The 72,089-nt window shown below is 51.6% G+C and overlaps 2 protein-coding genes across 2 annotated transcripts in view; both read right to left on the bottom strand.

The window, feature by feature from the left end:
* LOC148138289 (persulfide dioxygenase ETHE1, mitochondrial-like) overlaps positions 1–7,964 on the bottom strand; it is a 14,290-nt gene extending 6,326 nt beyond the window's left edge. Inside the window, exons 1-3 of the mRNA XM_087981611.1 lie at positions 7,851–7,964; positions 4,325–4,469; positions 3,968–4,116 (exon numbers count right to left, since the gene is read on the bottom strand). Of these exons, the coding sequence (XP_087837737.1) occupies positions 3,968–4,116; positions 4,325–4,469; positions 7,851–7,943 (387 nt within the window). The 5' untranslated portion in view covers positions 7,944–7,964. The remainder of the gene's footprint in view (positions 1–3,967; positions 4,117–4,324; positions 4,470–7,850) is intronic.
* A 15,718-nt stretch (positions 7,965–23,682) lies between these two features.
* On the bottom strand, positions 23,683–47,001 carry mpz (myelin protein zero). Its single transcript, XM_087981523.1, has 6 exons — positions 46,807–47,001; positions 37,977–38,143; positions 36,586–36,799; positions 30,525–30,672; positions 27,277–27,325; positions 23,683–25,953 (listed from the first exon to the last, which is right to left on the bottom strand). The coding sequence occupies exons 1-6, from the start codon at positions 46,865–46,867 to the stop codon at positions 25,855–25,857; spliced, it is 738 nt and encodes a 245-aa protein (XP_087837649.1). The 5' UTR covers positions 46,868–47,001; the 3' UTR covers positions 23,683–25,854.
* Positions 47,002–72,089: the final 25,088 nt, after the last annotated feature.

Below are 72,089 nucleotides of genomic sequence, written 5' to 3'. Positions count from 1 at the left end.
CACACACACAGGGATTACACCCTGAACACACACACACACACACACGGATTACACCCTGAACACACACACATACACACACAGGGATTACACCCTGAACACACACACACACACACAGGGATTACACCCTGCACACACACACACACAGGGATTACACCCTGAACACACACACACACAGGGATTACACCCTGACCACCTGAACACACACAGGGATTACACCCTGACCACCTGAACACACACACACAGGGATTACACCCTGACCACCTCAACACACACACACACACACAGGGATTACACCCTGACCACCTGAACACACACACACAGGGATTACACCCTGAACACACACACACACACACACACACAGGGATTACACCCTGAACACACACACATACACACACACACAGGGATTACACCCTGAACACACACACACACACACACACACAGGGATTACACCCTGAACACACACACACACACACACACAGGGATTACACCCTGAACACACACACACACAGGGATTACACCCTGAACACACACACACACACAGGGATTACACCCTGAACACACACACACAGGGATTACACCCTGACCACCTGAACACACAAAGGGATTACACCCTGACCACCTGAACACACACAGGGATTACACCCTGACCACCTGAACACACACAGGGATTACACCCTGACCACCTGAACACACACACACAGGGATTACACCCTGACCACCTGAACACACACACACACACACAGGGATTACACCCTGACCACCTGAACACACACACACACACACAGGGATTACACCCTGACCACCTGAACACACACACACACACACAGGGATTACACCCTGACCACCTGAACACACACACACACACACAGGGATTACACCCTGACCACCTGAACACACACACACACACACAGGGATTACACCCTGACCACCTGAACACACACACACACACACAGGGATTACACCCTGACCACCTGAACACACACACACACACACAGGGATTACACCCTGACCACCTGAACACACACACACACACACAGGGATTACACCCTGACCACCTGAACACACACACACACACACAGGGATTACACCCTGACCACCTGAACACACACACACACACACACAGGGATTACACCCTGACCACCTGAACACACACACACACACACACACACACTCACAGGGATTACACCCTGACCACCTGAACACACACACACAGGGATTACACCCTGACCACCTGAACACACACACACACAGGGATTACACCCTGACCACCTGAACACACACACACAGGGATTACACCCTGACCACCTGAACACACACACACACACACACAGGGAGGGATTACTCCCTGACCACGTGAACACACACACACACAGGGATTACACCCTGAACACACACACACACACACACACAGGGATTACACCCTGAACACACACACACACACAGGGATTACACCCTGAACACACACACACACACACAGGGATTACACCCTGAACACACACACACAGGGATTACACCCTGACCACCTGAACACACACAGGGATTACACCCTGACCACCTGAACACACACAGGGATTACACCCTGACCACCTGAACACACACAGGGATTACACCCTGACCACCTGAACACACACACACACACACGGATTACACCCTGACCACCTGAACACACACACACACACACAGGGATTACACCCTGACCACCTGAACACACACACACACACACAGGGATTACACCCTGACCACCTGAACACACACACACACACACAGGGATTACACCCTGACCACCTGAACACACACACACACACACAGGGATTACACCCTGACCACCTGAACACACACACACACACACAGGGATTACACCCTGACCACCTGAACACACACACACAGGGATTACACCCTGACCACCTGAACACACACACACACACACAGGGATTACACCCTGACCACCTGAACACACACACACACACACAGGGATTACACCCTGACCACCTGAACACACACACACACACACACAGGGATTACACCCTGACCACCTGAACACACACACACACACACACAGGGATTACACCCTGACCACCTGAACACACACACACAGGGATTACACCCTGACCACCTGAACACACACACACACAGGGATTACACCCTGACCACCTGAACACACACACACAGGGATTACACCCTGACCACCTGAACACACACACACACACACACACACAGGGAGGGATTACACCCTGACCACCTGAACACACACACACACAGGGATTACACCCTGACCACCCGAACACACACACACAGGGATTACACCCTGACCACCCGAACACACACACACACAGGGATTACACCCTGACCACCCGAACACACACACACACAGGGATTACACCCTGACCACCTGAACACACACACACACACACACACACACACACACACAGAGGGATTACACCCTGACCACCTGAACACACACACACACACACACACAGGGATTACACCCTGACCACCCGAACACACACACACACACAGGGATTACACCCTGAACACACACACACACAGGGATTACACCCTGATCACCTGAACACACACACACACAGGGATTACACCCTGACCACCTGAACACACACACACACAGGGATTACACCCTGACCACCTGAACAAACACACACACAGGGATTACACCCTGACCACCTGAACACACACATACAGGGATTACACCCTGACCACCCGAACACACACACACACACACACAGGGATTACACCCTGACCACCTGAACACACACACACACACAGGGATTACACCCTGACCACCCGAACACACACACACACAGGGATTACACCCTGAACACACACACACACAGGGATTACACCCTGATCACCTGAACACACACACACACAGGGATTACACCCTGACCACCTGAACACACACACACACACACACACACAGGGATTACACCCTGATCACCTGAACACACACACACAGGGATTACACCCTGACCACCTGAACACACACACACACACACAGGGATTACACCCTGACCACCTGAACACACACACACACACACAGGGATTACACCCTGACCACCTGAACACACACACACACACAGGGATTACACCCTGACCACCTGAACACACACACACACACACACAGGGATTACACCCTGATCACCTGAACACACACACACAGGGATTACACCCTGACCACCTGAACACACACACACACACACACACAGGGATTACACCCTGACCACCTACACACACACACACACACACACAGGGATTACACCCTGACCACCTGAACACACACACACACAGGGATTACACCCTGACCACCTACACACACACACACACACACACACACAGGGATTACACCCTGACCACCTACACACACACACACACACACACAGGGATTACACCCTGACCACCTGAACACACACACACACACACACAGGGATTACACCCTGACCACCTACACACACACACACACACACACACAGGGATTACACCCTGACCACCTACACACACACACACACACACACACACAGGGATTACACCCTGACCACCTGAACACACACACACACACACAGGGATTACACCCTGACCACCTGAACACACACACACACACACAGGGATTACACCCTGACCACCTGAACACACACACACACACACACACACAGGGATTACACCCTGACCACCTGAACACACACACACACAGGGATTACACCCTGACCACCTGAACACACACACACACACACAGGGATTACACCCTGACCACCTACACACACACACACACACACACACAGAGGGAAGGGGTGGGAGAGGGGGGAAGAGCGAGAGAGAGACAGAGACATGGGGGAGAAGGAGAGACAGAGAGGTGGGAGGACAGAGATGGAGACTTGGTGGTGGAGGGGGGAGGGGGGAGAGAGAGAGAGAGAGAGCGAGCGAGACAGAGATTTGGACGGTGCCGTGTGTTACTCACGAATCTGCCGAAGGTGAGGGTGTCACTGTGACAGACGTGTTTGTCTGCTGCTGCCCCACTGCTCTCCGCGATCACCGACCGACAGCCCCCGATCTTACTCTTGATCTGCCCGGTGCCCGTCACATGGTCGGCATGCACGTGGGTATTGGCTGCAACAGACAGGGCAAAGGTCACACAGACGTCCGGGCCAGGGGGCTACGCCAGGTCACAGGCTCCCACGAGCTATTCGACTCGGGGGGGCCTCGCCGGCCGGTCGCTCTCTTGGTGACTGCGCGTTTGGCACTAACTCTTGAGGTGCCTGTGTGTGTTTGGAGGGGAGGGGGGGGGTGTGGGAGAGGGGCAGAGGGACGATCTTACCCGCGTACAGCAGCTTGAGGTCCAGCTCCCGGATCAGAGCCACGTCGCGGTCAGCTGTCTCCCACACAGGGTCAATGATAACAGCCTCCCGGGTCTCCGCGTCTGCTAACAGGTATGTGTAGGTACAGCTCACCTTCTCAAACAGCTACACCAGGAGGGGGAACCGGCAGAGGGAGGGTGGGAGAGAGAGAGAGACACACACAGAGAGAGAGGTTAATGAGAGCCCTCCCACTCTGTCTCTTCCAATTCCTCAGATACCCTTCCCCCCCAACTCCTGATTCACCCAAGACTGTAATTTTCCCAATTCCACACAAATCCACACCCCCCCCCCCCCGACACACTTCAATTCCACATCACCCACACTCCCATTTGCCACAATTAACCTCTCCCCCTTCCAATTTACTGAGGCGCTCCCTCAGCGCTGACCCTCCGACAGTGCGGCGCTCCCTCAGCGCTGACCCTCCGACAGTGCGGCGCTCCCTCAGCGCTGACCCTCCGACAGTGCGGCGCTCCCTCAGCGCTGACCCTCCGACAGTGCGGCGCTCCCTCAGCGCTGACCCTCCGACAGTGCGGCGCTCCCTCAGCGCTGACCCTCCGACAGTGCGGCGCTCCCTCAGCGCTGACCCTCCGACAGTGCGGCGCTCCCTCAGCGCTGACCCTCCGACAGTGCGGCGCTCCCTCAGCGCTGACCCTCCGACAGTGCGGCGCTCCCTCAGCGCTGACCCTCCGACAGTGCGGCGCTCCCTCAGCGCTGACCCTCCGACAGTGCGGCGCTCCCTCAGCGCTGACCCTCCGACAGTGCGGCGCTCCCTCAGCGCTGACCCTCCGACAGTGCGGCGCTCCCTCAGCGCTGACCCTCCGACAGTGCGGCGCTCCCTCAGCGCTGACCCTCCGACAGTGCGGCGCTCCCTCAGCGCTGACCCTCCGACAGTGCGGCGCTCCCTCAGCGCTGACCCTCCGACAGTGCGGCGCTCCCTCAGCGCTGACCCTCCGACAGTGCGGCGCTCCCTCAGCGCTGACCCTCCGACAGTGCGGCGCTCCCTCAGCGCTGACCCTCCGACAGTGCGGCGCTCCCTCAGCGCTGACCCTCCGACAGTGCGGCGCTCCCTCAGCGCTGACCCTCCGACAGTGCGGCGCTCCCTCAGCGCTGACCCTCCGACAGTGCGGCGCTCCCTCAGCGCTGACCCTCCGACAGTGCGGCGCTCCCTCAGCGCTGACCCTCCGACAGTGCGGCGCTCCCTCAGCGCTGACCCTCCGACAGTGCGGCGCTCCCTCAGCGCTGACCCTCCGACAGTGCGGCGCTCCCTCAGCGCTGACCCTCCGACAGTGCGGCGCTCCCTCAGCGCTGACCCTCCGACAGTGCGGCGCTCCCTCAGCGCTGACCCTCCGACAGTGCGGCGCTCCCTCAGCGCTGACCCTCCGACAGTGCGGCGCTCCCTCAGCGCTGACCCTCCGACAGTGCGGCGCTCCCTCAGCGCTGACCCTCCGACAGTGCGGCGCTCCCTCAGCGCTGACCCTCCGACAGTGAGGCGCTCCATCAGTACTGACCCTCCGACAGTGAGGCGCTCCCTCAGTACTGACCCTCCGACAGTGCGGCGCTCCCTCAGTACTGACCCTCCGACAGTGCGGCGCTCCCTCAGTAATGACCCTCCGACAGTGCGGCGCTCCCTCAGCACTGTCCCTCCGACAGTGCGGCGCTCCCTCAGTACTGACCCTCCGACAGTGCGGCACTCCCTCAGCACTGACCCTCCGACAGTGCGGCACTCCCTCAGCACTGACCCTCCGACAGTGAGGCACTCCCTCAGCACTGACCCTCCGACAGTGCTGCGCTCGCTCAGTACTGACCCTCCGACAGTGCGGCACTCCCTCAGTACTGACCCTCCGACAGTGCGGCACTCCCTCAGTACTGACCCACCGACAGTGCGGCACTCCCTCAGTACTGACCCTCCGACAGTGATTCCTTAGAAAAGTATAAAGGCAGTAGGAATATTCTTGAGAGAAAAATTAGGAGGGAAAAAAGGGGACATGATGTCATTGGTGGGCAAGTTGTTGGAGGGAATCCTGAGGGACAGGATATACATGTATTTGGAAAGGCAAGGACTGATTCGGGATAGTCAACATGGCTTTGTGCGTGGGAAATCATGTCTCACAAACTTGATTGAGTTTTTTGAAGAAGTAACAAAGAGGATTGATGAGGGCAGAGCAGTAGATGTGATCTATATGGACTTCAGTAAGGCGTTTGACTAGGTTCCCCCATGGGAGACTGATTAGCAAGGTTAGATCTCATGGAATACAGGGAGAACTAGCTATTTGGATACAGAACTGGCTCAAAGGTAGAAGACAGAGGGTGGTGGTGGAGGGTTGTTTTTCAGACTGGAGGCCTGTGACCAGTGGAGTGCCACAAGGATCGGTGCTGGGTCCACTATTTTTCATCATTTATATAAATGATTTGGATGCGAGTATAAGAGGTACAGTTAGTAAGTTTGCAGATGACACCAAAATTGGAGGTGTAGTGGACAGCGAAGAGGGTTACCTCAGATTACAACAGGATCTGGACCAGATGGGCCAATGCGCTGAGAAGTGGCAGATGGAGTTGAAATCAGATAAATGCGAGGTGCTGCATTTTGGGAAAGCAAATTTTAGCAGGACTGAAACACGTAATGGTAAGGTCCTAGGGAGTGTTGCTGAACAAAGAGACCTTGGAGTGCAGGTTCATAGCTCCTTGAAAGTGGAGTCGCAGGTAGATAGGATAGTGAAGGCGGCGTTTGGTATGCTTTCCTTTATTGGTCAGAGTATTGAGTACAGGAGTTGGGAGGTCATGTTGCGGCTGTACAGGACATTGGTTAGGCCACTGTTGGAATATTGCGTGCAATTCTGGTCTCCTTCCTACCGGAAAGATGTTGTGAAACTTGAAAGGGTTGAGAAAAGATTTACAAGGATGTTGCCAGGGTTGGAGGGTCTGAGCCACAGGGAGAGGCTGAACAGGCTGGGGCTGTTTTCCCTGGAGCGTCAGAGGCTGAGGGGTGACCTTATAGAGGTTTATAAAATTATGAGGGGCATGGATAGGGTAAGTAGACAAGTCTTTTCCCTGGGGTGGGGGAGTCCAGAACTAGAGAGGCATAGGTTTAGGGTGAGGGGGGAAAGATATAAAAGAGACCTAAGGGGCAACGTTTTCCCATAGAGGGTGGTACGTGTATGGAATGAGCTGCCAGAGGATGTGGTGGAGGCTGGTACAATTACAGCATTTAAGAGGCATTTGGATGGGTATATGGATAGGAAGGGTTTGGAGGGATATGGGCCGGGTGCTGGCAGGTGGGACGTGATTGGGTTGGGATATCTGGGGTCAGCATGGATGGGTTGGACCGAAGGGTCGGTTTCCGTGCTGTACATCTCTATGACTCTCAAGTTTTACCCCAAATCCCCTCCCAGATTACCTCCAATTTACCCCAACTCCCTTCCAAATTTACCCTCAATTGTACCCAAATTCCTCCCCCATTCAGTCACAGTTGCTGTCCCCCCCCAGTACCTGTCTGAACAGGAGCCCTGGGGGGAAGCCCATTGCCCCACTCATGCTCCTCTGAGCTGCCCTCAGCACAGCCAGTCCTCCCATCCTGGCCATTTCCGCTCCTCCAGCCCTGGCCGTGCCGTCCCGTCAGCCCCCGCGCCCCACACACACCCACCCACACACACACAGCCGCGAGTCCTCCCACCGCCCAGAACCGTCCCGTCAGCCCCCGCGCCCCACCCACACACAGCCGCGAGTCCTCCCACCGCCCAGCGCCGTCCCGTCAGCCCCCGCGCCCCACACACACCCACCCACACACAGCCGCGAGTCCTCCCAGCGCCGTCCCGTCAGCCCCCGCGCCCCACGCACACCCCCCCACACACAGCCGCGAGTCCTCCCACAGCCCAGCGCCGTCCCGTCAGCCCCCGCGCCCCACACACACACACAGCCGCGAGTCCTCCCACCGCCCAGCGCCGTCCCGTCAGCCCCCGCGCGCCCCAAACCGTCCAGCGTGCCGCAAAGCGGTCGAGCAGCCAATTCCAAATACCTTGAGCCCGCTCACGCGGAGAATTGGCCCGTTACCCGGAGGATCGCCGTCAACTGATACCGGCGGCGGAGTTGGACGATGAGAAGCCCGCCAGAGGGAACGAAGGCTTCCGACGGCCGGGGCTGGGCGGAGGGGGCGGTGAAGAGTCGGGTCGCCATCTTTGTGCGGGGCCGGGGGGGGCGTGTCTGCGTGGTGTACGTCACTCAGGCGGTAGGGCCATGTCGGGCTGTGATTGGCTGATCCACCATCTTTGTGCGGGGCATGGGGGGGCGAGTCTGTGTGGTGGACGTCACTGAGGCGGTAGGGCCATATCGGGCTGTGATTGGCTGACCTTGGTGTAGCCGCCATCTTTGTGCGGGGCCGGTGGTGCGTGGATGACGTCACTGAGGCGGTGCGGCCATGTCGGGATGTGATTGGCTGACCTTGGTACAGCCGCCATCTTTGTGAGGGGCTTTGCCACCCCTGGAGCTGGTGCATCATGAGTGACAATGGATGGCCACTTCCCAAATCAGTCAACTGTGCAGGCTGGAGGAGGAGGAGGAGGAGAGCTTGCAACACCCACTTAGGACAGGAGTACAGAAGGGAAAATGATGCTTCAGGCTTTTTTAGGAAACGTGGAGCACTTGGAATCTATTGATTGGGGAGTGTTGCTGAACAAAGAGACCTTGGGGTGCAGGTTCATAGCTCCTTGAAAGTGGAGTCGCAGGTAGATAGGATAATGAAGAAGGCGTTTGGTATGCTTTCCTTTATTGGTCAGAGTATTGAGTACAGGAGTTGGGAGGTCATGTTGCGGCTGTACAGGACATTGGTTAGGCCACTGTTGGAATATTGCATGCAATTCTGGTCTCCTTCCTATCGGAAAGATGTTGTGAAACTTGAAAGGGTTCAGAAAAGATTTACAAGGATGTTGCCAGGGTTGGAGGATCTGAGCCACAGGGAGGGGCTGAACAGGGTGGGGCTGTTTTCCCTGGAGCGTCGGAGGCTGAGGGGGTGACCTTAGAGAGGTTTATAAAATCATGAGGGGCATGGATAGGATAAATAGACAAAGCCTTTTCCCTGGGGTGGGGGGAGTCCAGAACTAGAGGGGCATAGGTTTAGGGTGAGAGGGGAAAGATATAAAAGAGACCTAAGGGGCAACTTTTTCACCCAGAGGGTGGTACGTGTATGGAATGAGCTGCCAGAGGATGTGGTGGGGGCTGGTACAATTGCAACATTTAAGAGGCATTTGGATGGGTATATGAATAGGAAGGGTTTGGAGGGATATGGGCCGGGTGCTGGCAGGTGGGACTAGATTGGGCTGGGATACCTGGTCGGCATGGACGGGTTTGTTTCTGTGCTGTACATCTCCATGACTCTATTTTAGAATACCATCCCTGCAGTGTGGCAACAGGCCCTTCAGCTCAGCCAGCCTTCTCCGAAGAGGAACCCACCCCGCACCCGTTTTCCCCCCTCCTATCCAATATTTACCCCTGACCAATGCACCTAACCTCCTGTCAGAGAAATTCAGCCCAATGAATCACAGAGACCACAAACGAGGATCGCGGTGAAATTGACAAGCGGTTTAAGGAGACAAAGCCGTATCGCGGAAGAGAAATTGACCAGAGAATTGAGTCTCTGCACAGATGGCCAGAATGTTCTTTCCAGAGCAGAGGCTTGTAGGGGTACTTGTAAAGCAGTTACAGTAAAATGGTGAGATCAAAACAAAAAGACTGAATTGGAACTTAATCAAGCGTGCGATGGCAGCAGCAATTCATTGGTAATTGACAGAGGAGATTCCAGCCATCTCCACGAGTGGCTGAGAATGATCTTCTGGAGGATTCTTCATTGTATTTTACGTTGCATGAATATGTGCAAATGTCCCTTCTCCTGGCATCTAGGTCTGTCCATTGTTTTCCTCCTGCAAGTGAAGTCCTCCAGGGTCTCTTTGTCTGCCTCTTTGTTTATGCAGTATCAGCTTCCATGGGAAAGGAGCCTGCCCTTATGGTATTGAGACCACAGGGCTAATCGGGGCTGGGAGCTTTACTGTGAAGGCTGTTTGGGAAGGGTACCCTCTGACCTGGGAGGAGCTTGGCCATGTCTGGTTTCTTTATTAGCCTATTTGGCCAAGGCAGGGGCATTGTGGGTGTGTTCTACGTGTCGGCAGGCTTGATGTCTGTGTTTCGCAGGCCAGCCTCTGTGTTGCTTATGTGGTCATGCTGTGGATGGACAGGGTAGCAGATCTTTCTCCCACACCAACACATCCCAGGGCACAATGCGTAATTTACCATGGCCAATCCGCCCTAACCTACACATCCCTGAACACTATGGGTAATTTAGCATGGCCAATCCACCCTAACCTACACATCCCTGAACACTATGGGGTAATTTAGCATGGCCAATCCACCCTAACCTGCACATCCCTGGGCACTATGGGTAATTTAGCATGGCCAATCCACCCTAACCTGCACATCCCTGGGCAATATGGGTAATTTAGCATGGCCAATCCACCCTAACCTACACATCCCTGGGCACTATGGGGTAATTTAGCATGGCCAATTCACCCTAACCTACACATCCCTGGGCACTATGGGTAATTTAGCATGGCCAATCCACCCTAACCTACACATCCCTGATCACTATGGGAAATTTAGCATGGCCAATCCACCCTAACCTGCACATCCCTGGGCACTATGGGTAATTTAGCATGGCCAATCCACCCTAACCTATACATCCCTGATCACTATGGGTAATTTCGCATGGCCAATCCACCCTAACCTGCACATCCCTGGGCACTATGGGTAATTTAGCATGGCCAATCCACCCTAACCTACACATCCCTGAACACTATGGGTAATTTAGCATGGCCAATCCACCCTAACCTGCACATCCCTGGGCACTGTGGGTAATTTAGCATGGCCAATCCACCCTAACCTGCACATCTTTGGATTGTGGGAGGAAATCGTAGCACTCAGAAGAAACCCACGCAGATGCGGGGAGAATGTGCCAACTCCACACGGAGTCGCCCAAGGCTGGAATTGAACTCAGATCCCTGGTGCCATGAGACAGCAGTGCTAATCACTGCGCCACGGCGGTGCCCCAAAAAGCCAGATTGTTTGGTGCAGTCGGGACTAAAGGATGAAAGACGCCCACAAGCTGTGTTTGCTTGGTGCTGCTGACAAACCTCTGGGTGCTGAAAAACCTGATGGGCAGAGTTGCTATTGTGACTCCTCACGGACAGTAAAACGCCGCTTTGGTAATCCGGTGCAATGCAATTTCAGGCGAAGAGATTGGACGAGCTGGATAGGAAGCAGTCTGTGTGACATGGGAGGCACTTTGCTGGTTGGATATTCAGGCGTGAAGCACTAGATTCCCTTGGAACGGGATTTGGTGGCCAATAGTGTCCCTGACATCTGGGAGATTGTTGAGAAACCCGTGTGATCTCTCTGGACTGCCTTGGTTATTTGATGTGCTCCATGGGCCTCTTGACCTGTTACTAATATTTAACTCATGTTAGTTCTGGATATTAGAGTATGACAGGTAGGTTTTGACTCCTCATCGAGTCAGAGAGGTACAGCATGGAAAAGAGACCCTTCAGTCCATTTTTGTCAACGCCGACCACATATCCGAAATTAATCTCATCCCATTTGCCAGCATTTAGCTTACGTCCCTCTAATCCCTTCCTATTCATGTACCCATCCAGGTGCCCTTTAAACCCTGTCTCCACCAGGGTTTTTAACCAGCCTCCCACCACTTCCTCTGGCAGTTCATCGCACGCGCAACACCAGCCTCTGTGCGAAAAGGTTGCCCATCTAACCTTAAACCTGTGCCCTCTCGTTTGGAACTTCTGTAGCCTGACCTTGTCCGTTTTACCCTATCCATGCCCCGCAGGATTTCATAAACCTCGATAAAGTCACCCCTCAGCCTCCAGGGGGAAAACAGCCCCAGCCTGTTCAGCCTCTCCCTGTAGCGCCAATCCTGGCAACGTCCTTGGAAATCTTTTCCAAGCCCATTCAAGTTTCACAACTTCCTTCCAATAGCAGGGAGATCAGCACTGAACACGGTATTCCAAGAGTGGCCGAACCACTGTTCTGTTCAGTCTCGACATGACTTCCCGACTCCTTCGTCCAGTGCGCTGATGAATAAAGACAAGTGTGCCAAATGCTTTCTTCTCTGTCATAGAGTCACAGAGATGTACAGCACGGAAACAGACCCTTCGGTCCAACCCGTCCATGCTGACCCAGATATCCCAACCTAATCTAGCCCCACCTGCCAGCACCCGGTCCATATCCCTCCAAACCCTTCCTATTCATATACCCATCCAGATGCCTCTTAAATGCTGTAATTGTACCAGCCTCCACCACATCCTCTGGCAGCTCATTCCATACACGTACCACCCTCTGGGTGAAAAGGTTGCCCCTTAGGTCTCTTTTATATCTTTCCCCTCTCACCCTAAACCTATGCCCCTCTAGTTCTGGACTCCCCCCACCCCAGGGAAAAGACTTTGCCTATTTATCCTATCCATGCCCCTCATGATTTTATAAACCTCTATCAGGTCACCCCTCAGCCTCCAGGGAAAACAGCCCCAGACTGTTCAGCCTCTCCCTGTAGCTCAGATCCTCCAACCCTGGCAACATCCTTGTAAATCTTTTCTGAACCCTTTCAAGTTTCCCAACATCTTTCCGATCGGAAGGAGACCAGAATTGCACGCAATATTCCAACAGTGGCCTAACCAATGTCCTGTACAGGCCACAACATGACCCCACAACTCCTGTACTCAATACTCTGACCAATAAAGGAAAGCATACCTAACGCCTCCTTCACTATCCTATCTACCTGGGACTCCACTTTCAAGGAGCTATGAACCTGCACTCCAAGGTCTCTTTGTTCAGCAACACTCCCGAGGACCGTACTCTTAAATCCTGCTAAGATTTGCTTTCCCAAATGCAGCACCCCTTCGCCGAAACAAAACTCCTTTGTTTTGCGCAGTAAAATTCAGTTTGACGAGTCGACAGAAAGAATTATTGTGGCAGAGTTCTCTGAGTCAGTAGAAACTCAATCGTTGTCCACCTTGGTTGGAAAAAGACACTGTTCCCTGACCAGGCCGCAACATGCTTTTGATTTCCATGTTAGTGATGACAATATATGATCGTCAACTGGCAGTGTACACGCGTGAGGTGTAAATTGGCTTCCTCCTGTTTCACATCACAATCGCAACCCTGTACAGAGGACCCTCAATTATCCGGATCTCAGATGATCCAAAGGAGATCTCGAGGTCCCGATAGGAAAATTACATCAAAGGTGTGTTTCCAACACTGATGGCGTGTTTTAGATTACTTTACAGTGTGGAAACAGGCCCTTCGGCCCAACAAGTCCACACCGACCCGCCGAAGCGTAACCCACCCATACCCCTACATTTACCCCTTTACCTAACACTACGGGCAATTTAGCATGGCCAATTCACCTGACCTGCACATCTTTGGGTTGTGGGAGGAAACCGGAGCACCCGGAGGAAACCCACACAGACACGGGGAGAATGTGCAAACTCCACACAGTCAGTCGCCTGAGTCGGGAATTGAACCCGGGTCTCTGGCACTGTGAGGCAGCAGTGCTAACCACTGTGCCACCGTGCCGCCCACAATGATTAAACAGGCATCGTCTCCAAATGACTGACCTCCCACTTCCCCCCCTTCCTTTTCTTTCTTTCTTTCTCTCTTTCTTTCTCTCTCTTTCTCTTTCTCCTTCTTTCTCCCTCTGTCTCTCTTTCTCTCTCTCTCTCTCTCTTTCTTTCTCTCTCTCTCTTTCTTCCTCTCTCTCTTTCTTTCTCTTTCTCTTTTTCTTTCTCTCTCTTTCTTTCTTTCTCTCTCTTTCTCTTTCGTTCTTTCTCTCTCTGTCTCTGTCTCTCTCTTTCTCTGTCGCGCTCTCTTTCCCTCTCTCTCTCTCTCTCTTTCTCTCTCGCTTCCTCTCTCGCTTCTCTCCCCCCCCCCCCCCCCTCCCCCCCCCCCCGCCCCAATAGCTTTCCCTGGAGTTCTACACAGGGGTGTACCATAAACCCCCCCACCCCTGCCTTCCCCAGATAATCTCTCCAACATTGTCCTGTACAGAGCAAAGGTGGAACGTGTCAAAAAGTTGTGTCTGTGTGCACGCACGTGTGCTATTTGGAGACTTCCCCGCCCACCCCCCCCCCCAACAAAAAGGCAGCAGCAGCAGCAGTCTTGTTGATGTCCAGTCTGGCTGCCTGGGTGGGGAGGGGAATGGGGTGAGGAGGAAGTGGGGGGGTGCGGTGTTGAGGGGGAAGCAGGGGCTAACGCGCTGTGTGCTGCTGTCATCTCCTGAACGGGAAGCAGTTTTTTAAAACTCCGAGCCCCAGAGGAATGGCATTGAATCGATTAACCAAAACGGTGCCCCCCCCCCCCATCTCATTCGGATAAGCACGGTCCCTCTGGATTTCAACACGTCGCATTGCAGTAACCCGGGTGCTGTTCTGATTTCAGAAAGGACCATGACGTCTGAGATGCTTAAACACATCCGTAATCAAATCACAACGAGTCGTTTCAATTGCTGTTTTGCCCCAAAGCACTTCTCGGTTTATTTGTACAATGCTGAGACACTGCGCTGTGGGTCGTCCCTGAAGCGGGGATGCTCACCGATGATGGTACAGTGTTCGGCACCATCCACAACTCCTCAGAGATTAAAGCAGTCCCTGTTCAAACGCAGCAAGATTCTGGGCAATGCTGAGAGTGTGGTGCAAGGCCTTTCTGATGAAGGGCTTTTGCCCGATCCGTCGATTCTCCTGCTGCCTGACCGGCTGTGCTTTTCCAGCACCCACACTCTCGACTCTGACTCTCCAGCACCTCACTGTCTCCAAGATCTGGACAACATCCAGGCTTGGGCTGACGAGTGGCAAGTAAATTTCGGGTCACACGAATGCCAGACAATGACCATCCCCAGCAAGAGAGCATCTAACGATCGTCCCTTGACTTTCAGTGATGTTACCAGCTCTGAATCCCCCACCATCAACATCCTAGGGGGGGTTACCATTGACCAGAAACCCAACTGCACTCATCATTTAGATACAGTGGCTACAAGAGCAGGTCAGAGGCTGGGAATCCTGCCGTGAGTAACTCCATGCCATCTACAAGGCCCAGGTCAGGAGGGTGAGGGAATACTCCTCACATGCCCCTGGATGGGGGCAGCTCCAACAACGCTCAAGATGCTCAACCCCCGCTTGATTGGCGCCACACCCACAAACATCCCCTCCCTCCCTCCCCTCCCCCCTCCCCCACCACTGACGCTCAGTAGCAGCGGTGTGGACCATCTACAAGATGCCCTGCAGAAATTCCCCAAAGACCCTCAGGCAGCACCTTCCAAACCCCACGGCCACTTCCATCCAGAAGGACTAGGGGCAGCAGGTACATGGGAACACCAGCCCCCCCCCCCCCCCACCCCCAGCAAGTTCCCCTCCGAGCCCCTCACCATCCCGACTCGGGAATATATCAGTATTCTTTCACTGTCAATGGGTCAAAATCCTGGGGTTCCTCTCATAGAACATTCCAGTGCAGTACAGGCCCTTCGGCCCTCGATGCTGTGCCGACCTGTGTTACCAATCTGAAGCCCATCTAACCTACTCTATTCCATTCTTGTCCATTTGTCTATCCAATGCCCATTTAAATGCCCTGAAAGTTGGTGAGTCGACTACAATTGCAGGCAGTGTGTGCCACGCCCCTCCTACTCTCTGAGTAAAGACACTACCTCTGACATCTGTCCTGTATCTATCACCCCCTCAATTTAAAGCCATGTCCCCTGGTGCTAGCCATCACCATCTGAGGAAAAGGCTGTCAATGTCCATCCTGTCTAACCTTCTGAATATCTTTGTGTTGCAATTAAGTCTCCTCTCAACCTTCTCTCTAAAGAAAACAGCCTCAGTTCCCTCAGCCTCTCCTCATAAGACCTTCCCTCCATTCCAGGGGACATCAAAAAAATCTACTCTGAACCCTTTCCAACGCTTCCACATCCTGCAGTGACCAGAACTGGACACAATATGGCTGCTCCAGAGTTGTGTTGACATCCTGGAATTCTCTCCCTCAAGAAGCTCGACCCCATCCAGGGACAAAGCAGCCCCCCGCTTGATTGGCCCCACACCCACAAACATCCCCTCCCTCCCTCCCCCCACCGACGCTCAGTAGCAGCAGTGTGGACCATCTACAAGATGCATGGCAGCACCCCGGTGGGGGTGGTGGTGCTTTGTCCCCAGATGGGATACAGAGACAGAACTGTGCACGGTGCTCCAAGTGTGGTCTAACTGAGGGATACGGAGACCAGAACTGTGCACGGTGCTCCAAGTGTGGTCTAACTGAGGGATACGGAGACCAGAACTGTGCACGGTGCTCCAAGTGTGGTCTAACTGAGGGATACGGAGACCAGAACTGTGCACGGTGCTCCAAGTGTGGTCTAACTGAGGGATACGGAGACCAGAACTGTGCACGGTGCTCCAAGTGTGGTCTAACTGAGGGATACGGGGACCAGAGCTGTGCACGGTGCTCCAAGTGTGGTCTAACTGAGGGATACAGGGACCAGAACTGTGCACGGTGCCCCAAGTGTGGTCTAACTGAGGGATACGGGGACCAGAACTGTGCACGGTGCTCCAAGTGTGGTCTAACTGAGGGATACAGAGACAGAACTGTGCACGGTGCTCCAAGTGTGGTCTAACTGAGGGATACGGGGACCAGAACTGTGCATGGTGCTCCAAGTGTGGTCTAACTGAGGGATTCAGGGACCAGAAATGTGCACGGTGCTCCAAGTGTGGTCTAACTGAGGGATACGGAGACCAGAACTGTGCACGGTGCTCCAAGTGTGGTCTAACTGAGGGATACGGAGACCAGAACTGTGCACGGTGCTCCAAGTGTGGTCTAACTGAGGGATACAGGGACCAGAACTGTGCACGGTGCCCCAAGTGTGGTCTAACTGAGGGATACGGAGACCAGAACTGTGCACGGTGCTCCAAGTGTGGTCTAACTGAGGGATACGGAGACCAGAACTGTGCACGGTGCTCCAAGTGTGGTCTAACTGAGGGATACGGAGACCAGAACTGTGCACGGTGCTCCAAGTGTGGTCGAACTGAGGGATACGGAGACCAGAACTGTGCACGGTGCTCCAAGTGTGGTCTAACTGAGGGATAGGGAGACCAGAACTGTGCACGGTGCTCCAAGTGTGGTATAACTGAGGGATATGGAGACCAGAACTGTGCACGGTGCTCCAAGTGTGGTCTAACTGAGGGATACGGATACCAGAACTGTGCACGGTGCTCCAAGTGTGGTCTAACTGAGGGATACGGAGACCAGAACTGTGCACGGTGCTCCAAGTGTGGTCTAACTGAGGGATATAGAGACCAGAACTGTGCACGGTGCTCCAAGTGTGGTCTAACTGAGGGATATAGAGACCAGAAGTGTGCACGGTGCTCCAAGTGTGGTCTAACTGAGGGATACGGGGACCAGAACTGTGCACGGTGCTCCAAGTGTGGTCTAACTGAGGGATACAGAGACAGAACTGTGCACGGTGCTCCAAGTGTGGTCTAACTGAGGGATACGGGGACCAGAACTGTGCATGGTGCTCCAAGTGTGGTCTAACTGAGGGATTCAGGGACCAGAAATGTGCACGGTGCTCCAAGTGTGGTCTAACTGAGGGATACGGAGACCAGAACTGTGCACGGTGCTCCAAGTGTGGTCTAACTGAGGGATATGGAGACCAGAACTGTGCACGGTGCTCCAAGTGTGGTCTAACTGAGGGATACAGGGACCAGAACTGTGCACGGTGCCCCAAGTGTGGTCTAACTGAGGGATACGGAGACCAGAACTGTGCACGGTGCTCCAAGTGTGGTCTAACTGAGGGATACGGAGACCAGAACTGTGCACGGTGCTCCAAGTGTGGTCTAACTGAGGGATACGGAGACCAGAACTGTGCACGGTGCTCCAAGTGTGGTCTAACTGAGGGATATAGAGACCAGAACTGTGCACGGTGCTCCAAGTGTGGTCTAACTGAGGGATACGGGGACCAGAACTGTGCACGGTGCTCCAAGTGTGGTCTAACTGAGGGATACGGGGACCAGAACTGTGCACGGTGCTCCAAGTGTGGTCTAACTGAGGGATACGGAGACCAGAACTGTGCACGGTGCTCCAAGTGTGGTCTAACTGAGGGATACGGAGACCAGAACTGTGCACGGTGCTCCAAGTGTGGTCTAACTGAGGGATATAGAGACCAGAACTGTGCACGGTGCTCCAAGTGTGGTCTAACTGAGGGATATAGAGACCAGAACTGTGCACGGTGCTCCAAGTGTGGTCTAACTGAGGGATAGGGAGACCAGAACTGTGCACGGTGCTCCAAGTGTGGTCTAACTGAGGGATACGGAGACCAGAACTGTGCACGGTGCTCCAAGTGTGGTCTAACTGAGGGATACGGGGACCAGAACTGTGCACGGTGCTCCAAGTGTGGTCTAACTGAGGGATACAGAGACCAGAACTGTGCACGGTGCTCCAAGTGTGGTCTAACTGAGGGATACGGGGACCAGAACTGTGCACGGTGCTCCAAGTGTGGTCTAACTGAGGGATATAGATACCAGAACTGTGCACGGTGCTCCAAGTGTGGTCTAACTGAGGGATACGGGGACCAGAACTGTGCACGGTGCTCCAAGTGTGGTCTAACTGAGGGATATAGATACCAGAACTGTGCACGGTGCTCCAAGTGTGATCTAACTGAGGGGTACGGAGACCAGAACTGTGCACGGTGCTCCAAGTGTGGTCTAACTGAGGGATATAGAGACCAGCACTGTGCACGGTGCTCCAAGTGTGGTCTAACTGAGGGATATAGAGACCAGCACTGTGCACGGTCCTCCAAGTGTGGTCTAACTGAGGGATACGGAGACCAGAACTGTGCACGGTGCTCCAAGTGTGGTCTAACTGAGGGATACGGGGACCAGAACTGTGCACGGTGCTCCAAGTGTGGTCTAACTGAGGGATATAGGGACCAGAACTGTGCACGGTGCTCCAAGTGTGGTCGAACTGAGGGATACGGAGACCAGAACTGTGCACAGTGCTCCAAGTGTGGTCTAACTGAGGGATATAGGGACCAGAACTGTGCACGGTGCTCCAAGTGTGGTCGAACTGAGGGATACGGAGACCAGAACTGTGCACGGTGCTCCAAGTGTGGTCTAACTGAGGGATAGGGAGACCAGAACTGTGCACGGTGCTCCAAGTGTGGTATAACTGAGGGATATGGAGACCAGAACTGTGCACGGTGCTCCAAGTGTGGTCTAACTGAGGGATACAGAGACCAGAACTGTGCACGGTGCTCCAAGTGTGGTCTAACTGAGGGATACGGGGACCAGAACTGTGCACGGTGCTCCAAGTGTGGTCTAACTGAGGGATACGGGGACCAGAACTGTGCACGGTGCTCCAAGTGTGGTCTAACTGAGGGATACGGAGACCAGAACTGTGCACGGTGCTCCAAGTGTGGTCTAACTGAGGGATACGGAGACCAGAACTGTGCACGGTGCTCCAAGTGTGGTCTAACTGAGGGATACGGAGACCAGAACTGTGCACGGTGCTCCAAGTGTGGTCTAACTGAGGGATACGGAGACCAGAACTGTGCACGGTGCTCCAAGTGTGGTCTAACTGAGGGATATAGAGACCAGCACTGTGCACGGTGCTCCAAGTGTGGTCTAACTGAGGGATATAGAGACCAGAACTGTGCACGGTCCTCCAAGTGTGGTCTAACTGAGGGATACGGAGACCAGAACTGTGCACAGTGCTCCAAGTGTGGTCTAACTGAGGGATACGGAGACCAGAACTGTGCACGGTGCTCCAAGTGTGGTCTAACTGAGGGATACGGAGACCAGAACTGTGCACGGTGCTCCAAGTGTGGTCTAACTGAGGGATATAGATACCAGAACTGTGCACGGTGCTCCAAGTGTGGTCTAACTGAGGGATACGGGGACCAGAACTGTGCACGGTGCTCCACGTGTGGTCTAACTGAGGAATACGGAGACCAGAACTGTGCACGGTGCTCCAAGTGTGGTCTAACTGAGGGATACGGAGACCAGAACTGTGCACGGTGCTCCAAGTGTGGTCTAACTGAGGGATACGGAGACCAGAACTGTGCACGGTGCTCCAAGTGTGGTCTAACTGAGGGATATAGAGACCAGAACTGTGCACGGTGCTCCAAGTGTGGTCTAACTGAGGGATACGGGGACCAGAACTGTGCACGGTGCTCCAAGTGTGGTCTAACTGAGGGATACGGGGACCAGAACTGTGCACGGTGCTCCAAGTGTGGTCTAACTGAGGGATAGGGAGACCAGAACTGTGCACGGTGCTCCAAGTGTGGTCTAACTGAGGGATACGGAGACCAGAACTGTGCACGGTGCTCCAAGTGTGGTCTAACTGAGGGATATAGAGACCAGCACTGTGCACGGTGCTCCAAGTGTGGTCTAACTGAGGGATATAGAGACCAGAACTGTGCACGGTCCTCCAAGTGTGGTCTAACTGAGGGATACGGAGACCAGAACTGTGCACAGTGCTCCAAGTGTGGTCTAACTGAGGGATACGGAGACCAGAACTGTGCACGGTGCTCCAAGTGTGGTCTAACTGAGGGATACGGAGACCAGAACTGTGCACGGTGCTCCAAGTGTGGTCTAACTGAGGGATATAGATACCAGAACTGTGCACGGTGCTCCAAGTGTGGTCTAACTGAGGGATACGGGGACCAGAACTGTGCACGGTGCTCCAAGTGTGGTCTAACTGAGGGATACGGAGACCAGAACTGTGCACGGTGCTCCAAGTGTGGTCTAACTGAGGGATACGGAGACCAGAACTGTGCACGGTGCTCCAAGTGTGGTCTAACTGAGGGATATAGATACCAGAACTGTGCACGGTGCTCCAAGTGTGGTCTAACTGAGGGATACGGGGACCAGAACTGTGCACGGTGCTCCACGTGTGGTCTAACTGAGGAATACGGAGACCAGAACTGTGCACGGTGCTCCAAGTGTGGTCTAACTGAGGGATACGGAGACCAGAACTGTGCACGGTGCTCCAAGTGTGGTCTAACTGAGGGATACGGAGACCAGAACTGTGCACGGTGCTCCAAGTGTGGTCTAACTGAGGGATATAGAGACCAGAACTGTGCACGGTGCTCCAAGTGTGGTCTAACTGAGGGATACGGGGACCAGAACTGTGCACGGTGCTCCAAGTGTGGTCTAACTGAGGGATACGGGGACCAGAACTGTGCACGGTGCTCCAAGTGTGGTCTAACTGAGGGATAGGGAGACCAGAACTGTGCACGGTGCTCCAAGTGTGGTCTAACTGAGGGATACGGAGACCAGAACTGTGCACGGTGCTCCAAGTGTGGTCTAACTGAGGGATAGGGAGACCAGAACTGTGCACGGTGCTCCAAGTGTGGTCTAACTGAGGGATACGGATACCAGAACTGTGCACGGTGCTCCAAGTGTGGTATAACTGAGGGATATGGAGACCAGAACTGTGCACGGTGCTCCAAGTGTGGTCTAACTGAGGGATACGGAGACCAGAACTGTGCACGGTGCTCCAAGTGTGGTCTAACTGAGGGATATGGAGACCAGAACTGTGCACGGTGCTCCAAGTGTGGTCTAACTGAGGGATATGGAGACCGGAACTGTGCACGGTGCTCCAAGTGTGGTCTAACTGAGGGATACGGGGACCAGAACTGTGCACGGAGCTCCAAGTGTGGTCTAACTGAGGGATAGGGAGACCAGAACTGTGCACGGTGCTCCAAGTGTGGTCTAACTGAGGGATACGGAGACCGGAACTGTGCACGCTGCTCCAAGTGTGGTCTAGCTGAGGGATACGGGGACCAGAACTGTGCACGGTGCTCCAAGTGTGGTCTAACTGAGGGATACGGGGACCAGAACTGTGCACGGTGCTCCAAGTGTGGTCTAACTGAGGGATATGGAGACCGGAACTGTGCACGGTGCTCCAAGTGTGGTCTAACTGAGGGATACGGGGACCAGAACTGTGCACGGAGCTCCAAGTGTGGTCTAACTGAGGGATAGGGAGACCAGAACTGTGCACGGTGCTCCAAGTGTGGTCTAACTGAGGGATACGGAGACCGGAACTGTGCACGCTGCTCCAAGTGTGGTCTAGCTGAGGGATACGGGGACCAGAACTGTGCACGGTGCTCCAAGTGTGGTCTAACTGAGGGATACGGGGACCAGAACTGTGCACGGTGCTCCAAGTGTGGTCTAACTGAGGGGTACGGAGACCAGAACTGTGCACGGTGCTCCAAGTGTGGTCTAACTGAGGGATATAGAGACCAGCACTGTGCACGGTGCTCCAAGTGTGGTCTAACTGAGGGATATAGAGACCAGAACTGTGCACGGTCCTCCAAGTGTGGTCTAACTGAGGGATACGGAGACCAGAACTGTGCACAGTGCTCCAAGTGTGGTCTAACTGAGGGATACGGAGACCAGAACTGTGCACGGTGCTCCAAGTGTGGTCTAACTGAGGGATACGGAGACCAGAACTGTGCACGGTGCTCCAAGTGTGGTCTAACTGAGGGATATAGAGACCAGCACTGTGCACGGTGCTCCAAGTGTGGTCTAACTGAGAGATACGGAGACCAGAACTGTGCACGGTGCTCCAAGTGTGGTCTAACTGAGGGATACGGAGACCAGAACTGTGCATGGTGCTCCAAGTGTGGTCTAACTGAGGGATATAGATACCAGAACTGTGCACGGTGCTCCAAGTGTGGTCTAACTGAGGGATACGGGGACCAGAACTGTGCACGGTGCTCCAAGTGTGGTCTAACTGAGGGATACGGAGACCAGAACTGTGCATGGTGCTCCAAGTGTGGTCTAACTGAGGGATATAGAGACCAGAACTGTGCACGGTGCTCCACGTGTGGTCTAACTGAGGGATACGGAGACCAGAACTGTGCACGGTGCTCCAAGTGTGGTCTAACTGAGGGATACGGAGACCAGAACTGTGCACGGTGCTCCAAGTGTGGTCTAACTGAGGGATACGGAGACCAGAACTGTGCACGGTGCTCCAAGTGTGGTCTAACTGAGGGATACGGAGACCAGAACTGTGCACAGTGCTCCACGTGTGGTCTAACTGAGGGATACGGAGACCAGAACTGTACACGGTGCTCCACGTGTGGTCTAACTGAGGGATATGGACATTCGGTCCTGCTGCCAATCCTGGACTCCTATCCTTACCTACACCACCGAAGTGTCGCGCCCCACAGTTGTCTCTCTATACACCTCCTCCCCCACCCCCCCACACCCAAAGGACACACATGCACACCCAATCAGCACCAATTTCAGATCTTTAATGTTTAATAGTGAGAAAAGTGTGTTTAAATTTGCGTTACATCACAAAGACAGGTTCTCTCGTTGCTTTTAGACTCGTAGCTAGAGCAAAGCTTCAATACAGCACAGAATTAGACTCATTTGTGTTTCTTTCTTTCAACGTTAATATTCCATTAATAGTGGATGATGTCCACGAGAGGTTAATTCCCGATTTGCCGTCACGAGGGGACGTGTAGTGCGCTGGTACTGGCCGTCACTGGGAGCGACTGGGTGGGGGCGGGCGGCAGTTGACTGTCATGGTGCAGTGGGGTGCGGGGTCTGAGGTGTTGAGATGGTTCCGCTCTAGGTTACCGACAGGTGGATGGTTCGGTCTTGCCATTTGTCCAACACCCATCGAACGAGCCGTCAGGGCGAGGATTTCTTCACCAAGGTATAGTGTGACTGAGAATACGGGGACCAGAACTGTGTACGGTGCTCCAAGTGTGGTCTAACTGAGGGATAAGGAGACCGGAACTGTGTACGGTGCTCCAAGTGTGGTCTAACTGAGGGATACGGAGACCAGAACTGTGCACGGTGCTCCAAGTGTGGTCTAACTGAGGGATACGGGGACCAGAACTGTGCACGGTGCTCCAAGTGTGGTCTAACTGAGGGATACGGAGACCAGAACTGTGCACAGTGCTCCAAGTGTGTTCTAACTGAGGGATAAGGAGACCGGAACTGTGTACGGTGCTCCAAGTGTGGTCTAACTGAGGGATAAGGAGACCGGAACTGTGCACGGTGCCCCAAGTGTGGTCTAACTGAGGGATACGGAGACCAGAACTGTGCACGGTGCTCCAAGTGTGGTCTAACTGAGGGATACGGAGACCAGAACTGTGCACGGTGCTCCAAGTGTGGTCTAACTGAGAGATACGGAGACCAGAACTGTGCACGGTGCTCCAAGTGTGGTCTAACTGAGGGATACGGAGACCAGAACTGTGCACGGTGCTCCAAGTGTGGTCTAACTGAGGGATACGGAGACCAGAACTGTGCACGGTGCTCCAAGTGTGGTCTAACTGAGGGATACGGAGACCAGAACTGTGCACGGTGCTCCAAGTGTGGTCTAACTGAGGGATACGGAGACCAGAACTGTGCACGGTGCTCCAAGTGTGGTCTAACTGAGGGATATGGAGACCAGAACTGTGCACGGTGCTCCAAGTGTGGTCTAACTGAGGGATATGGAGACCAGAACTGTGCACGGTGCTCCAAGTGTTGTCACCAGTACCCAATCCACCTAGGCCTGGAGCCCAGCACCTCGTGGAGCCCAGTGCATGTGGGGTGGTCCGCTGTAGTCAAACCACTTGCTTGAAGCAGAGGTGAAGGAGGAAGGGGGTGATTTGATCCAATCTCGCTGCTCTCTCTCTCTAAATTGTCTCACTCCCTCTTTCTCTCCGACCTCCCCGCCCTGCCCTCCCCCACCTTCGCTTGGGGATCACGCCACCTGCCATCCTGGTGCGATCCCAGATTCCGCCCCCATCTTCCCCACCCCAGTCTCCTCCTCCCCTCCCGCCCCACTCCATTCGGTCAAATATTAGGCCGGAAAATCCACTTTGGAGTGGGATGGGGGGGGGGGTGGGGGTGATGGGGAGAGGGTGAAAGGGGGTGGAGGTGACCCGCAGGGCGGAGTTGGGAAGTGGCTTGGAGGGGGGGGGAGGGGAGGGGTGTATCGGAAGAGAGAGAGCAGAGGTCACGGACGGAAGGCACTTCGAGGGCCGCAGCGCGACACGGCAGGAGGGGCTGATGGGAGATTGGGCCGGCGCCTCTCTGTGGGACCTGGCTGGGTCAGTATTGGGGGGGGGTGGGTGGCGGGGGGGGGGGAAGGGGAAGGGGAAGGGGGTGAATGTCAGTACGCGGTCTTTATTCGGCCCGGTGAGGGTGGGGTGGGGAAGAGGGAGTTGGCGGCAGAGCGAGGGAAGGAAGAAAGGAGGGCGGTGGGTGAGCGAGAGAAGGGGGTCAGTGGTTCATTTGGCGTTGGATCCTTTCTTCCGCTTGGCGTTCCCCTGGCCGCCTGGGGCTTTCTTGGCCTCGGTGTCGCTGCCAGTGTCGGAGTCGGTCAGCGTCATCTCAATGGTCATGAGGACCCGCGGACTGCCGGCAGGAGCGCGCCCGCCTGGTGCCCGCGGCAAGGCTGACCGCTATTTCTTATCCCGCTTCGACTCGGAGAGTTTGGCTTTCTTCTCACTCGCTGCCTTGCCGCTCTTGCTCTGGTCCAGGGTGGCGTAGAGCACAGGTCCCTGCGCGGGGCAGAGTGGGGTGAGGGGGGGGGAGAGAGAGAGACACAGACACGGAGGAACCGGCGGGTGGGTTTGGAGCAGCACCGCTTGGGAGGCTGGCGCAACGCTAACCGAACCCTCTCCCAACGAGCCCCAGACTCTCGCACTCTCTTGCGTGCTCTTTCCCTCTCTCTCTTGCTCTCTCATGATCTCTCTCTCTCAAGCTCTCTTGCGCTCTCTCTCTCTCTCTCTCTCATTCTCTCTCTCACACTCTCTCCCCCTCTCTTGCACTCTCACTCTCTCTTGCTTGCTCTCACTCTCTCGCTGTCATTCTCTCTCGCACTCTCTCCCTCTCTCTCTATCTCACTCACTCTCTCTCTCTCTTGCACTCTCTTTCTCCCTCTCTCGCACTCTCTCCCTCTCACTCACTCTCTCTCTCTTGCTGTCACTCTCTCTCTTGCACTCTCTATCTCACTCACTCTCTCGCTCTCACTCTCTCTCTCTCTATCTGTTTCTCACTCTCTCTCTCTCTCGCTCTCATTCTCTCCCTCTCTCTCTCTTGCACTGTTTTTCTATCTCACACTCTCTCTCTCTCTCTCTCACTCACTCTCTCTCTCTCTCTCTCCCCTGCTTCCCAAGAGAGCCGGCAACAGACCGTTCCCCCTACCCCGTTGGGTTCTCTGCTTCCCAATCTCACCCACCCAATCCCGTTCCCTCTCACCGCTCTACCCTGCGGTTCTCCCTCACTGTCCAATCCAACTCCCCTCCCAATCCCCTCCCTCCCCTTGCTTCCAATTCCGCGCGCCCCCCCCCACCACCCCCCACTCAAATCCCCTTCTGCTCCCTCCAGTCCACCCCAACCCCCTCCCTGTTCCAAATCAACCCCGCTCCCCTCTGGCTGCAGTCACACGCCCCCTCGTATTCCCTCCCCCCACCAGTCTCCCACCCTATCAACCCCCAACTCCACCCTCTGCTCTCCCCAGTGTCCCGCCTTCCCCAACCCCTCCCTCCCATTCCAAGCGCACATTCCTTCCAACAACACGCCACATCCCCTCACCCCCCCCCCCCCTCACATTTCCATCCCCTCCAATCCCACTTTGGATTCAGTGCCCCCCCCCCCCAACTCCCAACCCTGGTTTCAACCTCCCTTTCCCACTCCCCTCGGCCTTCCCCCAACCCCAACCCCAGGCTTGCGATGGGCCCTCCTCCCCCAGCCTCAGCTCCGCCATGTTGTGTCCCTGATGAGCCGGGAGCCCCCCCACCCCCACCCACCACACTGGGAGACCGGCGCTGCCCCGGACGGACTCAGTGCGGCCCCCTCCTCCCCGAGGATTTCACACTTACTTTGCTGACAGTCCCAGGTTTGCCACTGGCCTTGCCCCGTTCAGCAGCACTGCAACACAACACAGAGCAGGCACGCGGGTCAGCTTCACCGCAGAGGGGGTCTCGGGACCCACAACCATCCCCCCTACATACCCGTCCCCAACAGGACACAGGGTGACACAGCCACCAAACTCATCGACATGGTTCACAGTGGGTCAGATACCCCGGGAGGGAGTTACAGACTGGAATCTAATCGAGGGGTTCAGGGTGGGTTATATACAGAATAACAGATACCCCGGGAGTGAGTTACAGACTGGAATCTAATCCACGGGTTCAGGGTGGGTTATATACAGAATAACAGATACCCGGGAGTGAGTTACAGACTGGAATCTAATCGAGGGGTTCAGGGTGGGTTATATACAGAATAACAGATACCCGGGAGTGAGTTACAGACTGGAATCTAATCGAGGGGTTCAGGGTGGGTTATATACAGAATAACAGATACCCCGGGAGGGAGTTACAGACTGGAATCTATTCGAGGGGTTCAGGGTGGGTTATATACAGAATAACAGATACCCGGGAGTGAGTTACAGACTGGAATCTAATCGAGGGGTTCAGGGTGGGTTATATACAGAATAACAGATACCCGGGAGTGAGTTACAGACTGGAATCTAATCGAGGGGTTCAGGGTGGGTTATATACAGAATAACAGATACCCGGGAGTGAGTTACAGACTGGAATCTAATCGAGGGGTTCAGGGTGGGTTATATACAGAATAACAGATACCCGGGAGTGAGTTACAGACTGGAATCTAATCGAGGGGTTCAGGGTGGGTTATATACAGAATAACAGATACCGCAGGAGTGAGTTTCAGACTGTAATCTAATCAAGGGTTTCAGGGTGGGTTATATACAGAATAACAGATACCCGGGAGTGAGTTACAGACTGTAATCTAATCGAGGGTTTCAGGGTGGGTTATATACAGAATAACAGATACCCGGGAGTGAGTTTCAGACTGGAATCTAATCGAGGGTTTCAGGGTGGGTTATATACAGAATAACAGATACCCGGGAGTGAGTTTCAGACTGGAATCTAATCGAGGGGTTCAGGGTGGGTTATATACAGAATAACAGATACCCCGGGAGTGAGTTACAGACTGGTTTATAATCGAGGGGTTCAGGGTGGGTTATATACAGAATAACAGATACCCGGGAGTGAGTTACAGACTGGAATCTAATCGAGGGGTTCAGGGTGGGTTATATACAGAATAACAGATACCCGGGAGTGAGTTACAGACTGGAATCTAATCGAGGGGTTCAGGGTGGGTTATATACAGAATAACAGATACCCCGGAGTGAGTTACAGACTGGAATCTAATCGAGGGGTTCAGGGTGGGTTATATACAGAATAACAGATACCCCGGGAGTGAGTTACAGACTGGAATCTAATCGAGGGGTTCAGGGTGGGTTATGTACAGAATAACAGACACCCCGGGAGTGAGTTACAGACTGGAATCTATTCGAGGGGTTCAGGGTGGGTTATATACAGAATAACAGATACCCGGGAGTGAGTTACAGACTGGAATCTAATCGAGGGGTTCAGGGTGGGTTATATACAGAATAACAGATACCCCGGGAGTGAGTTACAGACTGGAATCTAATCGAGGTGTTCAGGGTGAGTTATATACAGAATAACAGATACCCGGGAGTGAGTTACAGACTGGAATCTAATCGAGGTGTTCAGGGTGAGTTATATACAGAATAACAGATACCCGGGAGTGAGTTACAGACTGGAATCTAATCGAGGGGTTCAGGGTGGGTTATATACAGAATAACAGATACCCCGGGAGTGAGTTACAGACTGGAATCTAATCGAGGTGTTCAGGGTGAGTTATATACAGAATAACAGATACCCGGGAGTGAGTTACAGACTGGAATCTAATCGAGGGGTTCAGGGTGGGTTATATACAGAATAACAGATACCCAGGAGTGAGTTACAGACTGGAATCTAATCGAGGGGTTCAGGCTGGGTTATATACAGAATAACAGATACCCGGGAGTGAGTTACAGACTGGAATCTAATCGAGGGGTTCAGGGTGGGTTATATACAGAATAACAGATACCCGGGAGTGAGTTACAGACTGGAATCTAATCGAGGTGTTCAGGGTGAGTTATATACAGAATAACAGATACCCGGGAGTGAGTTACAGACTGGAATCTAATCGAGGGGTTCAGGGTGGGTTATATACAGAATAACAGATACCCGGGAGTGAGTTACAGACTGGAATCTAATCGAGGTGTTCAGGGTGGGTTATATACAGAATAACAGATACCCCGGGAGTGAGTTACAGACTGGAATCTAATCGAGGTGTTCAGGGTGGGTTATATACAGAATAACAGATACCCCGGGAGTGAGTTACAGACTGGAATCTAATCGAGGTGTTCAGGGTGGGTTATATACAGAATAACAGATACCCCGGGAGTGGGTTACAGACTGGAATCTAATCGAGGTGTTCAGGGTGGGTTATATACAGAATAACAGATACCCCGGGAGTGAGTTACAGACTGGAATCTAATCGAGGTGTTCAGGGTGAGTTATATACAGAATAACAGATACCCAGAGTATTCTCTGTCTCCACACTTTATTTCTCTGTTGGTTTGTCGCTTCCTTGAAACTTCTTTCCCTTTCTCTGTCCTGCTTGTCTTTCTCACTTTTTCTCAGTCTCTGTCTTCTTGTTGTGTTTTTATCTTTTTCTCTTCCCTCCATCTCTGTCCATGTCCCTTTCGTTCTCTCCCTCTGTTCCGTTCTGTCTGGGTCTGTCCATCTGCCTCTCCATCTCTCTGTGTGCCTGTCGTTCATGTGCATTCTCTTCTGTCATCCTGTACCTGTCTCCATCTCCTCAACTCTCTCGTTATTTCTCTCTCTCCCCTTCTCAGCCAGGGCCATTGTCTCTCTGTCTCTCTCCCCCAGTCTCTGTACCTCTCGCATCCCTTCCCTCTCCATTACTGTGCGTGTCTCTCTGTCTGTGTCTCTGAGCCCTTTTCTTCCCTGTCTTACCCTCAATGTCTCTCTCTGTCCTCCCGTCTCCCTCTCTGTAAAACAGTCTCTTCCCCTTACCTCTCCCTTTGTCTGACTGTCACACTCCCCCAGCTCTCGCTCCTTCACAGTCTCTCTCTCTCTGCCTCTCTAACTCTCTCTCTGTCTGTCTCTCTATCTCACTCTCATTCTCTGTCTGACTCTCTCTCTCTCTCTCTCTTTCTATGACTTACCTGGCTCCTTTGAAGAAAATCGTCTCACTCCGAGCTCTCCTCCTGACAATGTAACGGAACAGATATAATCCTCCGACAACCAGCAGGACGATGCCCAGGAATGTGCCAATTATTGCTCCCGACACTACTCCAGCACCAACAGGGGGAACTGTGGGCACAAAATGGTTCAGAGTCAGACGGTCCCTCAGTACTGACCCTCCGACGGTGCTGCACTCCCTCAGTACTGACCCTCCGACAGTGCGGCACTCCCTCAGTACTGACCCTCCGGCAGTGCGGGGCTCACTAAGTACTGACCCTCCGACAGTGCGGCACTCCCTCAGCACTGACCCTCCGACAGTGCGGCACTCCCTCAGTACTGACCCTCCGACAGTGCAGCACTCCCTCAGTACTGACCCTCCGACAGTGCGGCGCTCCCTCTGTACTGACCCTCCGACAGTGCAGCACTCCCTCAGTACTGACCCTCCGACAGTGCGGCACTCCCTCAGTACTGACCCTCCGACAGTGCGGGGCTCCCTCAGTACTGACCCTCCGACAGTACGGTCCTCCCTCAGCACTGACCCTCCGAAAGTGTGGCGCTCCCTCAGTACTGACCCTCCGACAGTGTGGCGCTCCCTCAGTACTGACCCTCCGAAAGTGTGGCGCTCCCTCAGTACTGACCCTCCGACAGTGCGGCGCTCCCTCAGTACTGATCCTCCGACAGTGCGGCGCTCCCTCAGTACTGACCCTCCGACAGTGCGGCACTCCCTCAGTACTGACCCTCCGACAGTGCGGCACTCCCTCAGTACTGACCCTCCGACAGTGCGGCACTCCCTGAGTACTGACCCTCCGACAGTGCGGCACTCCCTCAGTACTGACCATACACACACACATACTGGCTCAATCATTCACTGTGCGACTCCCACTCAATTACAGTCACACACTAACACTCCCCTCACTAACACATCCCCTCAGACTGACCCTCCTCCCACTAACACACCTCCTCACACTGACAGTCCCCCCACTAACACACCCCCTACACTAACACCCCCCCCCCCCACTCTGACATTCCCCCACTAACACAACTCCGCACACTGACACACAGCCCCACTAACTTATTCCCTCACACTGACACTCCCCTCACTAACACACCCCCTCACACTGACACTCCCCCTCACACTAAGACACCCCCTCACACTGAGACTCTCCTCACACTGACACTCCCCTCACTCACACACCCCCTCACACTGACACTCCCCCTCACACTGACACTCCCCCTCACACTAAGACACCCCCTCACACTAAGACACCCCCTCACAATGAGACTCCCCCCACTAACACACCCCCGCACACTGACTCCCCCCACTAACTCACTCCCTCACACTAACTCACTCCCTCACACTGACACTCCCCCCCAACTCACTCCCTCACACTAACTCACTCCCTCACACTGACACTTCCCTCACTGACATCCCCTCACACTGACACTTCCCCCACTAACTCACTCCCTCACACTAACACTCCCCCCACTAACTCACTCCCTCACACAAACTCACTCCCCCCACTAACACACCCCCTCACACTAACACACCCCCTCACACTAACACTCCCCCTCACTGACACTCCCCCTCACACTGACACTCCCCCCAACACTGACACTCCCCCTACTAACTCACTCCCTCACACTGACACTCCCCCCACTAACTCACTCCCTCACACTGACACTCCCCCCACTAACTCACCCCCTCGCTCTGACACTCCCCCCAGTAACACTCCCCCTCACACTGACACTCCCCCCACTAACTCACTCCCTCACAATAACACACCCCCTCACACTGACACTCCCCTCACTGACATTCCTCACACTGACACTACTCACACTGACACTCCCCCCACTAACCCACTCCCTCACACTGACACTCCCCCAACTAACTCACTCCCTCACACTAACTCACTCCCTCACACTGACACTCCCCCCACTAACTCACTCCCTCACACTGACACTCCCCCCACTAACTCACTCCCTCACACTGACACTCCCCCAACTAACTCACTCCCTCACACTAACACTCCCCCCACTAACTCACTCCCTCACACTGACACTCCCCTCACTGACACATCCCCTCACACTGACACTTCCCCCACTAACTCACTCCCTCACACGAACACTCCCCCCACTAACTCACTCCCTCACACTAACTCACTCCCCCCACTAACACACCCCCTCACACTGACACTCCCCCTCACACTGACACACCCCCCACTAACTCACTCCCTCACACTGACACTCCCCCCACTAACACTCCCCCCACTAACTCACTCCCTCACACTAACACTCCCCCCACTAACTCACTCCCTCACACTAACACTCCCCCCACTAACTCACTCCCTCACACTGACACTCCCCCCACTAACTCACTCCCTCACACTGACACTCCCCCCACTAACTCACTCCCTCACACTAACACTCCCCCCACTAACTCACTCCCTCACACTAACTCACTCCCTCACACTAACATACCCCCTCACACTGACACTTCCCTCACTGACACATCTCCTCACACTGACACTCCCCCCACTAACTCACTCCCTCACACTAACTCACTCCCCCCACTAACACATCCCCTCACACTGGCACTCCCCCCACTAACTCACTCCCTCACACTGACACTCCCCCCACTAACTCACTCCCTCACACTAACATACCCCCTCATACTGACACTCCCCCTCACTGACACTCCCCCCAACACTGACACTCCCCCCAACACTGACACTCCCCCCACTAACACACCCCCTCACACTGATACTCCCCCCACTAACTCACTCCCTCATAATAACACACCCCCTCACACTGACACTCCCCACACTGACACTCCCCACACTGACACTCCCCACACTGACACACCCACTCACACTGACACACCCACTCACACTGACACACCCCCCACTAACTCGCCCCCTCACACTGACACTCCCCCTCACACTGACACTCCCCCGACTAACTCACCCCCTCACACTGACACTCCCCCTCACACTGACACTCCCCCCACTAACTCACCCCCTCACACTGACACTCCCCCCACTAACTCACCCCCTCACACTGACACTCGCCCTCACACTGACACTCGCCCCCTCACACTGACGCTCCCCCAACTAACTCACCCCCTCACACTGACACTCCCCTCACACTGACACTCCCCCCACTAACTCACCCCCTCACACTACACTCCCCCTCACACTGACACTCCCCCACTAACACATCCCCTCACACTGACACTCCCCTCACACTGACACTCCCCCTCACACTGACACTCCCCCTCACACTGACACTCCCCCTCACACTGACACTCATCCTCACACTGACACTCCCCCCACTAACACACCCCCTCACACTGACACTCCCCCTCACACTGACACTCCCCCCACTAACACATCCCCTCACACTGACACTCTCCCCACTAACACACCCCCTCACACTGACACTCCCCCTCACACTGACACTCCCCCCACTAACACACCCCCTCACACTGACACTCATCCTCACACTGACACTCCCCCCACTAACACACCCCCTCACACTGACACTCCTCCCACTAACACACCCCCTCACACTGACACTCCCCCCACTAACACACCCCCTCACACTGACACTCCCCCCACTAACACACCCCCTCACACTGACACCTCCCCCTCACACTGACACTCCCCCCACTAACACTCCCCCTCACACTGACACTCCCCTCACTCTGTCCCACACTCCCCGTGATTCTCTCTCACACACATCCTCCCACTGACACTCCCCTCACACTGACACTCCCCTCACTGACACTCCCTCTCAGACTGACACACCCCCTCAGACTGACACTCCCCCCACTAACACATCCCCTCGCATGACACTCCCCCTCACACTGACTCTCCCATCGCAGACACTCCCCCCACTAACACACCCCCTCACACTGACACTCCCCCCACTAACACATCCCCTCGCATGACACTCCCCCTCACACTGACTCTCCCATCGCAGACACTCCCCCCACTAACACATCCCCCTCGCACTGACACTCCCCCTCACACTGACACTCCCCCCACTAACATACCCCCTCACACTGACACTCCCCCTCACACTGACACTCCCCCCACACTGACACTCCCCCTCAACCTGACACTCCCCCCACTAACACACCCCCTCACACTGACACTCCCCCCACTAACTCACCCCCTCACACTGACACTCCCCTCACACTGACACTCCCCCACTAACACACCCCCTCACACTGACACTCCCCTCACACTGACACCTCCCCCTCACACTGACACTCCCCCTCACACTGACACTCCCCCTCACTCTGTCCCACACTCCCCGTGATTCTCTCTCACACACATCCTCCCACTGACACTCCCCTCCCACTGATACTTCCCTCTCACTGACACTCCCCTCACTGACACTCCCTCTCACACTGACACACCCCCTCACACTGACATTCCCCCCACTAACACACCCTCTCACACTGACACTCCACCCGCTAACTCACTCCCTCACACTGACACTCCCCCCACACTGACACTCCCCCCACACTGACACTCCCCCCCACTAACACACCCCCTCACAATGACACTCCCCCCACTAACACATCCCCTCGCACTGACACTCCCCCCACTAACACATCCCCTCGCACTGATACTCCCCCCACTAACACACCCCCTCACACTGACACTCCCCCCACTAACACACCCCCTCACACTGACACTCCCCTCACTCTGTCCCACACTCCCCGTGATTCTCTCTCACACACATCCTCCCACTGACACTCCCCTCACACTGATACTTCCCTCACACTGACACTCCCCTCACTGACACTCCCCTCACTGACACTCCCCTCACTGACACTCCCCTCACTGACACACCCTCTCACACTGACACACCCTCTCACACTGACACACCCTCTCACACTGACACTCCCCCCACTAACACACCCCCTCACACTGACACTCCCCCCACTAACACAACCCCTCACACTGACACCTCCCCCTCACACTGACACTCCCCCCACTAACACTCCCCCTCACACTGACACTCCCCTCACTCTGTCCCACACTCCCCGTGATTCTCTCTCACACACATCCTCCCACTGACACTCCCCTCCCACTGATACTTCCCTCACACTGACACTCCCCTCACTGACACTCCCCTCACTGACACTCCCCTCACTGACACTCCCTCTCACACTGACACATCCCCTCACACTGACATTCCCCCCACTAACACACCCTCTCACACTGACACTCCCCCCACTAACACACCCCCTCACACTGACACTCCCCCCACTAACACATCCCCTCGCATGACACTCCCCCTCACACTGACTCTCCCCTCGCAGACACTCCCCCCACTAACACATCCCCTCACACTGACACTCCCCCCACTAACACATCCCCTCACACTGACACTCCCCCCACTAACATACCCCCTCACACTGACACTCCCCCTCACACTGACACTCCCCCCACTAACACACCCCCTCATACTGACACTCCCCCCACTAACACACCCCCTCACACTGACACTCCCCCCACACTGACACTCCCCCTCAACCTGACACTCCCCCTCACACTGACACTCCCCCCAACTATCACACCCCCTCACACTGACATTCCCCCTCACACTGACACTCCCCCCACTAACACACCCCCTCATACTGACACTCCCCCCACTAACACACCCCCTCACACTGACACTCCCCCTCACACTGACACTCCCCCTCACACTGACACTCCCCCCAAATATCACACCCCCTCACACTGACACTCCCCCTCACACTGACACTCCCCCCACTAACACACCCCCTCACACTGACACTCCCCCTCACACTGACACTCCCCCCACTAACACACCCCCTCACACTGACACTCCCCCCACTAACACACCCGCTCACACTGACACTCCCCCTCACACTGACACTCCCCCCACTAACACACCCCTCACTCTCTCCCCGTGATTCTGTCTCACACACATCCTCCCACTGACACTCTCACCCTCCCTCCCTCCCTCCCAGTGATTGACACTGTCCTGCAGGCACACACTTACTCCTGTCGTAAACAGTGAGGTGCACATCAGATGAGGTGCCTACTACATCAGGAGGGTTTTTAACGTCACATGTGAAGGTCCCGTTGTCGATGTAATCGAGGTTCCGAATCACAATGGAGCCATCATGCTTGGAGATATCTCCAACCCATTCGACCCGACTTCGGAACTGACCCCATTTCTCAATGTAAGGGACTCCATTCCCGTAATGAAAGATCTGCAAGGACAGAGCAGTTCATCAGGAGAGAGAGCGCGAGATTCTGAAACTCCCTCTACACCGTCCCACACCCATTGACCACTCCCAGGACAGGGACAGCACGGGGTTAGATACAGAGTAAAGCTCCCTCTACACTGTCCCCCATCAAACCCTCCCAGGACAGGGACAGCACAGGGTTAGATACAGAGTAAAGCTCCTTCTACACTATCCCCCATCAAACACTCCCAGGACAGAGACAGCACGGCGTTAGATACAGAGTAAAGCTCCCTCTACACTGTCCCCCATCAAACACTCCCAGGACAGGGACAGCACGGGGTTAGATACAGAGTAAAGCTCCCTCTACACTGTCCCCCATCAAACACTCCCAGGACAGGGACAGCACGGAGTTAGATACAGAGTAAAGCTCCCTCTACACTGTCCCCCATCAAACACTCCCAGGACAGGGACAGCACGGAGTTAGATACAGAGTAAAGCTTCCTCTACACTGTCCCCCATCAAACACTCCCAGGGACAGGGACAGCACGGGGTTAGATACAGAGTAAAGCTCCCTCTACACTGTCCCCCATCAAACACTCCCAGGGACAGGGACAGCACGGGGTTAGATACAGACTAAAGCTCCCTCTACACTGTCCCATCAAACACTCCCAGGACAGGGACAGCACGGGGTTAGATACAGAATAAAGCTCTCTCTACACTGTCCCCCATCAAACACTCCCAGGACAGGGACAGCACGGGGTTAGATACAGAGTAAAGCTCCCTCTACACTGTCCCATCAAACACTCCCAGGGACAGGGACAGCACGGGGTTAGATACAGAGTAAAGCTCCCTCTACACTGTCCCATCAAACACTCCCAGGGACAGGGACAGCACGGGGTTAGATACAGAGTAAAGCTCCCTCTACACTGTCCCCCCATCAAACCCTCCCAGGACAGGGACAGTACGGGGTTAGATACAGAGTAAAGCTCCCTCTACACTGTCCTCCATCAAACACTCCCAGGACAGGGACAGCACGGGGTTAGATACAGAGTTTTGAACCAGCCTATGTCCCTGTATCCCTCACTCTGCCTCGTGGTTGAATGTGACATGACTCCTTCAGGGGCTGTGTCCCTTCCCCCTTCCCTCCGTCCCCGACGGCATCTGTGGAACAGCCCACCCCCCCCCCCCCTCCGCTGCTTACCGAGATGATTTCCCGAGAGTTGTCCGGACGGAAACGCCAGGAGAGGGTGGTGAGGTCTGACACGTACTCGCTTGACCAGAAACCGCAGTACAGAGTGACATCTGACCCAACTCGCTTGTGGAGGTTGTGGTGTGTGGATACCGAGATGCCCTCTGAACACCGAATCACTGCAGGAGACACACGGAGAGAAAAGACAGAGGACCATGAAAAAAGAATAACTGAAGTTGCTCAGAAGATGCTTGTATGAAATGCCCAAAATCCAGCTCCCCAAACAGATCCACACTCAACCACCTCATTCGGATCCACTTCATTCGGTTTGGAGAGAGAGAGAGAGTTGGAGAACTGGACGCGAGAGGTAAAACAGAGGATAGAGAGTATTTCTTTTAATGGTTTCTGACAGAGAGAAAGAGAGAGAGAGAGAGACTCCCTGTTTAAACAGGGTCCCTGACAGAGAGAGAGAGAGAGACTCCCTCTTTAAACAGGGTCCCTGACAGAGAGAGAGAGAGAGAGAGACTCCCTCTTTAAACAGGGTCCCTGACAGAGAGAGAGAGAGAGAGAGAGACTCCCTCTTTAAACACGGTCTCTGACAGAGAGAGAGAGAGAGACTCCCTCTTTAAACAGGGTCCCTGACAGAGAGACAGAGAGATTCCCTCTTTAAAAAAGGTCCCTGACAGAGAGAGAGAGATTCCCTCTTTAAACAGGGTCCCTGACAGAGAGAGAGAGAGAGAGAGAGACTCCCTCATTAAACAGGGTCCCTGACAGAGAGAGAGAGAGAGAGAGACTCCCTCTTTAAACAGGGTTCCTGACAGAGAGAGAGAGAGAGACTCCCTCTTTTAACAGGGTCCCTGACAGAGAGAGAGAGACTCCCTCTTTAAACAGGCTCCCTGACAGAGAGAGAGAGAGACTCCCTCTTTAAACAGGGTCCGTGACAGCGAGAGAAAGAGAGAGAGAGAGACAGAGACTCCCTCTTTAAACAGGGTCCTGACAGAGAGAGAGAGAGAGAGAGACTCCCTCATTAAACAGGGTCCCTGACAGAGAGAGAGAGATAGAGAGAGACTCCCTCTTTAAACAGGGTCCCTGACAGGGAGAGAGAGACAGAGACTGCCTCATTAAACAGGATCCCTGACAGAGAGAGAGAGAGAGAGACTCCCTCTTTAAACAGGGTCCGTGACAGCGAGAGAAAGAGAGAGAGAGAGACATAAACTCCCTCTTTAAACAGGGTCCTGACAGAGAGAGAGAGACTCCCTCTTTAAACAGGGTCCTGACAGAGAGAGAGAGAGAGACTCCCTCATTAAACAGGGTCCCTGACAGAGAGAGAGAGAGAGACTCCCTCTTCAAACAGGGTCCCTGACAGGGAGAGAGAGACAGAGACTCCCTCTTAAAACAGGGTCCCTGACAGGGAGAGAGAGAGAGAGAGACTCCCTCATTAAACAGGGTCCCTGACAGAGAGAGAGATAGAGAGAGACTCCCTCATTAAACAGGGTCCCTGACAGAGAGAGAGAGAGAGAGAGAGACTCCCTCTTTAAACAGGGTCCCTGACAGAGAGAGAGAGAGAGAGAGAGAGACTCCCTCTTTAAACAGGGTCCCTGACAGGGAGAGAGAGACAGAGACTCCCTCTTTAAACAGGGTTCCTGACAGAGAGAGAGAGAGAGAGACTCCCTCTTTAAACAGGGTTCCTGACAGAGAGAGAGAGAGAGACTCCCTCTTTAAACAGGGTCCCTGACAGAGAGAGAGAGAGAGACTCCCTCTTCAAACAGGGTCCCTGACAGAGAGAGAGAGAGAGACTCCCTCTTCAAACAGGGTCCCTGACAGAGAGAGAGAGAGAGACTTCCTCTTCAAACAGGGTCCCTGACAGAGAGAGAGAGAGAGACTCCCTCTTTAAACAGGGTCCCTGACAGAGAGAGAGAGAGAGACTCCCTCTTTAAACAGGGTCCCTGACAGAGAGAGAGAGAGAGACTCCCTCTTTAAACAGGGTCCCTGACAGAGAGAGAGAGAGAGAGAGACTCACTCTTTAAACACGGTCCCTGACAGAGAGAGAGAGAGAGAGACTCCCTCTTTAAACAGGGTCCCTGACAGAGAGACAGAGAGATTCCCTCTTTAAAAAAGGTCCCTGACAGAGAGAGAGATTCCCTCTTTAAACAGGGTCCCTGACAGAGAGAGAGAGAGAGATAGAGAGACTCCCTCTTTAAACAGGGTCCCTGACAGAGAGAGAGAGAGAGACAGAGACTCCCTCTTTAAACAGGGTCCCTGACAGGGAGAGAGAGAGACTCCCTCTTTAAACAGGGTCCCTGACAGAGAGAGAGAGAGAGACAGAGACTCCCTCTTTAAACAGGGTCCCTGACAGAGAGAGAGAGAGAGAGAGAGACTCCCTCATTAAACAGGGTCCCTGACAGAGAGAGAGAGAGAGAGAGACTCCCTCTTTAAACAGGGTTCCTGACAGAGAGAGAGAGAGAGAGAGACTCCCTCTTTTAACAGGGTCCCTGACAGAGAGAGAGAGAGAGAGAGACTCCCTCTTTAAACAGGGTTCCTGACAGAGAGAGAGAGAGAGAGACTCCCTCTTTAAACAGGGTTCCTGACAGAGAGAGAGAGAGAGAGACTCCCTCTTTAAACAGGGTCCCTGACAGAGAGAGAGAGAGAGAGACTCCCTCTTTAAACAGGGTCCCTGACATAGAGAGAAAGAGAGAGACTCCCTCTTTAAACAGGGTCCCTGACATAGAGAGAGAGAGAGACTCCCTCTTTAAACAGGGTCCCTGACAGAGAGAGAGACAGAGACTGCCTCATTAAACAGGGTCCCTGACATAGAGAGAGAGAGAGACTCCCTCTTTAAACAGGGTCCCTGACAGAGAGAGAGAGAGAGAGAGAGACTCCCTCTTTAAACAGGGTCCCTGACAGAGAGAGAGAGAGAGAGAGAGAGACTTCCTCTTTAAACAGGGTCCCTGACAGGGAGAGAGAGACAGAGACTCCCTCATTAAACAGGGTCCCTGACAGAGAGAGAGAGAGATAGAGAGAGACTTATTTTTAAAAGAGGATCCAAGACTCCCAGGACAGGGACAGCACGGGGTTAGATACAGAGTAAAGCTTCCTCTACACTGTCCCCCCATCAAACACTCCTAGGACAGGGACAGCACAGGGTGAGATACAGAGTAAAGCTCCCTCTACACTGTCCCCCATCAAACACTCCCAGGACAGGGACAGCACGGGGTTAGATACAGAGTAAAGGTCTCTCTACACTGTCCCCCATCAAACACTCCCAGGACAGGGACAGCACGGGGTTAGATACAGAGTAAAGATCCCTCTACACTGTCCCCCATCAAACCCTCCCAGGACAGGGACAGCCCGGGGTCAGATACAGAGTAAAGCTCCCTCTACACTGTCACCCCATCAAACACTCCCAGGACAGGGACAGCACGGGGGTAGAGACAGAGTAAAGCTCCCTCTACACTGTCCCCATCAAACACTCCCAGGACAGGGACAGCACGGGGTTAGATACAGAGTAAAGGTCTCTCTACACTGTCCCCCCATCAAACACTCCCAGGACAGGGACAGCACGGGGTTAGATACAGAGTAAAGCTCCCTCTACACTGTCCCCCATCAAACACTCCCAGGGACAGGGCCAGCCCGGGGTTAGATACAGAGTAAAGCTCTCTCTACACTGTTCCCCATCAAACCCTCCCAGGACAGGGACAGCAGGGCTTTAGATACAAAGTAAAGCTCCCTCTACACCGTCCCCATCAAACACTCCCAGGACAGGGACAGCACGGGGTTAGATACAGAGTAAAGCTCCCTCTACACTGACCCCATCAAACACTCCCAGGACAGGGACAGCACGGGGTTAGATACAGAGTAAAGCTCCCTCTACACTGTCCCCCATCAAACACTCCCAGGACAGGGACAGCACGGGGTTAGATACAGAGTAAAGCTCTCTCTACACTGTCCCCCATCAAACCCTCCCAGGACAGGGACAGCACAGCGTCAGATACAGAGTAAAGCTCTCTCTACACTGTTCCCCATCAAACCCTCCCAGGACAGGGACAGCACAGGGTTAGATATAGAGTATAGCTCCCTCTACACTGTCCCCATCAAACACTCCCAGGACAGGGACAGCACAGGGTTAGATACAGAGTAAAGCTCTCTCTACACTGTCCCCCATCAAACCCTCCCAGGGCAGGGACAGCACGGGGTTAGATACAGAGTAAAGCTCCCTCTACACTGTCCCCCATCAAACACTCCCAGGACAGGGACAGCACAGGGTTATATATAGAGTAAAGATCCCTCTACACTGTCCCCCACCAAACACTCCCAGGACAGGGACAGCACAGGGTTAGATACAGAGTAAAGCTCCCTCTACACTGTTCCCCATCAAACACTCCCAGGACAGGGACAGCACAGGGTTATATATAGAGTAAAGCTCCCTCTACACTGTCCCCCATCAAACCCTCCCAGGACAGGGACAGCACAGGGTTAGATACAGAGTAAAGCTCTCTCTACACTGTCCTCCATCAAACCCTCCCAGGACAGGGACAGCACGGGGTTAGATACAGAGTAAAGCTCCCTCTACACTGTCCCCCATCAAACACTCCCAGGACAGGGACAGCACGGGGTTAGATACAGAGTAAAGCTCCCTCTACACTATCCCCCATCAAACCCTCCCAGGACAGGGACAGCACGGGGTTAGATACAGAGTAAAGCTCCCTCTACACTATCCCCCATCAAACCCTCCCAGGGACAGGGACAGCACGGGGTTAGATACAGAGTAAAGCTCCCTCTACACTGTCCCCCATCAAACACTCCCAGGACAGGAACAGCACGGGGTTAGATACAGAGTAAAGCTCCCTCTACACTGTCACCCCATCAAACACTCCCAGGACAGGGACAGCACGGGATTAGATACAGAGTAAAGCTCCCTCTACACTGTCCCCCATCAAACCCTCCCAGGACAGGGACAGCACGGGGTTAGATACAGAGTAAAGCTCCCTCTACACTATCCCCCATCAAACCCTCCCAGGACAGGGACAGCAGGGGGTTAGATACAGAGTAAAGCTCCCTCTACACTGTCCCCCATCAAACCCTCCCAGGACAGGGACAGCACGGGGTTAGATACAGAGTAAAGCTCCCTCTACACTATCCCCCATCAAACACTCCCAGGACAGGGACAGCACGGGGTTGGATACAGAGTAAACCTCTCTCTACACTGTCCCCCATCAAACACTCCCAGGACAGGGACAGCACGGGGTTAGATACAGAGTAAAGCCCTCTCTACACTGTTCCCCATCAAACACTCCCAGGACAGGGACAGCACAGGGTTATATATAGAGTAAAGCTCCCTCTACACTGTCCCCCATCAAACACTCCCAGGACAGGGACAGCACAGGGTTAGATACAGAGTAAAGCTCTCTCTACACTGTCCCCCATCAAACCCTCCCAGGACAGGGAAAGCACGGGGTTAGATACAGAGTAAAGCTCCCTCTACACTGTCCCCCATCAAACCCTCCCAGGACAGGGACAGCACGGGGTTAGATACAGAGTAAAGCTCCCTCTACACTATCCCCCATCAAACCCTCCCAGGACAGGGACAGCAGGGGGTTACATGTGGAATAATAGGTCACTCTCTGCTTGGAGCCTGGTGCTGAATCTGCAGAATCAAGAATTTCAGCTGACCGACAATGTCAGATTCCAGCCTCCAACAATCCTCCAGGAGCGCATTCCTGTTTCAATTTCGCGAGGGAGGGGAATTCCGTGGGAATTGGAAATATCTCAGTTGGTGGGCTGACCCCTGACCCTCAGGGCGCAAAGAGCTGCTGTTCAGAAGAACCACCCTGAAGCTCACACACAGCGCGACCCCCTCCACACAACTGCGGAGCAGCTCAGTGCCTGCCAAAGCACACAGGTTTGAAGGGGGATTAACCCCCTCACCCACCCTCTCCCCATTTACACACACACCGGGCAGTCTGTGCCCCCTATCGGAGGGGGATTAACCCCCTCACCCACCCTCTCCCCATTTACACACACACCAGGCAGTCTGTGCCCCCTATCGGAGGGGGATTAACCCCCTCACCCACCCTCTCCCCATTTACACACACACCGGGCAGTCTGTGCACCCTATCGGAGGGGGATTAACCCCCTCACCCACCCTCTCCCCATTTACACACACACCGGGCAGTCTGTTCCCCCTATCGGAGGGGGATTAACCCCCTCACCCACCCTCTCCCCACTAACACACACTGGGCAGTCTGTGCCCCCTATCGGAGGGGGATTAACCCCCTCACCCACCCTCTCCCCATTTACACACACACCGGGCAGTCTGTTCCCCCTATCGGAGGGGGATTAACCCCCTCACCCACCCTCTCCCCATTTACACACACACCGGGCAGTCTGTGCCTCCTATCGGAGGGGGATTAACCCCCTCACCCACCCTCTCCCCATTTACACACACACCGGGCAGTCTGTGCCCCCTATCGGAGGGGGATTAACCCCCTCACCCACCCTCTCCCCATTTACACACACACCAGGCAGTCTGTGCCCCCTATCGGAGGGGGATTAACCCCCTCACCCACCCTCTCCCCATTTACACACACACCGGGCAGTCTGTTCCCCCTATCGGAGGGGGATTAACCCCCTCACCCACCCTCTCCCCATTTACACACACACCGTGCAGTCTGTGCCCCCTATCGGAGGGGGATTAACCCCCTCACCCACCCTCTCCCCATTTACACACACCGGGCAGTCTGTGCCCCCTATCGGAGGAGGATTAACCCCCTCACCCACCCTCTCCCCATTCACACACACACCGGGCAGTCTGTGCCCCCTATCGGAGGGGGATTAACCCCCTCACCCACCCTCTCCCCATTTACACACACACCGGGCAGTCTGTGCCCCCTATCGGAGGGGGATTAACCCCCTCACCCACCCTCTCCCCATTTACACACACACCGGGCAGTCTGTGCCCCCTATCGGAGGGGGATTAACCCCCTCACCCACCCTCTCCCCATTTACACACACCGGGCAGTCTGTTCCCCCAATCGGAGGGGGATTAACCCCCTCACCCACCCTCTCCCCATTTACACACACACCGGGCAGTCTGTGCCCCCTATCGGAGGGGGATTAACCCCCTCACCCACCCTCTCCCCATTTACACACACCGGGCAGTCTGTTCCCCCTATCGGAGGGGGATTAACCCCCTCACCCACCCTCTCCCCATTTACACACACCGGGCAGTCTGTTCCCCCTATCGGAGGGGGATTAACCCCCTCACCCACCCTCTCCCCATTTACACACACCGGGCAGTCTGTTCCCCCTATCGGAGGGGGATTAACCCCCTCACCCACCCTCTCCCCATTTACACACACCGGGCAGTCTGTTCCCCCAATCGGAGGGGGATTAACCCCCTCACCCACCCTCTCCCCATTTACACACACACCGGGCAGTCTGTGCCCCCTATCGGAGGGGGATTAACCCCCTCACCCACCCTCTCCCCATTTACACACACACCGGGCAGTCTGTGTCCCCAATCGGAGGGGGATTAACCCCCTCACCCACCATCCCCCCATTTACACACACCGGGCAGTCTGTTCCCCCTATCGGTGGGGGATTATCCCCCCAACCCACCCTCTCCCCATTTACACACACCGGGCAGTCTGTGCCCCCTATCGGAGGGGGATTATCCCCCTCACCCACCCTCTCCCCATTTACACACATACCGGGCAGTCTGTTCCCCCTATCGGAGGGGGATTAACCCCCTCACCCACCCTCTCCGCATTTACACACACACCGGGCAGTCTGTTCCCCCTATCGGAGGGGGATTAACCCCCTCACCCACCCTCTCCCCATTTACACACACACCGGGCAGTCTGTGCCCCCTATCGGAGGGGGATTAACCCCCTCACCCACCCTCTCCCCATTTACACACACACCGGGCAGTCTGTGCCCCCTATCGGAGGGGGATTAACCCCCTCACCCACCCTCTCCCCATTTACACACACCGGACAGTCTGTGCCCCCTATCGGAGGGGGATTAACCCCCTAACCCCCCCCCCCATTTACACACACACCGGGCAGTCTGTGCCCCCTATCGGAGGGGGATTAACCCCCTCACCCACCCTCTCCCCATTTACACACACACCGGGCAGTCTGTTCCCCCTATCGGTGGGGGATTATCCCCCCAACCCACCCTCTCCCCATTTACACACACCGGGCAGTCTGTGCCCCCTATCGGAGGGGGATTATCCCCCTCACCCACCCTCTCCCCATTTACACACATACCGGGCAGTCTGTTCCCCCTATCGGAGGGGGATTAACCCCCTCACCCACCCTCTCCGCATTTACACACACACCGGGCAGTCTGTTCCCCCTATCGGAGGGGGATTAACCCCCTCACCCACCCTCTCCGCATTTACACACACACCGGGCAGTCTGTTCCCCCTATCGGAGGGGGATTAACCCCCTCACCCACCCTCTCCGCATTTACACACACACCGGGCAGTCTGTTCCCCCTATCGGAGGGGGATTAACCCCCTCACCCACCCTCTCCCCATTTACACACACACCGGGCAGTCTGTGCCCCCTATCGGAGGGGGATTAACCCCCTCACCCACCCTCTCCCCATTTACACACACACCGGGCAGTCTGTGCCCCCTATCGGAGGGGGATTAACCCCCTCACCCACCGTCTCCCCATTTACACACACACCGGGCAGTCTGTGCCCCCTATCGGAGGGGGATTAACCCCCTCACCCACCCACTCCCCATTTACACACACACCGGGCAGTCTGTTCCCCCTATCGGAGTGGGATTTACCCTCTCCCTTGTTCTGCTCACCGTGACCTTTCTGCTTACCGGAGAGTGTGTAAAGTAGGCAGCAGCAGAGAAGGACGTTTGGCTTCTTGTCCCGCTGCATGTTTTCCTTGCGAAATGGGAAGAGGGGGTGGTTAGATAAGAGGTAGCTCTCCTCCCCTGCACACTCAGACCGTAACGGGGACCCCTTCTCCTCGGTGCCTTCCCACTCTTGCTTCGACTTAACGGGGTAGCCCTCAATCGAGCTGCAGTGCGCCGCTCTCCAGCTTTTAAGGAGCAGGTGCCCCTCCGTCCAGGCAGGCAGGGAGGAGGGGGAGGGCCAAGGCAGGGCCTTGAACCCAACGGGCCAACCATTGGAGCCCAGGGGGCGAAGGGAGAATGTGTGAGTGCACAGCGGGGCGGAGCCAGGAGCGAGGGCAGAATGCCCTGGGGACAATCGGGGGCATTGTTCCCCACTGGCACCGAGCCAGTGCAGCGAGAGTGCCACACACACACACACACACACACGCACACACACCCTCAGGCTGCGTTCCAGGAATTGTTCAGGCTGACAATGGGGATGCTTGTGCAACTGGCGAAGGGCACGGGCAGAGATGGCGCTGCCAGCTGTCGGCAGAGATAGCTCCTTATGTCATCACTTAACCCCATGCACTCTGCCCCGGCCGCACGCCTGGCACACCGCAGTGCCCAGCAACACCAGCTGGGAACCGTCCCAAAGTCAGCACCATTCGAACACAGATCGAGGAACTGTCATGAGAGAAGGGATACACACGGGAATCTAATCGAGGGGTTCAGGGTGGGTTATATAGAGAATAACAGATACCCCGGGAGTGAGTTACAGAGTGGAATCTAATCGAGGGGTTCAGGGTGGGTTATATACAGAATAACAGATACCCGGGAGTGAGTTACAGACTGGAATCTAATCGAGGGGTTCAGGGTGGGTTATATACAGAATAACAGATACCCCGGGAGGGAGTTACAGACTGGAATCTCATCGAGGGGTTCAGGGTGGGTTATATACAGAATAATAGATACCCGGGAGTGAGTTACAGACTGGAATCTAATCAAGGGGTTCAGGGTGGGTTATATATAGAATAACAGATACCCGGGAGTGAGTTACAGACTGGAATCTAATCAAGGGGTTCAGGGTGGGTTATATACAGAATAACAGATACCCGGGAGTGAGTTACAGACTAGAATCTAATCGAGGGGTTCAGGGTGGGTTATATACAGAATAACAGATACCCCGGGAGGGAGTTACAGACTGGAATCTCATCGAGGGGTTCAGGGTGGGTTATATACAGAATAACAGACACCCGGGAGTGAGTTACAGACTGGAATCTAATCGAGGGGTTCAGGGTGGGTTATATACAGAATAACAGATACCCGGGAGTGAGTTACAGACTGGAATCTAATCAAGGGGTTCAGGGTGGGTTATATACAGAATAACAGATACCCGGGAGTGAGTTACAGACTGGAATCTAATCGAGGGGTTCAGGGTGGGTTATATACAGAATAACAGATACCCCGGGAGGGAGTTACAGACTGGAATCTCATCGAGGGGTTCAGGGTGGGTTATATACAGAATAATAGATACCCGGGAGTGAGTTACAGACTGGAATCTAATCAAGTGGTTCAGTGTGGGTTATATACAGAATAACAGATACCCGGGAGTGAGTTACAGACTGGAATCTAATCGAAGGGTTCAGGGTGGGTTATATACAGAATAACAGATACCCCGGGAGTGAGTTGCAGACTGGAATCTAATCGAGGGGTTCAGGGTGGGTTATATACAGAATACAAGATACCCGGGAGTGAGTTACAGACTGGAATCTAATCGAGGGGTTCAGGGTGGGTTATATGCAGAATAATATATACCCGGGGGTGAGTTACAGACTGGAATCTAATCGAGGGGTTCAGGGTGGGTTATATACAGAGTAACAGATACCCGGGAGTGAGTTTCAGACTGGAATCCAATCGAGGGGTTCAGGGTAGGTTATATACAGAATAACAGATACCCGGGAGTGAGTTACAGACTGCAATCTAATCGATGGGTTCAGGGTGGGTTATATACAGAATAACAGATACCCCGGGAGTGAGTTTCAGACTGGAATCAAACCGAGGGGTTCAGGGTGGGTTTTATACAGAATAACAGATACCCGGGAGTGAGTTACAGACTTGAATCAAACCGAGGGGTTCAGGGTGGGTTTTATACAGAATAACAGATACCCCTGGAGTGAGTTACAGACTGGAATCTAATCGAGGGCTTCAGGCTGGGTTATATCCAGAATAACAGATACCCCGGGAGTCAGTTACAGACTGGAATCTCATCGAGGGGTTCAGGGTGGGTTATATACAGAATAATAGATACCCCGGGAGTGAGTTGCAGACTGGGATCTAATCGAGGGGTTCAGGGTGGGTTATATACAGAATACAAGATACCCGGGAGTGAGTTACAGACTGGAATCTAATCGAGGGGTTCAGGGTGGGTTATATACAGAATAACAGATACCGCGGGAGTGAGTTACAGACTGGAATCTAATCGAGGGGTTCAGGGTGGGTTATATACAGAATAACAGATACCCCGGGAGTGAGTTACAGACTGGAATCTAATCGAGGGGTTCAGGGTGGGTTATATACAGAGTAACAGATACCCGGGAGTGAGTTTCAGACTGGAATCTAATCGAGGGGTTCAGGGTGGGTTATATACAGAATAACAGATACCTGGGAGTGAGTTACAGATTGGAATCTAATCGAAGGGTTCAGTGTGGGTTATATACAGAATAACAGATACCCTGGGAGTGAGTTACAGACTGGAATCTAATCGAAGGGTTCAGGGTGGGTTATATACAGAATAACAGATACCCCGGGAGTGAGTTGCAGACTGGAATCTAATCGAGGGGTTCAGGGTGGGTATATACAGAGTAACAGATACCCTGGAGTGAGATACAGGCTGGAATCTAATCGAGGGGTTCAGGGTGGGTTATATACAGAATAACAGATACCCGGGAGTGAGTTTCTGACTGGAATCTAATCGAGGGGTTCAGGGTAGGTTATATACAGAATAACAGATACCCGTGAGTGAGTTATAGACTGGAATCTAATCGAGGGGTTCAGGGTGGGTTATAGACAGAATAACAGATACCCGGTAGTGAGTTACAGACTGGAATCTAATCGAAGGATTCAGTGTGGGTTATAGACAGAATAACAGATACCCGGGAGTGAGTTTCAGACTGGAATCAAATCGAGGGGTTCAGGGTGGGTTATATACAGAATAACAGATACCCGGGAGTGAGTTACAGACTGGAATCTAATCGATGGGTTCAGGGTGGGTTATATACAGAATAACAGATACGCCGGGAGTGAGTTTCAGACTGGTATCAAATCGAGGGGTTCAGGGTGGGTTATATACAGAATAACGATACGCCGGGAGTGAATTTCAGACTGGAATCAAATCGAGGGTTTCAGGGTGGGTTATATACAGAATAACAGATCCCCGGGAGTGAGTTACAGAATGGAATCTAACTGAGGGGTTCAGGGTGGGTTATATACAGAATAACAGATACCTGGGAGTGAGTTACAGACTGGAATCAAATCGAGGGTTTCAGGGTGGGTGATGTACAGAATAATCGATACCCCGGGAGTGAGTTACAGACTGGAATCTAATCGAGGGGTTCAGGGTGGATTATGTACAGAATAACAGACACCCCGGGAATGAGTTACAGACTGGAATCTAATCGAGGGGTTCAGGGTGGGTTATATACAGAATAATAGACACCCCGGGAGTGAGTTACAGACTGGAATCTAATCGAGGGGTTCAGTCTGGGTTATATGCAGAACAACAGATATACGGGAATGAGTTACAGACTGGAATCTAATCGAGGGGTTCAGGGTGGGTTATATACAGAATAACAGATACCCAAGGAGTGACTTACAGATTGGAATCTAATCGAGGGGTTCAGCGTGGGTTATATACAGAATAATAGACACCCCGGGAGTGAGTTACAGACTGGAATCTAATCGAGGGGTTCAGGGTGGGTTATTTTCAGAATAATAGACACCCCGGGAGTGAGTTACAGACTGGAATCTAATCGAGGGGTTCAGGGTGGGTTATATACAGAATAACAGATACCCCGGGAGTGAGTTTCAGACTGGAATCTAATTGAGGGGTTCAGGGTGAGTTATATAAAGAATAACAGACACCACGGGAGTGAGTTACAGACTGGAATCTAATCGAGGGGTTCAGGGTGGGTTATATACAGAATAACAGATACCCGGGAGTGAGTTACAGCCTGGAATCTAATCAAGGGTTTCAGGGTGGGTTATTAAAAGAATAACAGATACCCGGGAGTGAGTTACAGACTGGAATCTAATCGAGGGGTTCAGGGTGGGTTATATACAGAGTAACAGATACGCCGGGAGTGAGTTTCAGACTGGAATCAAATCGAGGGGTTCAGGGTGGGTTTTATACAGAATAACAGATACCCGGGAGTGAGTTACAGACTGGAATCTAATCGAGGGCTTCAGGCTGGGTTATATCCAGAATAACAGATACCCCGGGAGTGAGTTAGAGACTGGAATCTAATCGCGGGGTTCAGGGTGGGTTACATACAGAATAACAGATACCCCGGGAGTGAGTTTCAGACTGGCATCTCATCGAGGGGTTCAGGGTGGGTTATATACAGAATAATAGAGACCCGGGAGTGAGTTACAGATTGGAATCTAATCGAGGGGTTCAGCGTGGGTTATATACAGAATAACAGATACCCGGGAGTGAGTTACAGACTGGAATCTAATCAATGGGTTCAGGGTGGGTTACATACAGAATAACAGATACCCCGGGAGTGAGTTACAGACTGGAATCTAATCAAGTGGTTCAGTGTGGGTTATATACAGAATAACAGATAGCCTGGGAGTGAGTTACAGACTGGAATCTAATCGAAGGGTTCAGGGTGGGTTATATACAGAATAACAGATACCCCGGGAGTGAGTTGCAGACTGGAATCTAATCGAGGGGTTCAGGGTGGGTTATATACAGAGTAACAGATACCCTGGAGTGAGATACAGGCTGGAATCTAATCGAGGGGTTCACGGTGGGTTATATACAGAATAACAGATACCCGGGAGTGAGTTTCTGATTGGAATCTAATCGAGGGGTTCAGGGTAGTTTATATACAGAATAACAGATACCCGTGAGTGAGTTATAGACTGGAATCTAATCAAGGGGTTCAGGGTGGGTTATATACAGAATAACAGATACCCGGTAGTGAGTTACAGACTGGAATCTAATCGAAGGTTTCAGTGTGGGTTATATACAGAATAACAGATACCCGGGAGTGAGTTACAGATTGGAATCTAATCGAGGGTTTCAGGGTGGGTTATATACAGAATAACAGATACCGAGGAGTGAGTTACAGACTGGAATCTAATCGAGGGGTTCAGGGTGGGTGATATACAGAATAATCGATACCCCGGGAGTGAGTTTCAGACTGCAATCTAATCGAGGGGTTCAGGGTGGATTATGTACAGAATAACAGACACCGCGGGAGTGAATTACAGACTGGAGTATAATCGAGGGGTTCAGGGTGGCTTATAAACAGAATAATAGACACCCCGGGAGTGAGTTACAGACTGGAATCTAATCGAGGGGTTCAGTCTGGGTTATATGCAGAACAACAGATATACGGGAATGAGTTACAGATTGGAATCTAATCGAGGTGTTCAGGGTGGGTTATATACAGAATAACAGATACCCCGGGAGTGACTTACAGACTGGAATCTAATCGAGGGGTTCAGGGTGGGTTATATACAGAATAATAGACACCCCGGGAGTGAGTTACAGACTGGAATCTAATCGAGGGGTTCAGGGTGGGATATATACAGAACAACAGATATACGGGAGTGAGTTACAGACTGGAATCTAATCGAGGGGTTCAGGGTAGGTTATATACAGAGTAACAGATACCCTGGAGTGAGATACAGGCTGGAATCTAATCGAGGGGTTCAGGGTGGGTTATATACAGAATAACAGATACCCGGGAGTGAGTTTCTGACTGGAATCTAATCGAGGGGTTCAGGGTAGGTTATATACAGAATAACAGATACCCGTGAGTGAGTTATAGACTGGAATCTAATCGAGGGGTTCAGGGTGGGTTATATACAGAATAACAGATACCCGGTAGTGAGTTACAGACTGGAATCTAATCGAAGGATTCAGTGTGGGTTATAGACAGAACAACAGATACCCGGGAGTGAGTTTCAGACTGGAATCAAATCGAGGGGTTCAGGGTGGGTTATATACAGAATAACAGATACCCGGGAGTGAGTTACAGACTGGAATCTAATCGATGGGTTCAGGGTGGGTTATATACAGAATAACAGATACACCGGGAGTGAGTTTCAGACTGGTATCAAATCGAGGGGTTCAGGGTGGGTTATATACAGAATAACGATACGCCGGGAGTGAATTTCAGACTGGAATCAAATCGAGGGTTTCAGGGTGGGTTATATACAGAATAACAGATCCCCGGGAGTGAGTTACAGACTGGAATCTAACTGAGGGGTTCAGGGTGGGTTATATACAGAATAACAGTTACCCGGGAGTGAGTTACAGACTGGAATCAAATCGAGGGTTTCAGGGTGGGTTATATACAGAATAACAGATACCCGGGAGTGAGTTACAGACTGGAATCTAATCGAGGGGTTCAGGGTGGGTGATATACAGAATAATCGATACCCCGGGAGTGAGTTGCAGACTGCAATCTAATCGAGGGGTTCAGGGTGGATTATGTACAGAATAACAGACACCCCGGGAATGAGTTACAGACTGGAGTCTAATCGAGGGGTTCAGGGTGGGTTATATACAGAATAACAGATACCCCGGGAGTGAGTTACAGACTGGAATCTAATCGAGGGGTTCAGGGTGGGTTATATACAGAATAATAGACACCCCGGGAGTGAGTTACAGACTGGAATCTAATCGAGGGGTTCAGTCTGGGTTATATACAGAACAACAGATATACGGGAGTGAGTTACAGACTGGAATCTAATCGAGGGGTTCAGGGTGGGTTATTTTCAGAATAATAGACACCCCGGGAGTGAGTTACAGACTGGAATCTAATCGAGGGGTTCAGGGTGGGTTATATACAGAATACCAGATACCCGGGAGTGAGTTACAGACTGGAATCTAATCGAGGGGTTCAGGGTGGGTTATATACAGAATAACAGATACCCCGGGAGTGAGTTTCAGACTGGAATCTAATTGAGGGGTTCAGGGTGAGTTATATAAAGAATAACAGACACCACGGGAGTGAGTTACAGACTGGAATCTAATCGAGGGGTTCAGGGTGGGTTATATACAGAATAACAGATACCGCGGGAGTGAGTTACAGCCTGGAATCTAATCGAGGTGTTCAGGGTGGGTTATATACAGAGTAACAGATACCCGGGAGTGAGTTAGAGACTGGAATCTAATCGAGGGGTTCAGGGTGGGTTATATACAGAATAACAGATACCCCGGGAGTGAGTTTCAGACTGGCATCTCATCGAGGGGTTCAGGGTGGGTTATATACAGAATAATAGATACCCGGGAGTGAGTTACAGATTGGAATCTAATCGAGGGGTTCAGGGTGGGTTATATACAGAATACCAGATACCCCGGGAGTGAGTTACAGACTGGAAGCTAATCAAGTGGTTCAGTGTGGGTTATATACAGAATAACAGATACCCTGGGAGTGAGTTACAGACTGGAATCTAATCGAAGGGTTCATGGTGGGTTATATACAGAATAACAGATACCCCGGGAGTGAGTTGAAGACTGCGATCTAATCGAGGGGTTCAGGGTGGGTTATATACAGAGTAACAGATACCCTGGAGTGAGATACAGGCTGGAATCTAATCGAGGGGTTCAGGGTGGGTTATATACAGAATATAAGATACCCGGGAGTGAGTTTCTGACTGGAGTCTAATCGATGGGTTCAGGGTGGGTTATATACAGAATAACAGATACGCCGGGAGTGAGTTTCAGTCTGGAATCAAATCGAGGGGTTCAGGGTGGGTTTTATACAGAATAACAGATACCCGGGTGTGAGTTACAGACTGGAATCTAATCGAGGGCTTCAGGGTGGGTTTTATCCAGAATAACAGATACCCCGTGAGTGAGTTACAGACTGGAATCTAATCGAGGGGTTCAGGGTGGGTTATATACAGAACAACAGATACCCCGGGAGTGAGTTACAGACTGGAATCTCATCGAGGGGTTCAGGGTGGGTTATATACAGAATAATAGATACCCGGGAGTGAGTTACAGATTGGAATCTAATCAAGGGGTTCAGGGTGGGTTATATACAGAATACCAGATACCCCGGGAGTGAGTTACAGACTGGAATCTAATCAAGTGGTTCAGTGTGGGTTATATACAGAATAACAGATACCCTGGGAGTGAGTTACAGACTGGAATCGAATCGAAGGGTTCAGGGTGGGTTATATACAGAATAACAGATACCCCGGGAGTGAGTTGCAGACTGGAATCTAATCGAGGGGTTCAGGGTGGGTTATATACAGAGTAACAGATACCCTGGAGTGAGATACAGGCTGGAATCTTATCGAGGGGTTCACGGTGGGTTATATACAGAATAACAGATACCCGTGAGTAAGTTATAGACTGGAATCTAATCAAGGGGTTCAGGGTGGGTTATATACAGAATAACAGATACCCGTGAGTGAGTTATAGACTGGAATCTAATCAAGGGGTTCAGGGTGGGTTATATACAGAATAACAGATACCCGGTAGTGAGTTACAGACTGGAATCTAATCGAAGGTTTCAGTGTGGGTTATATACAGAATAACAGATACCCGGGAGTGAGTTACAGACTGGAATCTAATCGAGGGTTTCAGGGTGGGTTATATACAGAATAACAGATACCGAGGAGTGAGTTACAGACTGGAATCTAATCGAGGGGTTCAGGGTGGGTGATATACAGAATATTCGATACCCCGGGAGTGAGTTACAGACTGCAATCTAATCGAGGGGTTCAGGGTGGATTATGTACAGAATAACAGACACCCCGGGAGTGAGTTACAGACTGGAGTATAATCGAGGGTTTCAGGGTGGCTTATATACAGAATAATAGACACCCCGGGAGTGAGTTACAGACTGGAATCTAATCGAGGGGCTCAGTCTGGGTTATATGCAGAACAACAGATATACGGGAATGAGTTACAGACTGGAATCTAATCGAGGTGTTCAGGGTGGGTTATATACAGAATAACAGATACCCCGGGAGTGACTTACAGACTGGAATCTAATCGAGGGGTTCAGGGTGGGTTATATACATAATAACAGATACCCCGGGAGTGACCTACAGACTGGAATCTAATCGAGGGGTTCAGGGTGGGTTATATACAGAATAATAGACACCCCGGGAGTGAGTTACAGACTGGAATCTAATCGAGGGGTTCAGGGTGGGTTATATACAGAACAACAGATATACGGGAGTGAGTTACAGACTGGAATCTAATCGAGGGGTTCAGGGTGGGTTATACATAGAATAACAGATATCCGGGACTGAGTTACAAACTGGAATATAATCGAGGGGTTCAGGGTGGGTAAAATGCAGAATAACAGATACCCCGGGAGTGAGTTACAGACTGGAATCGAATCGAGGGGTTCAGGGTGGGTTATATCCAGAATAACAGATACCACGGAAGTGAATTGCAGACTGGAATCTAATCGAGGGGTTCAGGGTGGGTTATATACAGAATACCAGATACCCGGGAGTGAGTTACAGACTGGAAACTAATCGAGGGGTTCAGGGTGGGTTATATACAGAATAACAGATACCCCAGGAGTGAGTTACAGACTGGAATCTAATCGAGGGGTTCAGGGTGGGTTATATGCAGAATAATCGATACCCGGGAGTGAGTTACAGACTGGAATCTAATCGAAGGGTTCAGGGTGGGTTATATACAGAATAACAGATACCCGGGAGTGTGTTTCAGACTGGAATCTAATCGAGGAGTTCAGGGTAGGTTATATACAAAATAACAGATACCCGTGAGTGAGTTACAGACTGGAATCTAATCGAAAGGTTCAGGGTGGGTTATACACAGAATAACAGATACCCGGGAGTGAGTTTCAGACTGGAATCTAATCGCGGGGTTCAGGGTGGGTTATATACAGAATAACAGATACCCGGTAGTGAGTTACAGACTGGAATCGAAACGATGGGTTCAGGGTGGGTCATATACAGAATAACAGATACGCCGGGAGTGAGTTACAGACTGGAATCTAATCGCGGGGTTCAGGGTGGGTTATATACAGAATACCAGATACCCAGGGAGTGAGTTACAGACTGGAATCTAATCGAGGGGTTCAGGGTGGGTTATAAACAGAATAACAGATATGCGGGAGTGAGTTACATACTGGAATCTAATCGAGGGGTTCAGGGTGGTTTATATACAGAATAACGGAAACCCGGAAGCGAGTTACAGACTGGAATATAATCGCGGGGTTCAGGGTGGGTTATATACAGAATAACAGATACCCCGGAAGTGAGTTGCAGACTGAAATCTAATCGAGGGGTTCAGGGTGGGTTATATACAGAATAACAGATACCCCGGAAGTGCGTTGCAGACTGGAATCTAATCGAGGGGTTCCAGGTGGGTTTTATACAGAATACCTGATACCCGGGAGTGAGTTACAGACTGGAATCTAATCGAGGGGTTCAGGGTGGGTTATATTCAGAATAACAGATACCCCGGGAGTGAGTTACAGACTGGAATCTAATCGAGGGGTTCATGGTGGGTTATATACAGAATAACAGATACCCGGGAGTGAGGTACAGACTGGAATCTAATCGAGGGGTTCAGGGTGGGTAATATACGGAATAACAGATACCCCGGGAGTGAGTTACAGACTGGAATCTAATCGAGGGGTTCAGGGTGGGTCATATGCAGAATAACAGATATCCGGGAGCGAGTTACAGACTGGAATCTAATCGAGGGGTTCAGGGTGGGTTATATACAGAATAACAGATACCCGGGAGTGAGTTACAGACTGGAATCTAATCGAGGGGTTCAGGGTGGGTTATATACAGAATACCAGATACCCGGGAGTGAGTTACAGACTGGAATCTCATCGAGGGGATCGGTGTGGGTTATATACAGAATAACAGATACACCGGGAGTGAGTTCCAGACTGGAATCTAATCGAGGGGTTCAGGGTGGGTTACATACAGAATAACAGACACACGGGAGTGAGTTACAGACTGGAATCTAATCGAGGGGGTCAGGGTGGGTTATGTACAGAATAACAGTTACCCGGGAGTGAGTTCCAGACTGGAATCGAAACGATGGGTTCAGGGTGGGTAAAAAACAGAATAACAGATACCCGGGAGTGAGTTACAGACTGGAATCTAATCGCGGGGTTCAGGGTGGGTTATATACAGAATAACAGATACCCCGGAAGTGAGTTGCAGACTGGAATCAAATCGAGGGGTTCAGTGTGGGTTATATACAGAATACCAGATATCCCGGGAGTGAGTTACAGACTGGAATCTAATCCAGGGGTTCAGGGTAGGTTATATACAGAATAATAGACACCCCGGGAGTGAGTTACAGACTGGAATCGAATTGAGGGGTTCAGTCTGGGTTATATACAGAATAACAGATACCCCGGGAGTGAGTTGCAGACTGGAATCTAATCGAGGGGTTTAGGGTGGGTTATATACAGAATAACAGATATCCGGGAGTGAGTTACAGACTGGAATCTAATCGAGTGGTTCAGGGTGGGTTATATAGAGAATAACAGATACCCAGTGAGTGAGTTACAGACTGGAATCTAATCGAGGGGTTCAGGGAGGGTTTTATACAGAATAAAAGATACCCGGGAGTGAGTTACAGACTGGAATCTAATCGAGGGGTTCAGGGTGGGTTATATACAGAATAACTGAGACCCGGGAGTGAGTTACAGACTGGAATCTAATCGAGGGCTTCAGGGTGGGTTATATACAGAATAACAGATACCCCGTGAGTGAGTTACAGACAGGAATCTAATCGAGGGGTTCAGGGTGGGTTATATACAGAATAATAGATACCCGGGAGTGAGTTACAGATTGGAATCTAATCGAGGGGTTCATGGTGGGTTATATACAGAATACCAGATACCCCGGGAGTGAGTTACAGACTGGAATCTAATCGAAGGTTTCAGGGTGGGTTATATACAGAATAACAGATACCCCGGTAGTGAGTTGCAGACTGGAATCTAATCGAGGGGTTCATGGTGGGTTATATACAGAATACAAGATACCCGGGAGTGAGTCACAGACTGGAATCTAATCAAGTGGTTCAGTGTGGGTTATATACAGAATAACAGATACCCTGGGAGTGAGTTACAGACTGGAATCTAATCGAGGGGTTCAGGGTGGGTTATATACAGAATATAAGATACCCGGGAGTGAGTTACAGATTGGAATCTAATCGAGGGGTTCAGGGTGGGTTATATACAGAATAACAGATACCCGGTAGTGAGTTACCGACTGGAATCTAATCGAAGGATTCAGTGTGGGTTATATACAGAATAACAGATACCCGGGAGTGAGTTACAGACTGGAATCTAATCGAGGGGTTCAGGGTGGGTTATATACAGATTAACAGATACCCTGGGAGTGAGTTACAGACTGGAATCTAATCGAGGGGTTCAGGGTGGGTTATATACAGAATAACAGATACCCCGGGAGTGAGTTACAGACTGGAATCTAATCGAGGGGTTCAGGGTGGGTTATATACATAATAACAGATACCCCGGGAGTAACCTACAGACTGGAATCTAATCGAGGGGTTCAGGGTGGGTTATATACAGAATAATAGACACCCCGGGAGTGAGTTACAGACTGGAATCTAATCGAGGGGTTCAGGGTGGGTTATATACAGAACAACAGATATACGGGAGTGAGTTACAGACTGGAATCTAATCGAGGGGTTCAGGGTGGGTTATACATTGAATAACAGATATCCGGGACTGAGTTACAGACTGGAATATAATCGAGGGGTTCAGGGTGGGTTATATGCAGAATAACAGATACCCCGGGAGTGAGTTACAGACTGGAATCGAATCGAGGGGTTCAGGGTGGGTTATATCCAGAATAACAGATACCACGGAAGTGAGTTGCAGACTGGAATCTAATCGAGGGGTTCAGGGTGGGTTATATACAGAATACCAGATACCCGGGAGTGAGTTACAGACTGGAAACTAATCGAGGGGTTCAGGGTGGGTTATATACAGAATAACAGATACCCCAGGAGTGAGTTACAGACTGGAATCTAATCGAGGGGTTCAGGGTGGGTTATATGCAGAATAATCGATACCCGGGAGTGAGTTACAGACTGGAATCTAATCGAAGGGTTCAGGGTGGGTTATATACAGAATAACAGATACCCGGGAGTGTGTTTCAGACTGGAATCTAATCGAGGGGTTCAGGGTGGGTTATATACAGAATAACTGATACCCGGGAGTGAGTTACAGACTGGAATCTAATCGAGGGCTTCAGGGTGGGTTATATACAGAATAACAGATACCCCGTGAGTGAGTTACAGACAGGAATCTAATCGAGGGGTTCAGGGTGGGTTATATACAGAATAATAGATACCCGGGAGTGAGTTACAGATTGGAATCTAATCGAGGGGTTCATGGTGGGTTATATACAGAATACCAGATACCCCGGGAGTGAGTTACAGACTGGAATCTAATCGAAGGTTTCAGGGTGGGTTATATACAGAATAACAGATACCCCGGTAGTGAGTTGCAGACTGGAATCTAATCGAGGGGTTCATGGTGGGTTATATACAGAATACAAGATACCCGGGAGTGAGTCACAGACTGGAATCTAATCAAGTGGTTCAGTGTGGGTTATATACAGAATAACAGATACCCTGGGAGTGAGTTACAGACTGGAATCTAATCGAGGGGTTCAGGGTGGGTTATATACAGAATATAAGATACCCGGGAGTGAGTTACAGATTGGAATCTAATCGAGGGGTTCAGGGTGGGTTATATACAGAATAACAGATACCCGGTAGTGAGTTACCGACTGGAATCTAATCGAAGGATTCAGTGTGGGTTATATACAGAATAACAGATACCCGGGAGTGAGTTACAGACTGGAATCTAATCGAGGGGTTCAGGGTGGGTTATATACAGAATATAAGATACCCGGGAGTGAGTTACAGACTGGAATCAAATCGAGGGGTTCAGGGTGGGTTATATACAGATTAACAGATACCCTGGGAGTGAGTTACAGACTGGAATCTAATCGAGGGGTTAAGGGTGGGTGATATACAGAATAACAGATACCCCGGGAGTGACTTACAGACTGGAATCTAATCGAGGGGTTCAGGGTGGGTTATATACATAATAACAGATACCCCGGGAGTGACCTACAGACTGGAATCTAATCGAGGGGTTCAGGGTGGGTTATATACAGAATAATAGACACCCCGGGAGTGAGTTACAGACTGGAATCTAATCGAGGGGTTCAGGGTGGGTTATATACAGAACAACAGATATACGGGAGTGAGTTACAGACTGGAATCTAATCGAGGGGTTCAGGGTGGGTTATACATTGAATAACAGATATCCGGGACTGAGTTACAGACTGGAATATAATCGAGGGGTTCAGGGTGGGTTATATGCAGAATAACAGATACCCCGGGAGTGAGTTACAGACTGGAATCGAATCGAGGGGTTCAGGGTGGGTTATATCCAGAATAACAGATACCACGGAAGTGAGTTGCAGACTGGAATCTAATCAAGGGGTTCAGGGTGGGTTATATACAGAATACCAGATACCCCGGGAGTGAGTTACAGACTGGAAACTAATCGAGGGGTTCAGGGTGGGTTATATACAGAATAACAGATACCCCAGGAGTGAGTTACAGACTGGAATCTAATCGAGGGGTTCAGGGTGGGTTATATGCAGAATAATCGATACCCGGGAGTGAGTTACAGACTGGAATCTAATCGAAGGGTTCAGGGTGGGTTATATACAGAATAACAGATACCCGGGAGTGTGTTTCAGACTGGAATCTAATCGAGGAGTTCAGGGTAGGTTATATACAAAATAACAGATACCCGTGAGTGAGTTCCAGACTGGAATCTAATCGAAAGGTTCAGGGTGGGTTATATACAGAATAACAGATACCCGGGAGTGAGTTTCAGACTGGAATCAAATCGAGGGGTTCAGGGTGGGTTATATACAGAATAACAGATACCCGGTAGTGAGTTACAGACTGGAATCGAAACGATGGGTTCAGGGTGGGTCATATACAGAATAACAGATACGCCGGGAGTGAGTTACAGACTGGAATCTAATCGCGGGGTTCAGGGTGGGTTATATACAGAATACCAGATACCCAGGGAGTGAGTTACAGACTGGAATCTAATCGAGGGGTTCAGGGTGGGTTATAAACAGAATAACAGTTATGCGGGAGTGAGTTACATACTGGAATCTAATCGAGGGGTTCAGGGTGGTTTATATACAGAATAACGGAAACCCGGAAGCGAGTTACAGACTGGAATATAATCGCGGGGTTCAGGGTGGGTTATATACAGAATAACAGATACCCCGGAAGTGAGTTGCAGACTGAAATCTAATCGAGGGGTTCAGGGTGGGTTATATACAGAATAACAGATACCCCGGAAGTGCGTTGCAGACTGGAATCTAATCGAGGGGTTCCAGGTGGGTTTTATACAGAATACCTGATACCCGGGAGTGAGTTACAGACTGGAATCTAATCGAGGGGTTCAGGGTGGGTTATATTCAGAATAACAGATACCCCGGGAGTGAGTTACAGACTGGAATCTAATCGAGGGGTTCATGGTGGGTTATATACAGAATAACAGATACCCGGGAGTGAGGTACAGACTGGAATCTAATCGAGGGGTTCAGGGTGGGTAATATACGGAATAACAGATACCCCGGGAGTGAGTTACAGACTGGAATCTAATCGAGGGGTTCAGGGTGGGTCATATGCAGAATAACAGATATCCGGGAGCGAGTTACAGACTGGAATCTAATCGAGGGGTTCAGGGTGGGTTATATACAGAATAACAGATACCCGGGAGTGAGTTACAGACTGGAATCTAATCGAGGGGTTCAGGGTGGGTTATATACAGAATACCAGATACCCGGGAGTGAGTTACAGACTGGAATCTCATCGAGGGGATCGGTGTGGGTTATATACAGAATAACAGATACACCGGGAGTGAGTTCCAGACTGGAATCTAATCGAGGGGTTCAGGGTGGGTTACATACAGAATAACAGACACACGGGAGTGAGTTACAGACTGGAATCTAATCGAGGGGGTCAGGGTGGGTTATGTACAGAATAACAGTTACCCGGGAGTGAGTTCCAGACTGGAATCGAAACGATGGGTTCAGGGTGGGTAAAAAACAGAATAACAGATACCCGGGAGTGAGTTACAGACTGGAATCTAATCCAGGGGTTCAGGGTAGGTTATATACAGAATAATAGACACCCCGGGAGTGAGTTACAGACTGGAATCGAATTGAGGGGTTCAGTCTGGGTTATATACAGAATAACAGATACCCCGGGAGTGAGTTGCAGACTGGAATCTAATCGAGGGGTTTAGGGTGGGTTATATACAGAATAACAGATATCCGGGAGTGAGTTACAGACTGGAATCTAATCGAGTGGTTCAGGGTGGGTTATATAGAGAATAACAGATACCCAGTGAGTGAGTTACAGACTGGAATCTAATCGAGGGGTTCAGGGTGGGTTTTATACAGAATAAAAGATACCCGGGAGTGAGTTACAGACTGGAATCTAATCGAGGGGTTCAGGGTGGGTTATATACAGAATAACTGATACCCGGGAGTGAGTTACAGACTGGAATCTAATCGAGGGCTTCAGGGTGGGTTATATACAGAATAACAGATACCCCGTGAGTGAGTTACAGACAGGAATCTAATCGAGGGGTTCAGGGTGGGTTATATACAGAATAATAGATACCCGGGAGTGAGTTACAGATTGGAATCTAATCGAGGGGTTCATGGTGGGTTATATACAGAATACCAGATACCCCGGGAGTGAGTTACAGACTGGAATCTAATCGAAGGTTTCAGGGTGGGTTATATACAGAATAACAGATACCCCGGTAGTGAGTTGCAGACTGGAATCTAATCGAGGGGTTCATGGTGGGTTATATACAGAATACAAGATACCCGGGAGTGAGTCACAGACTGGAATCTAATCAAGTGGTTCAGTGTGGGTTATATACAGAATAACAGATACCCTGGGAGTGAGTTACAGACTGGAATCTAATCGAGGGGTTCAGGGTGGGTTATATACAGAATATAAGATACCCGGGAGTGAGTTACAGATTGGAATCTAATCGAGGGGTTCAGGGTGGGTTATATACAGAATAACAGATACCCGGTAGTGAGTTACCGATTGGAATCTAATCGAAGGATTCAGTGTGGGTTATATACAGAATAACAGATACCCGGGAGTGAGTTACAGACTGGAATCTAATCGAGGGGTTCAGGGTGGGTTATATACAGAATATAAGATACCCGGGAGTGAGTTACAGACTGGAATCAAATCGAGGGGTTCAGGGTGGGTTATATACAGAATAACAGATACCCTGGGAGTGAGTTACAGACTGGAATCTAATCGAGGGGTTCAGGGTGGGTTATATACAGAATAACAGATACCCGGGAGTGAGTTACAGACTGGAATCTAATCGAGGGGTTCAGGGTGGGTTATATACAGAATAACAGATACCCCGGGAGTGAGTTACAGATTGGAATCTAATCGAGGGGTTCGGGGTGGGTTATATACAGAATAATATATACCCGGGGTGAGTTACAGACTGGAATCCAATCGAGGGGTTCAGGGTGGGTTATATACAGAGTAACAGATACCCGGGAGTGCGTTACAGACTGGAATCTAATCGAAGGATTCAGTGTGGGTTATATACAGAATAACAGATACCCGGGAGTGAGTTTCAGACTGGAATCTAATCGATGGGTTCAGGGTGGGTTATACACAGAATAACAGATACCCCGGGAGTGAGTTACAGACTGGAATCAAATCGAGGGTTTCAGGGTGGGTTATATACAGAATAACAGATACCCGGGAGTGAGTTACAGACTGGAATCTAATCGAGGGGTTCAGTGTGGGTGATATACAGAATAATCGATACCCCGGGAGTGAGTTACAGACTGCAATCTAATCGAGGGGTTCAGGGAGGATTATGTACAGAATAACAGACACCCCGGGAATGAGTTACAGACTGGAGTCTAATCGAGGGGTTCAGGGTGGGTTATATACAGAATAACAGATACCCGGGAGTGAGTTACAGACTGAAATCTAATCGAGGGCTTCAGGGTGGGTTACATACAGAATAACAGATACCCCGGGAGTGAGTTGCAGACTGGAATCCAATCGAGGGGTTCAGGGTGGGTTATATCCAGAATACAGGATTCTCGGGAGTGAGTTATACACTGGAATCTAATCAAGTGGCTCAGGGTGAGTTATATACAGAATAACAGATACCCTGGGAGTGAGTTCCAGACTGGAATATAATCGAGTGGTTTGGGGTGGGTTATATACAGAATAGCAGATACCCCGGGAATGAGATGCAGACTGGAATCTAATCGAGGGGTTCAGGGTGGGTTATGTTCAGAATACAAGATACCCGGGAGTGATTTACAGACTGGAATCTAATCGAGGGGTTCAGGGTGGGTTATATACAGAATAACAGATACCCCGGAGTGAGTTACAGACTGGAATCAAATGGAAGGGGTTCAGGGTGGGTTATATACAGAATAACAGATACCCCCGGAGTGAGTTACAGACTGGAATCTAATCGAGGGGTTCAGGGTGGGTTATATACAGAATAACAGACACCCCGGGAGTATGTTACAGACTGGAATCTAATCGAGGGGTTCAGGGTGGTTTATATACAGAATAACAGATACCCCGGTAGTGAGTTACAGACTGGAATCTAATCGAGGGGTTCAGGGTGGGTTATATACAGAATAACAGATATCCGGGAGCGAGTTACAGACTGGAATCTAATCGAGGGGTTCAGGGTGGGTTATATGCAGAATAACAGATACCCCGGGAGTGAGTTACAGACTGGAATCTAATCGAGGGGTTCAGTCTGGGTTATATACAGAATAACAGATACCCGGGAGCGAGTTACAGACTGGAATCTAATCGCGGGGTTCAGGGTGGGTTATATACAGAATAACAGATACCCTGGAAGTGAGTTGCAGACTGGAATCTAATCGAGGGGTTCAGGGTGGGTTATATACAGACTACCAGATATCCGGGAGTGAGTTTCAGACTGGAATCTAATCGAGGGTTTCAGGGTGGGTTATATTCAGAATAACAGATACCCCGGGAGTGAGTTACAGACTGGAATCTAATCGAGGGGTTCAGGGTGGGTTATATACAGAATAACAGATACCCGGGAGTGAGTTACAGACTGAAATCTAATCGAGGGCTTCAGGGTGGATTACATACAGAATAACAGATACCCCAGGAGTGAGTTACAGACTGGAATCCAATCGAAGGGTTCAGGGTGGGTTATATCCAGAATACAAGATTCCCGGGAGTGAGTTATACACTGGAATCTAATCAAGTGGCTCAGGGTGGGTTATATACAGAATAACAGATACCCTGGGAGTGAGTTCCAGACTGGAATATAATCGAGTGGTTTGGGGTGGGTTATATACAGAATAGCAGATACCCCGGGAATGAGATGCAGACTGGAATCTAATCGAGGGGTTCAGGGTGGGTTATATACAGAATAGCAGATACCCGGGAATGAGTTCCAGACGGGAATTTAATCGAGGGATTCAGGGTGGGTTATATACGGAATAACAGATACCCGGGAGTGAGTTACAGACTGGAATCTAATCGAGGGGTTCAGTGTGGGTTATATACAGAATAACAGATACCCGGGAGTGAGTTACAGACTGGAATCTAATCGAGGGGTTCAGGGTGGGTTATATACAGAATAACAGATACCCGGGAGTGAGGTACAGACTGGAAACTAATCGAGGGTTCAGGGTGGTTTATATACAGAATAACAGATACCCCGGGAGTGAGTTACAAACTGGAATCTAATCGTGGGGTTCAGGGTGTGTTATATACAGAATAACAGATATCCCGGAAGTGAGTTGCAGACTGGAATCTAATCGAGGGGTTCAGGATGGGTTATATACAGAATAACAGATACCCGGGAGTGAGTTACAGACTGGAATCTAATCGAGGGGTTCAGGGTGGCTTATATACAGAATAACAGATATCCGGGAGTGAGTTACAGACTGGAATCTAATCGAGTGGTTCAGGGTGGGTTATATAGAGAATAACAGATACCCAGTGAGTGAGTTACAGACTGGAATCTAATCGAGGGGTTCAGGGTGGGTTTTATACAGAATAAAAGATACCCGGGAGTGAGTTACAGACTGGAATCTAATCGAGGGGTTCAGGGTGGGTTATATACAGAATAACTGATACCCGGGAGTGAGTTACAGACTGGAATCTAATCGAGGGCTTCAGGTTGGGTTATATACAGAATAACAGATACCCCGGGAGTGAGTTACAGACAGGAATCTAATCGAGGGGTTCAGGGTGGGTTATATACAGAATAATAGATACCCGGGAGTGAGTTACAGATTGGAATCTAATCGAGGGGTTCATGGTGGGTTATATACAGAATACCAGATACCCCGGGAGTGAGTTACAGACTGGAATCTAATCGAAGGTTTCAGGGTGGGTTATATACAGAATAACAGATACCCCGGTAGTGAGTTGCAGACTGGAATCTAATCGAGGGGTTCATGGTGGGTTATATACAGAATACAAGATACCCGGGAGTGAGTCACAGACTGGAATCTAATCAAGTGGTTCAGTGTGGGTTATATACAGAATAACAGATACCCTGGGAGTGAGTTACAGACTGGAATCTAATCGAAGGGTTCAGGGTGGGTTATATACAGAATAACAGATACCCCGGGAGTGAGTTGCAGACTGGAATCTAATCGAGGGGTTCAGGGTGGGTTATATACAGAATATAAGATACCCGGGAGTGAGTTACAGATTGGAATCTAATCGAGGGGTTCAGGGTGGGTTATGTACAGAATAACAGATACCCGGTAGTGAGTTACCGACTGGAATCTAATCGAAGAATTCAGTGTGGGTTATATACAGAATAACAGATACCCGGGAGTGAGTTACAGACTGGAATCTAATCGAGGGGTTCAGGGTGGGTTATATACAGAATATAAGATACCCGGGAGTGAGTTACAGACTGGAATCAAATCGAGGGGTTCAGGGTGGGTTATATACAGAATAACAGATACCCTGGGCGTGAGTTACAGACTGGAATCTAATCGAGGGGTTCAGGGTGGGTTATATACAGAATAACAGATACCCGGGAGTGAGTTACAGACTGGAATCTAATCGAGGGGTTCAGGGTGGGTTATATACAGAATAACAGATACCCCGGGAGTGAGTTACAGATTGGAATCTAATCGAGGGGTTCGGGGTGGGTTATATACAGAATAATATATACCCGGGGTGAGTTACAGACTGGAATCCAATCGAGGGGTTCAGGGTGGGTTATATACAGAGTAACAGATACCCGGGAGTGCGTTACAGACTGGAATCTAATCGAAGGATTCAGTGTGGGTTATATACAGAATAACAGATACCCGGGAGTGAGTTTCAGACTGGAATCTAATCGAGGGGTTCAGGTTGGGTATATACAGAATAACAGATACCCGGGAATGAGTTACAGACTGGAATCTAATCGATGGGTTCAGGGTGGGTTATACACAGAATAACAGATACCCCGGGAGTGAGTTACAGACTGGAATCAAATCGAGGGTTTCAGGGTGGGTTATATACAGAATAACAGATACCCGGGAGTGAGTTACAGACTGGAATCTAATCGAGGGGTTCAGTGTGGGTGATATACAGAATAATCGATACCCCGGGAGTGAGTTACAGACTGCAATCTTATCGAGGGGTTCAGGGAGGATTATGCACAGAATAACAGACACCCCGGGAATGAGATACAGACTGGAGTCTAATCGAGGGGTTCAGGGTGGGTTATATACAGAATAACAGATACCCGGGAGTGAGTTACAGACTGAAATCTAATCGAGGGCTTCAGGGTGGGTTACATACAGAATAACAGATACCCCGGGAGTGAGTTGCAGACTGGAATCCAATCGAGGGGTTCAGGGTGGGTTATATCCAGAATACAAGATTCCCGGGAGTGAGTTATACACTGGAATCTAATCAAGTGGCTCAGGGTGGGTTATATACAGAATAACAGATACCCTGGGAGTGAGTTCCAGACTGGAATATAATCGTGTGGTTTGGGGTGGGTTATATACAGAATAGCAGATACCCCGGGAATGAGATGCAGACTGGAATCTAATCGAGGGGTTCAGGGTGGGTTATGTTCAGAATACAAGATACCCGGGAGTGATTTACAGACTGGAATCTAATCGAGGGGTTCAGGGTGGGTTATATACAGAATAGCACATACCCGGGAGTGAGTTACAGACTGGAATCTAATCGCGGGGTTCAGGGTGGGTTATATACAGAATAACAGATACCCCGGAGTGAGTTACAGACTGGAATCAAATGGAAGGGGTTCAGGGTGGGTTATATACAGAATAACAGATACCCGGGAGTGAGTTACAGACTGGAATCTAATCGAGGGGTTCAGGGTGGTTTATATACAGAATAACAGATACCCCGGTAGTGAGTTACAGACTGGAATCTAATCGAGGGGTTCAGTGTGGGTTATATGCAGAATAACAGATATCCGGGAGCGAGTTACAGACTGGAATCTAATCGCGGGGTTCAGGGTGGGTTATATACAGAATAACAGATACCCCGGAGTGAGTTACAGACTGGAATCAAATGGAAGGGGTTCAGGGTGGGTTATATACAGAATAACAGATACCCCCGGAGTGAGTTACAGACTGGAATCTAATCGAGGGGTTCAGGGTGGGTTATATACAGAATAACAGACACCCCGGGAGTATGTTACAGACTGGAATCTAATCGCGGGGTTCAGGGTGGTTTATATACAGAATAACAGATACCCGGGAGCGAGTTACAGACTGGAATCTAATCGAGGGGTCCAGGGTGGGTTATATACAGAATAACAGATACCCCGGAGTGAGTTACAGACTGGAATCTAATCGAGGGGTTCAGGGTGGGTTATATACAGAATAACAGATACCCCGGGAGCGAGTTACAGACTGGAATCAAATGGAAGGGGTTCAGGGTGGGTTATATACAGAATAACAGATACCCCGGGAGTGAGTTACAGACTGGAATCAAATGGAAGGGGTTCAGGGTGGGATATATACACAATAACAGATACCCCGGGAGTGAGTTACAGACTGGAATCAAATGGAAGGGGTTCAGGGTGGGTTATATACAGAATAACAGACACCCCGGGAGTATGTTACAGACTGGAATCTAATCGAGGGGTTCAGGGTGGGTTATATACAGAATAACAGACCCCCGGGAGTATGTTACAGACTGGAATCTAATCGAGGGGTTCAGGGTGGTTTATATACAGAATAACAGATACCCCGGTAGTGAGTTACAGACTGGAATCTAATCGAGGGGTTCAGGGTGGGTTATATGCAGAATAACAGATATCCGGGAGCGAGTTACAGACTGGAATCTAATCGAGGGGTTCAGGGTGGGTTATATGCAGAATAACAGATACCCCGGGAGTGAGTTACAGACTGGAATCTAATCGAGGGGTTCAGTCTGGGTTATATACAGAATAACAGATACCCGGGAGCGAGTTACAGACTGGAATCTAATCGAGGGCTTCAGGGTGGGTTATATACAGAATAACAGATACCCTGGAAGTGAGTTGCAGACTGGAATCTAATCGAGGGGTTCAGGGTGGGTTATATACAGACTACCAGATATCCGGGAGTGAGTTACAGACTGGAATCTAATCGAGGGGTTCAGGGTGGGTTACATACAGAATAACAGATACCCCGGGAGTGAGTTACAGACTGGAATCCAATCGAAGGGTTCAGGGTGGGTTATATCCAGAATACAAGATTCCCGGGAGTGAGTTATACACTGGAATCTAATCAAGTGGCTCAGGGTGGGTTATATACAGAATAACAGATACCCTGGGAGCGAGTTCCAGACTGGAATATAAGCGAGTGGTTTGGGGTGGGTTATATACAGAATAGCAGATTCCCCGGGAATGAGATGCAGACTGGAATCTAATCGAGGGGTTCAGGGTGGGTTATATACAGAATAGCAGATACCCGGGAATGAGTTCCAGACGGGAATCTAATCGAGGGGATCAGGGTGGGTTATATACGGAATAACAGATACCCGGGAGTGAGTTACAGACTGGAATCTAATCGAGGGGTTCAGTGTGGGTTATATACAGAATAACAGATACACGGGACTGAATTACAGACTGGAATCTAATCGAGGGGTTCAGGGTGGGTTATATACAGAATAACAGATACCCGGGAGTGAGGTACAGACTGGAATCTAATCGAGGGTTCAGGGTGGTTTATATACAGAATAACAGATACCCCGGGAGTGAGTTACAAACTGGAATCTAATCGTGGGGTTCAGGGTGTGTTATATACAGAATAACAGATATCCCGGAAGTGAGTTGCAGACTGGAATCTAATCGAGGGGTTCAGGATGGGTTATATACAGAATAACAGATACCCGGGAGTGAGTTACAGACTGAAATCTAATCGAGGGCTTCAGGGTGGGTTATATACAGAATAACAGATACCCTGGAAGTGAGTTGCAGACTGGAATCTAATCGAGGGGTTCAGGGTGGGTTATATACAGACTACCAGATATCCGGGAGTGAGTTACAGACTGGAATCTAATCGAGGGTTTCAGGGTGGGTTATATTCAGAATAACAGATACCCCGGGAGTGAGTTACAGACTGGAATCTAATCGAGGGGTTCAGGATGGGTTATATACAGAATAATAGATACCCGGGAGTGAGTTACAGACTGGAATCTAATCGAGGGGTTCAGGATGGGTTATATACAGAATAACAGATACCCGGGAGTGAGTTACAGACTGGAATCTAATCGAGGGCTTCAGGGTGGGTTACATACAGAATAACAGATACCTCGGGAGTGAGTTGCAGACTGGAATCCAATCGAGGGGTTCAGGGTGGGTTATATCCAGTAGACAAGATTCCCGGGAGTGAGTTATACACTGGAATCTAATCAAGTGGCTCAGGGTGGGTTA

Source organism: Chiloscyllium plagiosum, unplaced genomic scaffold (genome assembly GCF_037043375.1).
Source record: "Chiloscyllium plagiosum isolate Xiang-an unplaced genomic scaffold, Cpla_swu_hap1 HiC_scaffold_40, whole genome shotgun sequence".
NCBI lineage: Eukaryota > Metazoa > Chordata > Chondrichthyes > Orectolobiformes > Hemiscylliidae > Chiloscyllium > Chiloscyllium plagiosum.
The sequence above is the reverse complement of the archived record's forward strand: the minus strand, read 5'-3'. Positions and strand labels throughout refer to the sequence as shown.

Excerpts from the sequence above, each read along its gene's own strand:
- mpz (XM_087981523.1), bottom strand. The coding sequence starts at position 46,867 with ATGCAGCGGGACAAGAAGCCAAACGTCCTTCTCTGCTGCTGCCTACTT. Across the intron at positions 27,326-30,524 it reads ATTTTCTTCAAAGGAGCCAG|TGCTGCTGAACGGGGCAAGG; the intron begins GTAAGTCATAGA and ends GTTGTGTTGCAG. Across the intron at positions 25,954-27,276 it reads AACCTGGGACTGTCAGCAAA|GGACCTGTGCTCTACGCCAC; the intron begins GTAAGTGTGAAA and ends TGCCCCGCGCAG.